The sequence below is a fragment of the Balaenoptera ricei genome, chromosome 1 (assembly GCF_028023285.1).
Source record: "Balaenoptera ricei isolate mBalRic1 chromosome 1, mBalRic1.hap2, whole genome shotgun sequence".
NCBI classification, from domain to species: domain Eukaryota; kingdom Metazoa; phylum Chordata; class Mammalia; order Artiodactyla; family Balaenopteridae; genus Balaenoptera; species Balaenoptera ricei.
The window spans coordinates 96,431,640-96,501,921 of NC_082639.1; the positions used below are offsets into that span (position 1 = coordinate 96,431,640).

At 47.4% G+C, this 70,282-nt stretch overlaps 3 protein-coding genes across 5 annotated transcripts; 1 reads left to right on the forward strand and 2 right to left on the reverse strand.

The window, feature by feature from the left end:
* The first annotated feature begins 10,081 nt into the window (after nt 1-10,081).
* Nucleotides 10,082-26,458, forward strand: GSTM4 (glutathione S-transferase mu 4). 2 transcript variants are annotated; one of them, XM_059927379.1, is made up of 8 exons: nt 10,082-10,176; nt 10,396-10,468; nt 10,900-10,964; nt 11,264-11,345; nt 11,444-11,544; nt 12,284-12,379; nt 12,467-12,577; nt 25,949-26,458. In XM_059927379.1, the coding sequence occupies exons 1-8, from the start codon at nt 10,141-10,143 to the stop codon at nt 26,063-26,065; spliced, it is 681 nt and encodes a 226-aa protein (XP_059783362.1). In that variant the 5' UTR covers nt 10,082-10,140; the 3' UTR covers nt 26,066-26,458. The 2 variants fall into 2 exon arrangements, with proteins under 2 accessions (XP_059783362.1, XP_059783369.1); XM_059927386.1 differs by lacking the exon at nt 10,396-10,468.
* Nucleotides 26,459-42,181: 15,723 nt separating this feature from the next.
* Nucleotides 42,182-45,453, reverse strand: LOC132368673 (glutathione S-transferase Mu 3). Of its 2 annotated transcripts, XM_059927394.1 has the most exons (8): nt 45,302-45,453; nt 44,828-44,903; nt 44,423-44,487; nt 43,277-43,358; nt 43,099-43,199; nt 42,879-42,974; nt 42,680-42,790; nt 42,182-42,379 (listed from the first exon to the last, which is right to left on the reverse strand). In XM_059927394.1, the coding sequence occupies exons 1-8, from the start codon at nt 45,347-45,349 to the stop codon at nt 42,281-42,283; spliced, it is 678 nt and encodes a 225-aa protein (XP_059783377.1). In that variant the 5' UTR covers nt 45,350-45,453; the 3' UTR covers nt 42,182-42,280. The 2 variants fall into 2 exon arrangements, with proteins under 2 accessions (XP_059783377.1, XP_059783385.1); XM_059927402.1 differs by lacking the exon at nt 44,423-44,487 and having other exon boundaries at nt 45,302-45,310.
* Nucleotides 45,454-47,745: 2,292 nt separating this feature from the next.
* EPS8L3 (EPS8 like 3) lies at nt 47,746-58,016 on the reverse strand. Its single transcript, XM_059927370.1, is given in 18 exon segments — nt 47,746-47,816; nt 48,068-48,200; nt 48,485-48,562; nt 48,867-48,995; nt 49,181-49,364; nt 49,868-49,902; nt 50,139-50,220; nt 53,201-53,349; nt 53,670-53,744; nt 53,989-54,050; nt 54,136-54,268; nt 54,530-54,645; nt 54,733-54,872; nt 55,288-55,343; nt 55,432-55,581; nt 55,866-56,024; nt 57,763-57,827; nt 57,986-58,016. Coding segments are annotated over 18 exon segments (1,848 nt in total).
* Between the last annotated feature and the right edge of the window lie 12,266 nt (nt 58,017-70,282).

The following is a 70,282-nucleotide window of genomic DNA, read 5'->3' on the forward strand; positions in this document are numbered from 1 at the left end:
CTCGACCATCACTCCCACGCCCCTGCATTTCCTGGAAAGTGCCCATTGCATCTTGTTTCTGTGTCCTCCCTCTGCTCAGAATGGTGACACCCACATCTGAGTGCACCTTCCAAGGTGCCGCTCATACTTGGCTCCCTCAGACTTTCCTGACCATTCTCTCCCACGTTCAGACTGTCCTCCGGACGCTGCCACGCCAGGTGGCCCTTCTTTGTGGATTTCCTCATACTCTCCACCAGCACCATGGAGTGGAAATACAGACGGTCCCTAACTTAACGATGGTTCGACTTTACGATGGTGTGGGAAACCCCTACTCATCCAGTGGAAACCTGCTTTGAATATTGAATTTTGCTCTCTTCTCAGGCTAGTGATACGCGGTATGACACCCTCTCCTGATGCTGGGCTGGGCGGCCAGTCAGCAGTTCTCAGCCAGACATGCGGTCTCCGGGATAAACAACCGATGCACTACCACCATTCAGTGTCAGACAACCATTTTGTGTTTCACTTTCAGTACAGTATTCAGTACATTACATGAGGTAGTCAACACTTAATTATAAAATGGGTTTTGTGTTAGATGATTTTGCCCAACTGTAGGCTAATGTAATTGCTCTGAGCACATTTAAGGTAGGCTAGGTGAATTAAATGCATTTTCAACTTACAGTGAGTTTATGGGGACATAATCTCTCCAAAGTCGAGGAAGACTAGTATAATGCTAGTCACCTGTTTAATTTTAATTGTTCTAATAGCCGCATTAAAAAGTAACAAGTAACTTTAGTAATATGTTTTATTTAACCCAATATATCCAAAATATTATAATTTCAACATGTAAATCAACTTAAAATGATTAATGAGATATTTTACAAGCTTTTCTGTCCCTACTAAGTCTTTGAAATCTGATGTATACTTTATACTTAGAGCATGTCTCAATTCAGATCTTAAGTTTTCACTAGAAATATTTAACACGTATCTAGATTTCAAAACATTTACAGTTGAAAAAATTGATTCACATACCCAAATCATCCCAAATATACCTAAAAGATTTCAGTGACTGAATTGAGTATCAATTTAAAAAATTAAGCTCATTAAAATGAAATAAAATGAAGATTTGAGTTTCTCAGCTGCACTGGCCGCACTTCAGGTTCTCCGTGGCCACATGTGGCTGGTGGATCCCATATGGCGCAGCGCAATTCTAAACCATAGGCTTCCTGAGGGTAGGGATTGTTTCTTTGCATTCTCGGAGTCGTGCATGGAGCGCAGCACATAGAGGTAACGAAATATTTGTTGAATGAGTGACTAACAGAGTTGGGACGTCTAAGAAAGGGAAAAGCAAGAGGATAACAACGTATTTATAGATCAAAGGCTGCCTAGATCAGTTCAGTTCACCAGGGCATTTCTCTGGAATACAGCTCCTTCACCTAAATCCTTTTAGATTTTAGAGAACCTTCTCCCCAGCACCAACCCAGCTCTTGTTTCCACCCTCTCATTTGGCTTCTAAGAGCTTCCAGAGCTTGGTTTTTCAGATCCCTGGGGCTGAGGTAGAAACAGATTTCACTTCTTCCCCAGATGTTTCCAGCTAGAGGCTCTGCATTTCCCAGGTCTCAGAGCACCTGGCAGGCCAGGTGGGCAGGAGTGGGTGGAGCCACCCTGGCAGCCCCTTGAAGGGCCGTCCAGGAGGAGTTCTGGGCTCCAACTGCAGCTAAGGCCAGTGGAAGCATCCATCCTGTCAACGATGGCCCTCAGGGACAAGGGAGCAGAGAAGACCAGGGGGACATGTCCTCCGGGTCAGTCTCTGTAGATGGGAGCCCAGTGGATGTTTTGGTCCTTTCTTCCAAGCCAGAAGGTTCTTCTTGGAAGGTGGGTGGAGGACAGCCAAAGACACGAAGACGGGAGGATCGTTAACTCCATCAAGGTCAGTGTGGGAGGAAGTAGCTTGAAGGTTTTCGTGTTTGTTAGAAGATGAGGTCACATTAATCTCTCCAGGTTCTGAGGGAATTATTAATCCTTGAATCCCCTGCTTCTGTTATGCACCTGAGGGCCATCCTGTCTCAGAGACCAGGAGACAAAGTTACAGGAGCAAGTTAGGAAATTCGAGAGGGTCCCAAAACCAGGCTTAGGAATTTTAAATACTCTCTCCTCTAAGAGGAATAATTAGAGCCTGGCCCGCACCTCCCTCATCCAGCTTTATCCAGTTTTGCTGAGTCATTCAGCATCTCCTGCAAGTTGCACAGGTACCTTCTGAGCTCCTTTGTTCTTCTAGGGTCCCTCCTGAGTTTGCAGCCCTTAGGGAGCTGTGGGCCTCCTTCTGAAACAGAAGAATATTGTAGAGACAGAGTGAATGATGGGGCCTCCTGAGGGACAGGGGTGGTTGGGTGGCAGTGAGGGGAGAGCATAGACCTTGGGGAGAGCCAGGGCCAGGCTGCATTCCAGTCTTTCCTAGCTATGTGAGCATGAGAAAGTTGCTTAACCTCAGTGTGCCTCAGTTTCCCCTTTTTGTTGCAAAGAAGTTGGAAGAAAAGCTGAGATTTAGTTCACAGATGCTGTCTTCTTTGTCACTAATAACCCCACAGAGCACAGCTGTCACTGGCCTCCCTGGGCAGTCTGTGTCTTCAGCGCCTGTGCTCTGATGGATTCCAGACCTTGAGTCAGGCTCTTCTCCTTCTCCACACTCAGGGCCTAAAGGATAATCTCTGCCTGCAGAAAGCCATCTGCTCCTTCCAGCCCAGGGCAGAACTGACCCCGGAGCCCTGGAGAGTTCCAGGTGTCCTTTAAGGCCTCAGCTGCCCACTTCTCTTCAGTAAGTTTCCTTGCACTTGCCCCAATTGGATGTTCTCTTCTGCTGTCAGGGTCACTGAAGGGTAGTACCCTTGTCCAGTAAATAGGTCCCCAACTTAGGAGGGGAGTTGGGGCAGATGCTGTGATTACCTCTGCTTTGAGGAGCTCAACTAGACCTCTCACCTGCCTTACCTAACCCTGAGGTTGCTCTCCACTGCCCTGCCAGGAAAGTACCAGCCTGGTATGGAGGCCTCATGGCCAGCTGGGCCCCTTACTGCTCTCAGCTGCAGCAGCTGGCCTGGTCCCAGCCCCAGATATGTCTGATTGCCAGGTAAAGGCTGGCCAACACCTGCTGTGTCTTGTCTTTTTCCCTCCTGGCTACCTGGACTCACCAACTGGCCCTGCTGCTGCCAGGAGATTTAAAGGGCCAGTGCCATGGTTTTTCCCTTCTCCATGTTTCACTTTTTCTCCTTTTGGAAGCCAGACATTTGAGGTCTAGGACATTCAAAAGCAACCATATATGTGGGGGAATTTAGAAAGGCACCACACAGACCTTACATGTACATCTCAGACTGATCCCTGACACAAAGACACCATATAACAATTGAAACACACACACACACATACACTACAGCAACGTCTGGAGAAGGGTGAGAATCTGATCTCCAGAGTTATCACATTATAAGATTCAAATATCCATTTTTTAAAAAAATCACAAGACGTACAAGAAACAGGAAAGTATGGCCCATTCTAAGGGCAGGGGGGTGGTAAATCAGTGGAAACTATTTCTGAGAAAGACCAGATGGTGGACTTACTAGACTTTAAGTCAACAGTCTTAAAGATGCTCGAAGAGCTAAAAGATGTGGACAAAGTTAGGAAAACAATGAGTGGAACTACCATATGACCCAGCAATCCCACTACTGGGCATATACCCTGAGAAAACCATAATTCAAAAAGAGACATGTACCACAATGTTCATTGCAGCACTTAGCCAGGACATGGAAGCAACCTAAGTGTCCATGTCGACAGATGAATGGTTAAAGAAGATGTGGCACATATATACAATGGAATATTACTCAGCCATAAAAAGAAATGAAATTGACTTATTTGTAGTGAGGTGGATGGACCTAGAGTCTGTCATACAGAGTGAAATAAGTCAGAAAGAGGAAAACAAATACCATATGCCAACACATATATGTGAAATCTAAAAAAAATGGTTCTGAAGAACCTAGGGGCAGGACAGGAATAAAGACACAGACGTAGAGAATGGACTTGAGGACACGGAGGTGGAAGGGTAAGCTGGGACAAAGTGAGAGAGTGCCATGGACATATATACACTACCAAATGTAAAGTAGATAGCTAGTGGGAAGCAGCTGCATAGCACAGGGAGATCAGCTCGGTGCTTTGTGACCACCTAGAGGGGTGTGATAGGGAGGGTAGGAGGGAGACGCAAGAGGGAGGGGATATGGGGATATATGTATACATATAGCTGATTCACTTTGTTATACAGCAGAAACTAACACAACACTGTAAAGCAATTGTACTCCAATAACAATGTAAAAAAAAAAAGAGTGTACAAAATGGAAATATCAAAAAAGATATAGAAAACATAAAAAAGGAACCAAAAATAAATTTTAGAACTGAAAATTACAATAACTGAAATGAAAAATTCACTGGAAGGATTCAAAGGAAGTTTCAAGAAGGAAGAAGAAAGAGTTAGGGAATTCCAAGTAGGATAAATTCAAAGAGATGCACACCAAGACACATTATAATCAGACTATTGAAAGACAAAGACAAAGAGAAGATCTTAAAAGCAACAAGAAGGAAGTAACTCATCACATACAAGAGCTCTCCAAAAAGATTATTATCAGGTTTCTCTTAGAAACCTTGGAAGCCAGAAGCAGTGGGTTGACATATTCAAAGTGACAAAGGAAAGGAAAACCTGTCAACCAAGAATTCTATATCTGACAAAACTGTCCTTCAACTATTAAGTAGAAATTAAGACATTCCCAGATAAGTGAAAGCTGAGAGAGTTTATTATCACTAGACCTCCCCTACAAGAAATGCTAAAAGGAGTCCTTCAGGTTGCAATGAAGAGAGACTAGAGAGTTATGTGAAGCCATGTGAAGAAATAAAGACTCCTGGAAAAGGTAAATACATGGATAATGATAAAAGCTAGTACTATTATAACTTTGTTTTATAACTCTCTCTTTGTTTTCTACATAATTTAAGAGATTAGTCCATTAGAAAATAATTATTAGTCTATGTTTTTTGACACACATGTATAAAGATGTTATTTTCTGACATCAATAATCAAAGAGAGGGGCTTCCCTGGTGGCACAGTGGTTGAGAATCTGCCTGCCAATGCAGGGGACACGGGTTCGAGCCCTGGTCTGGGAAGATCCCACATGCCGCGGAGCAGCTGGGCCCATGAGCCACAATTACTGAGCCTGCGTGTCTGGAGCCTGTGCTCCGCAACAAGAGAGGCCGCGATAGTGAGAGGCCCATGCACCGCGATGAAGCGTGGCCCCGCTTGCCACAACTAGAGAAAGCCCTCGCACAGAAACGAAGACCCAACACAGCCATAAATAAATATAAAAATAAAACAAATACTTAAAAAAAAAATCAAAGAGAAGGGACAGAGCTGTATAAGAGCAAAGTATTTGAATGGTATTCGAATTAAGCTGGTAGATATTCAGATTAGAGTGTTGTAATTATAGGATGTTGAATATAATCCCCAACGGTAACTACAAGGAAAAATAGCTATAGAATATACACAAATAAAAATGAGAAGGAAAATGAAAAGTTTCGTGACAAAACATCAACTACACATAAAAGACAGTCATGCAAGAAATGAGGGAGAAAAAACTATAAGGCAAATAGAGGACAAATAGCAAAATGATAGAAGTAAGTCTCTCATCAATAATTTATTTAAATGTAAATGAATTAAACTCTCTAATCAAAGGCAGAGATAGGCAGAATGCCTTAAAAAAACATGATTGAACTACATGATATCTACAAGAGAAAGACTTTAGATCAAAGGCATAGATAGGTTTTTTTTTTTTTTTTTTTTTTTTTTTTTTTTTTTAAATTGAGAGTTTATTTATTTATTTATTTATTTATTTATGGCTGTGTTGGGTCTTCGTTTCTGTGTGAGGGCTTTCTCTAGTTGCGGCGAGCGGGGGCCACTCTTCATCGCGGTGCGCGGGCCTCTCACTATCGCAGCCTCTCTTGTTGCGGAGCACAGGCTCCAGATGCGCAGGCTCAGTAATTGTGGCTCACGGGCCCAGTTGCTCCGTGGCATGTGGGATCTTCCCAGACCAGGGCTCGAACCCGTGTCCCCTGCATTGGCAGGCAGATTCTCAACCACTGCGCCACCAGGGAAGCCCCATAGATAGGTTGAAAGTGAAAGGATGGAAAAAGATATTCCAAGCAAACAGTAACCAAAAGAGAGCAGGGCTATACTAATATCAGACAAAATAGACTTTAAATCAAAAAATGTTATAAGACAGAAATAAGAACATTATCTATTACAGCGTGTTCAATAAAGCAAGAAGATATAAAAATTATAAACATTTACACACCTAATAACTGATCAAAAACAGAATGGAAGAGAGAAATAGTTCTACAACAATAGTTGGAGACTTAAACACCATGCCACCATGCTTTCAATAATGGACAGGACAACCAGACAGAAGAAAAGTAAGGAAATAGAGGACTTGAACAACATAATAAATGAACTAGATTCAGCAGACATATTAGAACATTCAACCCAGCAACAATAGTGTACACATTCTTCTCAAGTGCACATGGCACAATCTCCAAGATATGTGGGGACACAAATAAAGCATCAAGAATTAAAAAATAGATATCATATCAACTATCTACTTCAGCCACAATGGGATGAAGTTAGAAATCAATAACAGAAGGAAACTGGAAAATCCACAAATTTGTGGAAATTAAACAAAACATTTAAAATAATGAGTCAAATAAGAAATCACAGGGGAAATTAGAAAATACTGAGAGATGAGTGAAAATGAAAACACAGAATGCCAACACTTATGGAAATCAGCAAAAGAACTGCTAAGGGGGAAATTTACAGCCAGAAATGCCCACATTAAAAATAAGAGGATCTCAAATAAACATGCTAACTTTATAAATTAAGGAACTAGGGAAAGAATTAAACCCAAATCTAGCAGAAGAAAGGAAATAATAAAGACTATGGCAGGGATAAATAATAAAGGGAATAGAAAAACAGTAGAGAATATCAATAAAAGGTTCAGGAAATTTCTTTGAAATGTTTAACAAAATTGACACACCTTTAGCTAGACTGACTAAGAAAAAAGGGAGAAGATGCAAATTACTAAAATCAGAAATGAAAGATGGGACAGGACTACTGATTCTACAGAAGTAAAAATATTGCAGCAGAATACTACAAACAACCATATGCCAACAAATCAGATAATCTGAATAAAATAAATATGTTCCTAGAAGCACAAAACCTAACAGGACTGAAACATGTAGAAATAGAATTCCACATGTTATTTATTTTAAATTTAATTCCTTTCTAAATTCTTGACGCCTTGGTTTGTATTTATTTATTCTTAAAACTATAGACATGGAGAAAATTTATTTTCTATATTCCCCTATCACAGAAGCTAATAAATTATGATTTTTATTTTTTATTCTGATTAAAAAATATTCTTTATATCCTGGATTACCCAAGTTTACCCAGACAATATTTTGAAAACCTTTAAAAAAATTACTATATGGTAGGACACATTTTAATACTACTGTTGGTATTTATTTAGTGGGTTGTTTTGTATTCTGTGGCTATTTTATACAGAATTTTTAATTTACTTTGAGAGTTCACAACGTCAGCAGGAGAGCTGGAAGGATGGAATGCAATGTAGAGTCAGACTAGAGACCAAATTCTCAGCTGAACATTGGACACAACGTGTTTTGATGTCCTGCACAGTGTTCTCTAAAATATTAGAACTTATCAACACATTACAATCAAGAGAGAGCACATGTAAATCCAGAAGATGTGGCCACGTTGGCACTGAATTTCAGCGAGGCAACCACTGGCTGCATCACGCCCTTCAGCCCACTCTCCAGTTTCCCGAGTCCCCCACTGCCCGCTACTGCCTTTCTCACACCCACTGCACCTACGGGTGTGACCCCTGGGCCTGGGGGCTGAGTCTGACAGCCTGCTCGGCCAGCCCTCCTCATCCTCCTGCAGAATTGTCCTCTTCCTCCTGAAGGGGCCACCTGTGCTCTGGGCCGTCCCTATGTCTGCAGTTCCCTGTCCTACCAGGCACTGCCTCTTTCTCCTGCCTTCAACCTCTCTCCCTCTTAGTCCCTCTCAGTGTTTGAACACTTAAAGTCTCTTCCATATTTTAAAATCTGTCCTTGTATTTTCCAGCTGACTTCCAACCTTAAAAAAAAAAAAAAAGAATGAATGGATGAATGCTAATGGAATAATATCTGTTCTACGTATTTTAAATATTATGACTCTATTTAATGTTAGTTTAAGAAAGTCATTTTCTCAGCAAAATCTGGTCATGTTTCTTTTCCAAGCTCAAGATGTGTAAAACTCAGAATGACAACTTCTTTATATTGTGAAAAATATAACTATTGAGGGCCAGCACTTTTGTGTGTGCATGGCCACCATCGCCTCCCTGTGGGCAAACCAAACTAGGAATCCACTTGACCCTGAGCTGCATCCTGAGTCTGGACCTCAACCTGGAGCCCTGAGGACTGGCAAGGTCAGAATGGCTGGAAGCATCTGTCATGGGGACTGAGCTCTGCTGGTCTCTGGTGACACAGTCTCCCAGCTCCCCAACTTAGCAGAGATGTGCAGACTCGGACTCTGTGATTTAACAGGGATTAGATAGAATATATCTGCTTTCCTCAAACCCCCACTCCATACTCTATCTTGGTGGTCAGAAACCTTTATTGAATGCTGGGTTCATACCTTTCTATCCTTGTAAATTGTTAGCTAATTTTAAACTTATTTTTCTGTAGTGTACCAACCTTGCATTTTAACTTGTAAAATCCATTTGTTTTTAAAAGTTCCTCTCATCTCTTTTCATATATCCATTACCTTGTAATATACTTTAAACAAGGGAAAAGTGAACCCAGACCAACCTTGTCCTATTCTCCTCATTCTGAAATAACGGTCAAGCTTCAAAGAGGAAAGTTGGCAGGTAGGACATTGTTCTTGAGGAGGTTGTATCACAGAGCGTCATCAAAGACCACCTGAGCCACCCTCTCCTACACAAAACCACACGTGGGTCAGGAGCCAGGATCAGGGCAGGAATCCGTGGACCTGGGCAGCCAAGGTGTGCTGGGCCCACTCTGCCTGTGGTCCTGTGCCAGTCCTCCAGGCTTCTTGCTGGTCCCCCCTCTGGCCCCCCTTGCAGCAGGAGAGGCTCCTAGCCGCTCAAAGGACAGCCCTCTCCCCCCCCACTCAGATCCCTCTGTGACCACCACAATCCAGGTCACTGACCCAGTCAACCCAGTCAACGTGAGGGTCATCTAGCTGGCTGTCGGGACATCTCCGGACTGCACCTGGATATCTTCTTTGCTGGGCCTGGTTCTGAATTTAGAGTCACTATTTAGACCATAAAGCTACCCGATTAATTAACAGTTGGTCATTATCACTCTGGCATACGACTGAAGGGACGAGTCCTCCATAGTCCCTGAAAGGAAAGCACTGACCACATTTACTTTTTCTGCTCCTTGTCGTGGGTGTTTCTTGTATCCCACTGATAGTCTGTTCTAGAAGATACGCTGCTGTCAGGGATTATAAAGAGTCGGGGGAGCGTTAGGATTGCTTGGAGTCCTGAGCTTCCTGTGCTAGTGGCTCGTTTAAAGTTTCGATCTGAGGGGCACCACTCTGTGGACTGAACTTGGCAGTCGGAGCCTCCCAGAGCCCGGGGGAACTCAGCAGCCCAGGAGCAAGCCTGAGCGATTCCTGGGAGGGCAGGGGAGGTGGAAGATTCGTGCTCTTGTGATTCAGGCTTGTTCCCCGAGCGCACTGCCAACTCCCCCGATTTAGCTGAGATCTGACTGGGGACGGGAACCAGGCTGCCCTCAGCGTCCTGGCGCCCAGAGCTCGGCTCCCAAGTCCCCGCGGCTGGACGGGAACACGGACTATTTCCACTGCGCTGGGTGCAGATACCGCGCTGAGGACCCCGGGCGTCCCGGGTCGCAGGAGGCCTCGGAGATTGGGTAGTAGTTGGGGGCGTGGCGGAGAGACGCGAGGGGGGCGTGGCCTCACTCAGGCCACACACAGGCTTGATCCAGGCACCCGGATGAACTTCCACAGCGGTGCGGAGAGAGTACCCCGATCCACGAACCCTGACCATGGCAATGACCCTGGGTTACTGGGACATCCGCGGGGTGAGCGGGGGTCCACCAGGGCGGGCGGGGAAATGCTACGCAGCTGGGGACCGGTTCGCCAGAAACTTCGTTTGTGGGGATCGCTGCAGCCCAACCCCTTCCCTCCGCCTCTCCTTCCCAGGTCGGGGAGAGGGTTGGGAGTGTGGGAGGGGACCCGGAGCACCGAAAGTCGCGCGGTTAAACCTCATGTCTGTCCTTTGTCCCGGCCATCTCTCCCAGCTGGCTCACGCCATCCGCCTGCTGCTGGAGTACACAGACTCAAACTATGAGGAGAAGTACCCGATGGGGGACGGTAATGGCATCCTTGTCATGTCCTGGCTTCTGCTCAACTCATGCTGATTTGGTACCAAGCAACCCATGTCCTGGCCCCTGTTATTTCTATCTGCTGCCCTCCAGCAGCTGGAGAGAGGTCTAACCTTACCCGAACTCTTTGAGGGTCTAGCTGGCCTCCAAGGCAGGCCATGAGAGCCGATAGCCGGGCCCCTGTATCAGCCATCGGCACGGGCTCCCTTTATTGCTTGCACTAACCCTTTGTAAGCCTTACTCATGTGGGTTCCAGAGCCGTCTAATTGTACTTTCCCCCAAAACTCCATGTGAGATTTAGAGGTTCAGATTCCAGATCCACCTGTTCAGGGGCTCTTGTCTCTGACTCCTTGGTAGGTCCCCCGGGAAGGAAGGTTGGACTCCGGGGTGGTTTGTTTCACTGAATCTTCTTTACCACAGCTCCCAACTATGACAGAAGCCAGTGGCTGAATGAAAAATCCAAGCTGGGCCTGGACTTCCCCAATGTAGGTGCAGGGGCTGGGGTGCTCTGGGGGAAAGTGGACGGTGTCCCTGTCCATCTCCTTACCCAGCTTAGAGGTTTCAGGATCCGGTGCCTCTGCTCAGCCTCTCAGCTTCCTGGTTCTCTTCACTGCCTTTCTATAATACTGTATGTCCCAGCTCATCCCTTCATTTTACAGTATATTATTTAGTGTCTACCATGGGCCAGGCTCTGTGAGTGCCAGGTTTCATCTGTGCCCTTGCTCAAGGGAGTGGGTGCAGGGGAGCCTGGTGGCCCAACCGACCTGGCCTGTTGTTCTTCCAGCTGCCCTACTTAATTGATGGGGCTCACAAGCTCAGCCAGAGCAACGCCATCCTTCGCTACATTGCTCGCAAGCACAACATGTGTGAGTGGAGCTGTGGGTGGGGGAGGGGTACAGGTGGCCATGCCCTGGGCTTCTCTGGGGTGGGATCCTGAGGCTGAGTCCCTGTTGTGTGGCCACAGGTGGGGAGACAGAGGAAGAGAAGATTCGCATGGACGTACTGGAGAACCAGGTTATGGATGTCCGCTTGTGCATGGCCATGATCTGCTACAGCTCTGACTTTGTGAGTCCCCTCCCACTGGGCTGGACAGGGTTTGAAATGCTGGTCTGGGTCGCGTCTACACTGGTCTTTTGCCTTTGAACTCCCTGGAGCTACTGATCAACCAACACATTCCCTTGGAAACTCTGACTTAGTTCCCACCAATCTTAGGATAGAGTCCAGACACCCTTGGGTGGAAATCCAGTTCCTAGACAGGGTGTTTTCCTCGTTAGCCCAGCACCTCCTCCTCGGCATCTCATGCATAAACGCATGTGCCCAGTAGGCAGCCTGGGGTCAGAATTTGTTCCTCTCCCTCCTTCCTTTCAGCCTCTCAGATTCTCCTCATCTGTTCAGAGACTGCATCGGCATTCACACCCTTTCTGTCACCCACGCTGGAACTTAGGACTTCTTTCCTGAGTCATTTGAGTGTTGATCTTCCTGAGGTCTGAGGCCCGAGCTCTGCCAGGTCTCACAGCACTGCTGGTCTGTCCCATGGCAGGTGTTTGGAGCTGAGTGGTGACAGGTTCAGGCACAGTGTGGTTTTGCCCTTTGCCTTCCCATCTCCTCTCACAGATGGGAGGTGGTACCTGGTAGGAGTCTAATGAACACAAGTGGGTTAAATCGCAGCCTGGGCACCGACCCGGGTGTAGTCAGGGGACATGGCGGCTCACTTGGCAGCTGGGATCAGGCACAGCCCTGGGAGGCCTGGTCTCTGCCCAGGGGGTCTCTATCTGAGGGCAGTGACAGCTGTTTTGTGCCTCAGGAGAAACTAAAGCCTGATTACTTGAAGGAGATCCCTAAAACGATGAAGCTCTTCTCAGATTTTCTGGGGAAGAGGCCCTGGTTTGCAGGGGACAAGGTAAGGGGGACGGCTTTGGGGGATGGAGAGCTGTCATTTTTCCCGTGTTCAGAGTTTGGTGCCCATTCATGCTTTGCCTTTCTGCAGCTCACCTATGTGGATTTCCTGGCTTACGACGTCCTTGACATGCACCGCATATTTGAGCCCAAGTGCCTGGATGAATTCCCAAACCTGAAAGACTTCATTTCCCGTTTTGAGGTGATTCTCCTGATCCCTCTAGTATTTATATCTCTCTTCTCTTCCCCCTCTTCGCTGATGCTTTCCTAGTTGGAACCCAAATGAAGAATAACATTTAATGAGGACTTGGTTTATGCCAGAATCTCTGCTCAGCATCTAACATATATTGTGTCAAATTTAATCTTTATAACATTCCTCCGTGGTAAAAGAATTATCCTCTCCATTTTACAGATAAGGAATTAAGCTGAAAGGATAAGTAATTTCTGAAGGTCACAGAGCCAGTAAAGGCTGTGCTGGGCTCCCAGTCAGAGCATCTGGCTTCTATGGGCAGCAGTCAGTGGTCTCCCTTTCCTGTATGGAAAAGAAAGCTCAGGTCCTTTTCTTGTCTGGGTTCACAGCTCTGGAAAGTGTGGAGGAAGCAGAACCTTCAGGAGTTTGCCTGCAGCTGGCATTAGTAGAGTTGAGACACAGTAGGACTGATATAAAGTACTAAAAACACAGACAATATCTTCTCTGGATCTCCAGAGGGGTCTGCACAAGTGAGTCGCCGCCAGTTGTACTGAGATTCTCAGGACTGTAGTTGGTGCTGGGATTTGAGTACATACATAGGTGTCCTTTGGAAGGATTTTATCTCGACACCTCTTATAGTGGACACTTTCCTTCCCTCGTCTTCCTTCCTTCTTCCTTCCAGTTACCCAAGATTCCGATCTCAGAGGCGGGATAGTACATTTATTTTTAGTAACATTCACTGATCTGACCCTCTCCTCTGTATGAGGCACTGTGTCAGGCACAGTGGTGATGAAGAAGTAACACAGTCCTGGTGCACACCTTCTGGGACTCAGTGCAGCTGGAGAACTACAGGAACCCCGAGCTGTGTGGTGTGCGTGGAACCACTTGGTGCTGGAGGAGCACAGCCTGACCTCACCTCCCAGCTCATCATCGGTCACCCTCAGTCAACCAGTGGGAGAGCAACAAAGTCTGCTTTATGTCAGATTTGGGAATTTGAAGCTCTAATCCAATAGGTTTTTCAGACTACAGTCTGTTCTCTATTCCCACCCCCACTCCCCACCCAGCCCCCATCATCAAATCTGCTTTCTTAGCTAGTTCTCATCAGCTCTGGTTCTGGTCCAGGCTTATTGGCCTTGAGAATTTTGCAAGAGCTGGGATGACTGCCCGGCAGGGAGGATGGGGACAGATGTGGGCTGCACTGTGTGGCCTGTTGGGGCCTGGGCTGTTGGGTACAGGCAGCCCCAGGATCTTTGAATCCTTGGAACTTATTGGGCACTGTCTGTCTTGGGAAGACTGTGCACAGATACACCTGAGTGTCTCACTGCCTAGTTGGCTGCAGCAGTACTGAGGATGTGGTAGGTTGGGGCCCAGGGAGACTGGGCTCAAGTCCCAGGCCAGGCAGGTGGACTCTGTCCTTTAAGTGGAATAATTAGAGTCTGGCTTGGCCTGGCCTTGTGCTCCACACCCTCATACTGATCTCGGGCGGCCTCGGCCTGCAGCGGCTTGAAGCAGGATTTTGGTTCCTGGCCAGAGACTGAGGTTGGGTCGCGGCGGTAAGAGCACCAAATCCTAGCCACTAGAACAGTGGTCAGTGACGAGGCCCTGGCCCTTTGGCTTTGCAGACAAGAATTCCCACGAAGATGGAAAGTAGTGAAACAAGTAAAGTGTTTATTAGGAGAAAAAAAAGTACAGTACGTGTGGATAGACACTGGGTGGGCTCAGAGAGAGAGTCACGCCCTCGTGGTAGTTTGAATCACTTTTGTGGGGCATTTCTTCCAGGTTTCCTTTGACCAGTCATCTTGCTTTGCCTGGTTTTGAGTCTGTATTTGATGTATCTCAGGGTCCTCCCCTATGTGCTTGCACATCTCTTAGCCAAGATGGATTCTAGCGAAGAGGCCTATGAGTAGTTGACATCACTTACTATGAGGTGGCGCCCCCCTCGCTTTTTGACCTCCAGGGAGCCTTTCTGCGCATTTGTAGTCAGGGAGGTCTCCTTGACTTCGAGAATGAAGAATATGTGGTCTTTTATCTCTTATCTGGGCAGGGCCCAGCCTCCTCCGTCATCCTGCTTTTATAGAGTTTCTGCTATTATGGAGTTTTTGTCCACAGGGGACAAACTTCAGCTGTTTGGCCTGGGGCCCATCTATCTCCTGCCTCAAATCCCCCCCTGAGAGACATGAACCCCAAGAAATCTTTATTGGGAGGATGAAGGGCAAAGGTCTGTCTTCTGTAGCTTCTTCAGGCTGGCAAGGGGCTCACAGACCCTACCTAGTTGGGGTCACGGAGCTCTCGCCCTGACTCATTAAGGGACCCGGGGTGACATCTGCTGTTATTCCAGCAGGATCTGTTCCAAGGAGTGTCTGGAATCTCCGCATCACCGTCATCTTGTCTGGGAAACCGTTGTGTCCTTAGAAAGAACAAGCTAGGCTTCTTAATCTTAAGTAGATTTTTATTTATTTATCTTTGGCTGCGTTGGGTCTTTGTTGCTGCTCATGGGCTTTCTCTAGTTGTGGTGAGCAGGAGCTACTCTTCGTTGCGGTGTGCGGGCTTCTCATTGCAGTGGCTTCTCTTGTTGTGGAGCACAGGCTCTAGGCACACGGGCTTCAGTAGTTGTGGCACATGAGGTTAGTTGCTTCATGGCATGTGGGATCTTCCTGGACCAGGAATTGAACCTGTGTCCCCTACATTGGCAGGTGGATTCTTTTTTTTTTTAACATCTTTATTGGAGTATAATTGCTTTACAGTAGTGTGTTAGTTTCTGCTTTATAACAAAGTGAATCAGTTATACATATATATATGTCCCCATATCGCTTCCCTCTTGCATCTCCCTCCCTCCCACCCTCCCTATCCCACCCCTCTAGGTGGTCACAAAGCACCGAGCTGATCTCCCTGTGCTATGCGGCTGCTTCCCACTAGCTATCTATTTTACGTTTGGTAGTGTATATATGTCCATGCCACTCTCTCACTTTGTCCCAGCTTACCCTTCCCCCTCCCCATATCCTCAAGTCCATTCTCTAGTAGGTCTGCATCTTTATTCCCGTCTTGCCCCTAGGTTCTTCATGACCATTTTTTTTTAGATTCCATATATATGTGTTAGCATATGGTATTTGTTTTTCTCTTTCTGACTTACTTCACTCTGAATGACAGTCTCTAGGTCCATCCACCTTACTACAGATAACTCAGTTTCGTTCCTTTTTATGGCTGAGTAATATTCCATTGTATATATGTGCCACATCTTCTTTATCCATTCATCTGTTGATGGACACTTAGGTTGCTTCCATGGTATCAATTTACATTCCCACCAACAGTGCAAGAAGTTTCCCTTTTCTCCACACCCTCTCCAGCATTTACTGTTTGCAGATTTTTTGATGATGGCCATTGTGACCGGTGTGAGATGATATCTCATTGTAGTTTTGATTTGCATTTCTCTAATGATTAATGATTTTGAGCATTCTTTCATGTGTTTGTTGGCAATCTGTATATCTTTTTTGGAGAAATGTCTATTTAGGTCTTCTGCCCATTTTTGGACTGGGTTGTTTGTTTTTTTGATATTGAGCTGCATGAGCTGCTTGTAAATTTTGGAGATTAATCCTTTGTTTAATCAGTTGCTTCATTTGCAAATTAATCAGTTGCTTCATTTGCAAATATTTTCTACCATTCTGAGGGTTGTCTTTTCATCTTGTTTATGGTTTCCTTTGCTGTGCAAAAGCTTTTAAGTTTCATTAGGTCCCATTTGTTTATTTTTGTTTTTATTTCCATTTCTCTGGGAGCTGGGTCAAAAAGGATCTTGCTGTGATTTATGTCATAGAGTGTTCTGCCTATGTTTTCCTCTATGAGTTTGATGGTGGCTGGCCTTACATTTAGGTCTTTAATCCATTTTGAGTTTATTTTTGTGTATGGTGTTAGGGAGTGTTCTAATTTCATTCTTTTACATGTAGCTGTCCAGTTTTCCCAGCACCACTTATTGAAGAGGTTGTCTTTTCTCCACTGTATATTCTTGCCTCCTTTATCATAGATAAGGTGACCATATGTGTGTGGGTTTATCTCTGGATTTCTATCCTGTTCCATTGATCTATATTTCTGTTTCTGTGCCAGTACCATACTGTCTTGATTACTGTAGCTTTGTAGTATATTCTGAAGTCAGGGAGCCTGATTCCTCCAGCTCCGTTTTTCTTTCTCAAGATTGCTTTGGCTATTCGGGGTCTTTTGTGTTTCCATACAAATTGTGAAATTTTTTGTTCTAGTTCTGTGAAAAATGCCAGTGGTAGTTTGATAGGGATTGCATTGAATCTCTAGATTGCTTTGGGTAGTAGAGTCATTTTCACAATGTTGATTCTTCCAATCCAAGAAGATGGTATATCTCTCCATCTATTTATATCATCTTTAATTTCTTTCATCAGTGTCTTATAATTTTCTGCATACAGGTCTTTTGTCTCCTTAGGTAGGTTTATTCCTAGATATTTTATTCTTTTTGTTGCAATGGTGAATGAGAGTGTTTTCTTAATTTCACTTTCAGATTTTTCATCATTAGTGTATAGGAATGCAAGAGATTTCTGTGCATTAATTTTGTATCCTGCTACTTTACCAAATTCATTGATTAGCTCTAGTAGTTTTCTGGTAGCATCTTTAGGATTCTCTATGTATAGTATCGTGTCATCTGCAAACAGTGACAGCTTTACTTCTTCTTTTCTGATTTGGATTCCTTTTATTTCTTTTTCTTCTCTGATTGCTGTGGCTAAAACTTCCAAAACTATGTTGAATAATAGTGGTGAGAGTGGACAACCTTGTCTTGTTCCTGATCTTAGTGGAAATGGTTTCAGTTTTTCACCATTGAGGATGTGTTGGCAGGTGGATTCTTAACCACTGTGCCACCAGGGAAGTCCCCAAATTCAAGTTTTGCACCAGCTTACTTTTAAAATTCATTTACTCAGTTAAATTTATTTTAAGCTTAGTCAATCCTGACCATGCTCAAAACTCTTTTCTTGGGGTCCACTTTCCACAAAACTTTTTATCAGTTTCTGTATCCATTACTTTATTTTTCCATCTAGAAACAGCCACCTGTAAGTCAGACCTACTTCTTTTTCCCTTAATAAAATGCAATTCCATTCCTCATACCTTCTTTACTAAAAACACACATCCTACTTTCTTTAAGCATCCATGAACTGTCCTTTATATCAGCACTCTGTAGATTGGTAAACATAAATCCAAATAATAATTTCTTGAAAAATGTGCTTTCCTACAGAAAATATCTCAGTGTGGCACCAAACATATTTATTAATAGTTCTAGACCTTTTGTTTCTCTGTAAAAGGAAGCCAGTGTTCAGTAATTAATGTTTCAGTATCTTATTTTATTCCTAAAAAGTTCACCCGAAGCTCTTATCTCATTTGAATTTTTTTCCTTAAAAGTTTCTTCACATTGAGTTACTTTCCTTGCTGACAAATTTACAATGGATATAACAAGATTTTATTTAGCTTATATTAAACCTAGATGCAATAAAAGTGTTATACTTAATGTTGATGACTCTAAAGACATGTCTATATTAATTAGATCAACAAACTTAGACATTAATACCAGGTATTAATTTAATACTGAATATTTCCCAGTTCATGTGAACCTGAAATTCATTTAGCTTAATTTCTCTTGTATTTAGAATTGCCTGATGAAAGCGCTTACTTTTCTTTAAGCCCATTAAATAGAGCTCATTTACAAATTAACCTCAGCAATATTATCCAAAGACAAAGACATACACTGAGACATACATATATCCAGAAAGACACAACGAGAGATCTAACTTCATTTTCTAAACTTAGTTATGAATTAGATATCACAATGTAAAACTCACTAGTTTATAAATAACAGTTGGAATAAGAAAAATTTTAAAAGGCTTCATTCCAGTTTTTTTTAGCTTCAGGAATTAGAGATGGTCTAGATAAGATAAGTGTTCCTGAGAGCCCTGGTCTCAAGGCACAGGGAGAGAAAATCAAGTTCTCCTAGTAGGACTTATTCCTCAGTGTCAGAATTCTGAAAAAAAGTAACAAGCTAGCTTTCTCTAATTGCACATGAAAAAAGAACCAGTTTTGGGATTTAAAAAAAAAAAAAGTTTTTTTCTTAACCAGTTTTCTCCAAAGTCTAAAGAATATTGTGGCCACACTGTCAAAAATCATCTTTCTTTTTCCTTGGTCATAGTTTCATAGCTAAAATTTAGACCAAAATTTAGACCAATTTAATGCTCAGATTGGCCTGGATAACAGGGGCAGACTGGCTAATAAAATGTTGTCCCAGCAGGGATTGTCCCTCCAAGGAGGTGGGGTCTTAGTTTGATCAGAAGAATCTGAAGGAGTAAGGGAACTTGCAGGAGCGGGGGAAGCTTGGTTTCCCCCCTGAGAGTTGGGAGAAGTTAGAAGGGATCGTTTAGAATGTCAGGAGAGTTTTCCTCAGTCCATTTTCCCATACTATGGCAGTAAAGATCTAATTGTAAGACACCCATTTTCAGGCCATTTTCTTCATCCCCCAACTTAAATAAAGGCCAGGCAATGTTACAGCAGGACCTAAGCTTTCCTTTCTCAGCCCGTCTGGCTTAACTGCGCTCCTAGAAATGAAGTCCAGCGTCCTGGAAACATTACTAGGAGGTACCTGAAGGAGATTCAGAGCGTCCTCTGAATTTCCTTCGAATCCTGTGCTTGGTGGGATTTTGAGTGTCCTCTACTCTCCCATTGATCCCTGACCAGACATCTCTGGTCTACCCAGTCCCTCGAGTGAGGGGTTCCTTGAACCACTGCTGGTGCATTGCCAGGGCTCTCCTTGAGCATTGCAGTCTGCTTGAAGGTGACCAGCCCAATAGGCTGTCCGTTGCAGTGTATGGACTGCCAATGCCTGGAGTGAAGGGGGAACTCCGGAGGAATTGGAGTTGGCCACAATGGAAAATGCCATGGGGGTCAGGACCTGAGGGCCTGAGGGGTGGGACTTGAAAAGAAAGTGAAGCAGAGAGCAAGAGAAAGAGGGCAAGAGTGAAAGTCAAAGGCCTCAAGCTGCAGCTGGGCAAAGCCCGCAATTTACCTTAAATTCCCTGGTTTCGGCACCAAATATGATCTCAGGTGGCCTCGGCCTGCAGCGGCTTGAAGCAGGATTTTGGTTCCCGGCCAGAGACTGAGGTCGGGTCGCGGCGGTGAGAGCACCAAATCCTAGCTACTAGAACAGTGGTCAGTGACGAGGCCCTGGCCCTTTGGCTTTGCAGAAAAGAATTCCCACGAAGATGGAAAGTAGTGAAACAAGTAAAGTGTCTATTAGGAGAAAAAAAAGTACAGTACGTGTGGATAGACACCGGGTGGGCTCAGAGAGAGAGTCACGCCCTCGTGGTAGTTTGAATCACTTTTGTGGGGCATTTCTTCCAGGTTTCCTTTGACCAGTCATCTTGCTTTGCCTGGTTCGGAGTCCATATTTGGTATATCTCAGGGTCCTTCCCTGTGTGCGCGCACATCTCTTAGCCAAGATGGATTCTAGCGAAGAGGCCTATGGGTAGTTGACATCATTTACTATGAGGTGGCGCCCCCTCCCTTTTTGACCTCCAGGGAGGCTTTCTGTGCATGTGTAGTCGGGGAGGTCTCCTTGACTTCGAGAATGAGGAATATGTGGTCTTTTATCTCTTATCTGGGCAGGGCCCAGCCTCCTCCATCATCCTGCTTTTATGGAGTTTCTGCTATTATGGAGTTTCTGCTATTATGGAGTTTCTGTCCACAGGGGACGAACTTCAGCTGTTTGGCCTGGGTCCCATCTATCTCCTGCCTCACTATCACCTTTCATCCAGGTTTTGCTGAGTGAGATCTGGTCTCTTCTGCAAGTTGCTTGGGCACTTTCTGAGCCCCTTTGTTTTGCTAGGCGTCCATCCCTCTGTGGGCAAACCCTGGGAACCTAGAAGTCTTTTCTGAAAAAGAGAATGTTTTTGCAGAATGAGAAGAACAAGTACTCCTATAACAAGATGTTGACTGGGAAAAAAAACCCTCACAACTTAAGAGCAGTGAGTTTCAGTTTTATTTGGGGACCTTACTGAGGACTGTAGCCCGGGAGACAGACTCTCAGAGAGCTCGGAGGAACTGCTCTCAAGATGTAAGGTAGGAGACAGTAAGTATATGAAGTTTTGGCTGGGAGGTACATGTAGTCAAGCATGCATCTTGGTAAAAGATTAGTGCTAATTATCGAAAACAAATATCTCAAGTTAATGATTTTAGTGCTCTTCTATGTGTAGGAAGATGCATGAATCTGGGGTGACTGAAATTCTTTGTTCGATATGCATCCAAACTCTCTAAGGTCCCCCATATCCAAAACACAGAATGTTTCATCCTGGTTTTCTCCATCCTGAATTCCCCTCAGGGCACACTGTCAGTGGGTGACTGCAGTGGGTTGCAGCTTACTCCTTTCTAAAACCGATAATGAGGGAGACTCTTTAGGCTTTTTACTATTCGTGGAAAAGACTTAAGATCTACATTCATTCTTGACAAATCCTTAAAAGAGGCTGTGAATTAGATTTTGGGTGAAGGAGCCTTTCTAACCATTTGAATTTAAAAAGGCCTCTTTTCCTTTATTTTTTCCCTTTGGTTTCAGGTTCTACCTTATTAAGTTAATCAGGTTCAGTCTCATGTCATTGTGGGCTGTATTTACATTTCTGAAATGTGGGGATTTGCAAGACAAACACAGTTGCTTTTATTTTTTTATTTTTAAAAAATATTTATTTATTTATTTATTTATTTGGTTGCACCAGGTCTTAGTTGTGGCAGGTGGGCTCCTTAGTTGCAGCTCATGGGCTCCTTAGTTGTGGCATGCGAACTCTTAGTTGCAGCATGCATGTGGGATCTAATTCCCTGACTAGGGATTGAACCTGGACCCCCTGCATTGGGAGCTTGGAGTCTTAACCACTACACCACCAGGGAAGTCCCCACAGTTGCTTTTAATTCCCCAAAGAACTGGGCTGCCACCTAAGTGATATCAAAAGATTGATTTGCCCAACTACATTTTCTTTAATTTGTTTTTTTATATCAGAAGGAAAATTTCCAACTAAACTGGAAATCAAAAGCTTTCCATATTCCAGAACTTTAGGGATCAGTGTATCATGCCTTCAAATGTTTGCAGAAGGTCCTCTTTCTGAGTGCACAAGTCAAACTCAGACCAATTTACCCTAGGGACAAACAAAACAAAACAAACAAACAAAAAAAAACCCCAAACCAAACTCCATTATTGCTTTTGTTAGCCCCTGAATATTAGACCCCAGCTTTTACCTCATACTCTGTGGACTCATGTAACCCTATTGGTTTCCTTTATCATGTTTAGTTAACATTGCCTGAGAGACAGATTATATGCCCTGTCTTATACCAGGCAGGGGAGCATTCCCCAGCGAGACATATTGTACATCCCCACAATATATCAGGTAAAAGAGATGAACCATCTTACATAAAACCTGTTCAAATACACCAATTTTTTGGGACTTCCCTGGTGGGGCAGTGGTTAAGAATCCGCTTGCCAATGCAGGGGACACGGGTTCGAGCCTTGGTCTGGGAAGATCCCACAGGTAGCGGAGCTGCTAAGCCCGTGCGCCGCAACTACTGAGCCTGTGCTCTAGAGCCCATGCTCTGCAACAAGAGAAGCCACCGCAATGAGAAGCCCGCGCACCGCAACGAAGAGTAGCCCCCACTCACTGCAACTAGAGAAAGGTCGAGCGCAGCAACAAGGACCCAATGCAGCCATAAATAAATAAATAAATAAATAAATTTATTTAAAAAAACACAAATACACCAATTTTTAATAAACTTTCTTCTCAATTCTATCAACTCTTATACCTTTAACCGTAGCCCTCATTAGGACCCTATTAACCAGTCTTGGTCTTATAAGGAGTCCCAGAAACTTTCCTTTTTATTCCCTGGCCATTTTACCCATTTCTGTATAAAAGGCTTTGGGGTCTCCAGTGAGGGGTTGAGCCAAGGGACCCAGGGCTTTTTGTCAATCTTTAACTTGATTGATTGGCATGTTGCCCCGCGCAATTGCTGGTCAAGTATCTGAGTGTAATTTTTTTTACCTCCTTGCCTTTAAAATTTTTCTAAACTGGGGTAAATAGAGTGGACTTGTTTGGGGCCCTTTAACATTAGGAGGACCAATAAGGGGTCTTTTTGGCCTCTCCAAAACATCTTTTTTGGTAGTGTTGTATCAAAACCTTTGTTTTAATGCTGTCAAAGTCTGTTTCATTTATCCCATCTCTTAATAACCATCTAAAGATTTCCATCCTATAACCTAAGGGAGTTCTTAAGGTTAGCCATTATATTTCTTTGTATCCACCTTCTAGTTTGGTGTTTCCATAGGTACCAATAAAACAACTGTTTACAATGAGAGGTCTCTAAAAACTTACCAATTTAGAAGTTTTTCCAATTTAAAGGATCCATTGTTAGGATTCTTAGTTGTGATTCAAACCAATAAGATGCAAGAGGCATCCTCAAAAGGGAGTGCAAAGGATGCAGCCTTCACAAGAACCAGAAAGTTTACTCCCAAATATAATCTAAGAAAGTAAAGGCCTTTGTTGTATAGGGACACAAGGAAGGTTGAGACAACAAAGGCTCTTTATGGACTGGGACCCCTTATGACACATTTCCCTAAAGCTGGCATAGCTGAACAAGAAGACTGCTTGGAATCCCAGTCTATGCAACTTTCTGCCAAATGTACTCCATATGTGTACCTTCTCAATTGCAGAGACTAAGCTACCAAAACACAGTAGAAGATGCCTAAGATCAGGTAGACTATTTATATCTCAAAGGCATGGGGAGATGACACAAGTTCCTCCTAGAAGGGCATTTGTTTCCTTAAGGTCAGAATTTTGAAAAAAAAAAGTTTTAAAAACTTTTTGGCCAACATAATCACAATTTTACCAAGGCTTTTGAATTATTGTTGCTTTCTGTGGGGAATCAATTTTGGTGTTATAAAAACGAAGTTGAGGGCTTCCCTGGTGGCGCAGTGGTTGAGAATCTGACTGCTAATGCAGGGGACGCAGGTTCGAGCCCTGGTCTGGGAAGATCCCACATGCCGCGGAGCAACTGGGCCCGTGAGCCACAACTACTGAGCCTGCGCGTCTGGAGCCTGTGCTCCGCAACAAGAGAGGCCGCGATAGTGAGAGGCCCGCGCACCGCGATGAAGAGTGGCCCCCGCTTGCCACAACTAGAGAAAGCCCTAGCACAGAAACGAAGACCCAACATAGCAATCAATCAATCAATCAATCAATAAAATCTTAGAAAAAAAAAAAACGAAGTTGAGAGAGAGACGAATAGCATGAAGGAGAGCATTGCAGTGGACACTTAGAGGAACAGGGAGGAGCAACGGAGAGCAGGTCCAGCTTCAGGGGCCTTTTAAAAATTCTGATATAATTTCAAGCCATTTTTTGTTGCTTTCCTGCAAGAAGTTACTTTCTCATTTCCTCTTTTAGAAGCTTCTAAATACCAATCGAAATGAGCATTCCATTCAGTCTGTTTGATCTTATAGCCCGCTTTCTCTAGCTGTGTACACCCAAAAAACCCAGTATTGGAATGTCCAAAGAACCCCATTTTGGCCATTTTTAGGATGAGACCTCCTTTGGTATAGTTTCCCCAATTAAGTATTTGCAAGTATAAGCTCCGTATGTAATGTACCTAAACCTGGCTGTGGTGTTAGTCATAGGTTAGCAATCTGTCACCCTTCTTTCTTTTGCTAAGAAAGCTTTGTTTCCCATTTCAGAGTCTGTTTGTCAGGATAAATTACTATTGATAACTGTATGGTGGGCCAGCGTGCTATTTGTGAGCTTAACTCTCCTAGTTGTCACCCTAGAGTCATTTCAGGTCTTTTACACGTCTCAGTTTCTCCCTCTGACAGTTTAAAGCCTCGATGGGCACTGGGAACACTGGATGGCCAAATCTTTTTGTGTGTCCCCGGATGGGCCACTTCTGTAAATTAAAGAATGGGTTTCCCTATGGGACTGCTGTGTGGTATGAAGGACTGGCCTCCACCACTCCTGGAAGTTTCTCAGTTGCCTGAGAAAGCCATACCTGGCCAGGAAGAGCTCTGTCCCTTATCTTTGGAGTTAAGAGTTCTTATATGGTATCTGCACTATATTCCAACCAACTCTGTTAAAGTAGTCAATACAAGGAAAGATGCCAACCAGCCCCTTATCGACTCACCCAGCCTGAACTTTCCCAGTGTCTCTCGACTGGGTACTTTCTCAGTATCTCTGAACTGAGAAGTCAGGTACCTTTTTCATCCACCACTGAATAAAACTCAGGATTGTCAACCAAGATGGTAAAACTGAGATCAGGAGAGACTCACCCAAATTCGTATGGACATGTAGAGAGGTGGACCGGCACAAGGGGCCTTGCTGGTACCAAGGGTCCAGATCCTTGTAAAGTTCTGGTGAGCGGAAGAAGTCTCCTCTGGGCCCCTTTGTGGTCGCCAAAACTGTCCACTGGAAAGTAAAACCCACACAACGTAAGACCAGTGAGTTTCCCTTTTTTTGGGGAACTTACTGAGGACTGTATTCCAGGAGACAGCCTCTCCGATAGCTCTGAGGAACTGCTCTCAAGAAGTAGGGGAGGAGGTTTGGGAAATAGGAATAATCAACTCTAAAAGTCTTAGTAAAATATCACTGCTAATCACCAAAAAACAGGTACCTCAAGTTAGTGATTTTAGTGCTTTTCTGTGTATGGAAAGATGCATAAATCTGATGTGATTTGAATTTTTTCCTTAGTTATGCATCTTAACTATCTAGGGGCCATGTATCCAAAACACAGAATGTTTCATCTTGTTTTTTTACATCCTGAATACCCCTCCAGGCACACTGTTGGTGGGCAACTGCCCTGAGTGGTGACTTTTAGCTCTTTGTATAAGTGGATGATGAATGAACCTCCTTGTTCTTTTTGTTTTCAGCTGCGAGGAAGGGAGTGCAGCAGAAAGAGCTCAGAATGGAGAGCGAGAGCGAGCCAGGCTGCATTCTAGACATATTACCTATAAGCTGTGTGAGCAGGAGGGAGGTGCTTATCTTCTGTGTGCCTCAGTTTCCCTTCTGATAAATGGTGACAGTAGAACCTATCTTGTCAGGTAGTCATGTAGCGATTCTAAACCTATATTATCATCTCTAGTGGATATACAGCACCTTATACAGTGTAGAGTCTCCATATGTGGTAAGTCTTATTAAGAAATCAAATGAATTACGGGAAATTGGAAGAGTCAACTTTCCAGAGCTGAGCATCCCAAAAGACTGTCTTTTGCCCCAACATTTGACCCCACATGGAAGGGCTGTACCAGGGTACCAAACCTGGGGAGAGCTGCATGAGCCCCAGTGGGGCAGCAGACCTGAGGCCTGGCCTTCTTTTTCCCACCCTCAGGGCTTGAAGAAGATCTCTGCCTACGTGAAGTCCAGTCGCTTCCTCCCAGGCCCTCTGTTTCTAAAGACTGCCGTGTGGGGCAACAAGTACTGCCCTGTAACCAGGAGACGGGAGTGAGGAGCCATTGCCCTAGAGACCAGGTGGACCTCCCTGTGCACAGAACCATCTGTCTTTTTCTTTCTCCTTCTTTTCACTCTAGATGCCGTCTTGGCCCCCTTTATCTCCCTCCCAACCCCCTTTTCATCCATCCTTTATTCAGTTCCCCACTTTTCTTCAGCAAAGTTCCTCCCCACCCCACATTATCCCTCCTGCACTAAAGCCAACCAGATTATCCTTCCCTTCCATGGTTGCTTCTGCTGTGAGGAGCCCAACCAGACCCCTGGCCCATAGGGCTCTGCTCTGAGCTCCCAGCACTGTCCTGAAGATCAGAATTGGCCTGGTGTACAGGCCCTGCTTCCCAGTGTGGTTCCTGCCCAGCCCTGTCTGATCCCCAGTAAAGCCTTAATGATACCTGCTGTGTCTTGTCTTATTCCCTCCTGGCTTCCTGGAGTCACGACTGACTGTTGGGTGTGTGGGAGTGTCCATTTTTCCTTCTGTTGTCCACTGTGGAGGCTCCGTGGATGGGCATGCATGTGTGTGTGTGGCGGCGGGTTGGGGACAGGTGGGATTATACTATTGCTTGCTCCTTTCTATCGCTACTTCATGTACCTCTGTTCCTTAGCATGGGGTCTCTACAGAAGGGGGGCCCTTCTGTGCCTGGTTCCCTCCTTAATTCAGCATTCATGGGATGCCTCCTGTCAGCTTGTGGTACTCTGTGTCATGGTTCAGGGGGCTCTTGGGTGCTGGGGAAGGGGTTTGAGTAGTCTACTGATAGTGTGGGATCCTGGTGGCCTACCTTCTGTCACCCATTCCTGGAGGCTTTCCCTGCTTTAGATACCCTTCATCTGTGTTCTTATAACATATCTCAATAAAACATACCCCCACTGTATTATAATTGTTTTACTTGTTTTGCTCTCCAACTCAACCATAAAGTCATTGAGGAGAGAATCCATGTCTTATTTGACTTTATACTTCTTATATCTATCATACTGCCTGGCACACAATAAATATTTAATGAAATTTGGAAATTTGAAAGAATTATCTCTAGTTAAAGCCCTGGCAAACTCTACAGCCGTTATATGGATTTAGAGCCTTGGATATAGTTATCTCAGCCACCTGAGATAAAGAATAAATTTCAGAAGATTTAAAATCTACAGGTCTGGAGGAAAGCCATTAGCTCTCTCTAACTTAAGCATTTAGTAGGCTGTAGCTGCCCCTTGGATATCTTGATCTGAAATGGGCAGGCCTAGTGGGCTGGGTCAAGTGTAGCCACTCTGTGCAGTCAGGAGGTCGTGTAGCCATTTTATGTTAGGATACCTGCAAAGTGTAGGACTCTTTAGAATACCATCTTATTAGCAGGTTCCTCAAACAGTGCCTGGATAGTGGAGTTGGGCCTCTTAAGGCACGGCCTCAAGTCTTAGCTCAAAACAGGGAGTAGCTTTAGAGAAGTATCCTGTTGAACATTTGTCCAGATGACCATTTCTTGCAGTTATTACATAAACAGCAGTAAAAATAGTGTTAAAGGTCTTTAAGAATTAAATGATTAAAGATAAAAGTGGTATGCTAAAAAAAAAGTCCAGTAAAGGAGAGCAGCCAAGATAGTGGAGTAGTAAGACTCTGAGTTCACCCTCTCTCATGAGCACACCAAAATCACAACTCTCTGCAGAAGAACCATCAATCAAAAAGACTGAGACCTACCAGAAAAGATGTTCTATAACTAAAAGACACAGAGAAGGAACCACAATAAGACGGGTAAGAGGGGAGGACTCCCGATATAATGAAATCCCATACCCCCTATGTGGATGACCCTTTTTTTTTCTACAATACAATCTTATTGGAATATGGAATGTAAACAGATGTTTTCAAACAAACAGTCTAACCTTATACAAATGTATGGCATTATTAAATAGTTAATATCCTAAAATGTGATGTAGTGGTAGACACCTTGAGCTCTAGCTCACCTGGCTGAGGTGTGTGAGGTCCCCAGAGCTGTGGCACGGCTCTGTAGCTGGGGTCAGGGAACTGCTTGCAAACCATGAGTGAGAGTTCTGAGCCCTGCATCAGGCTCCCCAGTCTAGGGGTTCAGCACTGGGAAGATGAGCTCCCAGAGCATCTGGCTTTGAAGGCCAGTGGGGATTAACTGAAGGGGGAAAGAGATTTCACTCTTAAAGGGTGCACATGAACTGGAGGGACCCCCTGAAGTGCTGGCCTCAGCCAACTAAAGAGTTCGGGACCTGCACTATCACAGGCACCAAGCCCTTAGACCAGAACGAGGGGCACAGTTAGGAGGTGGTCTGTGCCGCGTCAAGGGGCTGGGCTGCACTACAAGAAGTTCTTGGCTTACCCCTGGATCCTGACCATCATGTGGCTGGAGAAATTGGGCATGTGGATCAGGCAAAAGGCTGATTGGCAGCAGGTAAAGTTGCTGCTGTGATCTCCTTCTGGTTGACCGTCCCTACTCAGCAGAGACCGGAGCTGCCCGTCGTCTTTCAGCCCTGCTGTCCCCTGTGTTTTCTCAACACCACAGAAAGACAAGAAAGGCCTGAGCCTGTCAGTACCAAGGGAGCTGATAAGAGGGCGAACAGAGACCTCGGTGATTTCTGAGAAACAGTGAAAGGTGACACAGGGTGTGAAAATTTCACCTGTTTTGAAAGGAATCTCAAGAAAGAAATACAGAGCAGAAGCAAGAAGAACTACAGTCCTGCAGCCTGTGGAATGGAAACCACAATCACACAAAGTTAGACAAAATGAAATGGCAGAAGAATATGTCCCAGATGAAGGAACAAGATAAAACCCCAGAAAAACAACTAAGTGAAGTAGAGATAGGCAACCTTCTGGAAAAAGAATTCAGAATAATGATAGTGAAGATGATCCAGGATCTCAGAAAAAGAATGGAGGCAAGGGTCGAGAAGCTGCAAGAAATGTTTAATAAAGACCTAGAAGAATTAAAGGGTGCACACAAAATATCACACATACTGGGACCCAGAGCAAAAGCAGTAATTTGATAGGATCCTGAGCCAGACCTACCTGCTGGTCTTGCAGAGCCTCCTGGAGAGGTGGGGGGTGGCTGTGGCTTACCCTGGGGACACAGATACTAGTGGCAGACATATTTAGGAACATTCAACCAAAGTAAACACTCCTGTTGGTTGCTGCCATCTTAGCTCAGTAGTACCAAGCCCTGGCCCCCCACCAACAGCCTGTAGGCACCAGTGCTGGGATGCCTCAGTCCAAACAACTAACTAAGCAGGGGCAGTGTTCCGTCCATCAGCAGACAGGCTTCCTAAAGACTCCTGAGCCCACAGCCACCTCTAGACACGCCCCTAGATGTGGCCCTGCCCAGCGGAAGGCCAAGACTCAGCTCCACCCACCAGTGGGCAGGCACCAACCCTTCCTGGCAGGAAGTCTGCACTAGCCTCTAGACCAGCTCCATCTATCAGGGGGTAGACACCAGAATCAAGAAAACTATGATCTTGCATCCTGCACACAGAATCCACCAATAGCAGCCCATACCCTACCTTGGGACCAGCTGGGCCCTGGCCCTGCCCACTAGCCAGCCAATGCAACCTTCAGGACACCCTGGACCCCATACCCAACTGTATCAGGAACTGCTCCCACCCCCACCCCAATGATCTGAAATGAGGTCTTGAACCCCTGGGCCCTGCAGGCAGACTCCAGGAACCAGCTCTGCCTGCCAGTAGTCTGGCACTAACCCCAGGATCTGGCAACAGCCCTGGAGTCTTCAGAAACTTGGCTCTACCAATCAGTGAGACAGCACTAGCTCCTTGGCCCCCTAGGCTTCTGTAACCAGCTGCCTCATGGCCAGGCTCTGCTAAACTGCAGTTGGAGCATCTGCATAAGGCAGGACCTGGCAACAACCAAGCCTACTAGACCACCCACATAGCCTGACACAACAAAAGGACCCATGCAGCCATCTTAGGGGGAACCCCTAGAGCATATAGCTTGGATGATGAGAGAGGAGGGCACTGCTGGGATGCATAGGACATCTCCTGCAGAAGGCCACTTCTCCAAGTTTGAGAAATGTAACTAACCTACCACATACATAAAAATACAAAGAGCAACTTAGACAAAATGAGGTGACACAGGGATATGTTACAGATGGAAGAATGAGATAAAACCTCAGAAGAACTAAGTAAAGATATCATTCTCTCCAGGAGGAGACTGGATGTACAGAGTGAGAAGTTAGAATTTGTTAACAAAGAGTTAGAAAATATAAAGGACAACCAAACAGAGATGAAGAATACCATAACTGAAATGAAAAATACACTAGAAGGAATCAATAGTAGTCTAAATGATACAGAAGAATGGATCAGTGAGCTGGAAGACAGAGTAGTGTAAATCACTGCCACTGAACACAAAAAAGAAAGAAAAGAAATGAGGACAGTTTAAGAGACCTCTGGGACAACATCAAGCACACTAATATGTGCATTATAGGGGACCCAGAAGGAGAAGAGAGAGAGAGAAAGGACCTGAGAAAATATTTGAAGAGATAATAGCTGAAAACTTCCCTAACCTGGGAAAGGAAACATTTACCCAAGTCCAGGAAGCACAGGGAGTCCCATACAGGATTAAGCCAAAGACAAACACACCAAGACACACTGTAATCAAAATGACAAAAATTAAAGATAAAGAGGGAATATTAAAAGCAGCAAGAGTAAAAGTAACAGATAACATGCAAGGGAACTCCCATAAGCCTATCAGCTGATTTTTCAGCAGAAACTCTGCAGGCCAGAAGGGAGTAGAATGATATATTTAAACTGATGAAAGGGAAAAACCTACAACCAAAAATACTCTACCCAGCAAGGCTCTTGTTCAGATTTGATGGAGAAATCAAAAGCTTTAAGACAAGCAAAAGCTAAAAGAATTCAGCACCACCAAACCAGCTTTACAACAATTGTTAAAGGAAACTTCTCTAGGTGAAAAAAGGCCACAAATAGAAACATGAAAATTATGAAATGAAAAAGCTCACTGATAAAGGCAAACATATGGTAAAGGTAGGAAATCATCCATACGCAAGGCTAGTAGGGAGGTTAAAGACAAAAATAATAAAATCATTTGTATCCACAATAAGCAGTTATAAGAGGTACACAAAACAATTAGATGTAAAATATATGATATTGAAAACAGTAATTGTGAGGGGAGGAGAGTAAAATGCAGGTTTTTTTATACTAAACATTTATAGAAGACTTAACACCTATCTTTCTGAAACTATTCCAAAAAATTGCAGAGGAAGGAACATTTCTGAACTCTTTCTATGAGGCCACCATCACCCTGATGCCAAAACCAAAAACATCACAAAGAAAGAAAATAACAGGCTAATATCACTGATGAACATAGATGCAAAAATTCTCAATAAAATACTATCAATCTGAATCCAATAATACATTAAAAGGGTCACACACCATGAAAAAGTGGGATTTACCCCAGGGATACAAGGATATTTCAATATCTGCAAATCAATTAATGTGATACACCACATTAACCAACTGAAGGCCATATGACCATCTCAATAGATGAAGAAAAAGCTTTTGATAAAATTCAACATCCATTTATGGTAAAAATTCTCCAGAAAGTGGGCACAGAGGGAACATACCCCAACATAATAAAGGCCATATATGACAAACCCACAGCTAACATCATACTCAATGATGAAAAGCTGAAAGCATGCCCTCTAAGATCAGGAACAAGACAAGGATGCCCACTCTCGCCACTTTTATTCAACACAGTTTTGGAAGTCCTAACCACAGCAATCAGACAAGAAAAAGAAATAAAAGGAATCCAAATTGGAAAGGAAGAAGTAAAACTTTCACTGTTTGCAGATTACATGATACTATACATAGAAAATCCTAAAGACACCACCAGAAAGCTAGTAGGGCTCATCAATGAATTTGGTAAAGTTGCAGGATACAAAATTAATACACAGAAATTGCTTGCATTTCTATACACTAACAATAATCAGAAAGAGAAATTAAGGAAACAATCTCACTTACCATCACATAGAAAAGAATAAAATACCTAGGAATAAACCTGCCTAAGGAGGCAAAAGACCTGGACTCCAAAAACTATAAGACACTGATGGAAGAAACTGAAGATGACACAAATGGATGGAAAGATATGCCGTGTTCTTGGATTAGAAGAATCAATACTGTTAAAATGATCATACTACCCATGGCAAGCTACAGATTCAATGCAATCCCTATCAAATAATCAATGGCACGTTGGACAGAACTGGAACAAAAAATTTTTAAATTGGTATGGAAACACAAAAGACCCCAAAAAGCCAAAACAATATTGAGAAAGAAGAATGGAGCTGGAGGAATCAGGCTCCCTGACTTCAGATTATACTACAAAGCTACAGTAATCAAAACAGTGTGGTACTGGCACAAAAACACAGATCAATGGAACAGGATAGAGAGCCCAGAAATAAACCACTTATGGTCAATTAATCTATGACAAAGGAGGCAAGAATATACAAAGGAGAAAAGACAGTCTCTTCAATAAGTGGTGCCAGGAAAACTGGACAGCTCCACGTAAAAATAAAATTAGAACATTCTCTAACACTATATATAAAAGTAAACTCAAAATGGATTAAAGACATAAATACAAAACCAGATATTATAAAACTCTTAGAAGAAAACATAGGCAGAACACTTTTTGACGTAAATTGCAGCAATACTTTTTGGATCAATCTCCTAGAGTAAAAGAAACAAAAGAAAAAATAAACAAATGGGACCTAATTAAACTTAAAAGCTTTTGCACAGCAGAGGAAACCATAAACAAAATGAAAAGACAACCTATGGGAGGGGAGAAAATATTTGCAAACGATGAGACTGACAAGGGATTAATTTCCAAAATATACAAATAGCTCATACAGCTCAATATAAAAAAACAAACAACCCCATTAAAAAATGGGCAGAAGACCTAAGTAGATATTTCTCCAAAGAAGACATACAGATGGCCAATAGGCATATGAAAAAATGTTCAACATCACTAATTATTAGAGAAATGGAAATCAAAACTGCAATAAGGTATCATCTCACACCAGTCAGAATGCCCACTATCAAAAAAATCTACAAATATTAAGTGCTTGAGAGGGTGTGGAGAGAAGGAAACCCTCCTACACTGTTGTTGTGAATGTAAATTGGTGCAGCCTCTATGGAGAACAGCATGCAGGTTCCTTAAAAATCTAAAAATAGAGCTACCATATGATCCAGCAATCCCACTCCTGGGCATATATCCAGAAAAGATGAAAGCTCTAATTCAAAAAGATACATGCACCCCAATATTCATAGCAGCACTATTTACAACAGCCAAGATATGAAAGCAACTTAAATGTCCACCAACAGATGAATGGATAAAGAAGATGTGACACACACACACACACACGCACACACACACAGTGGAATATTACTGAGCCATAAAATAGGAAATAATGTCACTTTCAGCAACGTGGATGGACCTAGAGATTATCATACTAAGTGAAGTAAGACAGGGAAAGATAAATACCACATATCACTTATATGTGGAATCTAAAAAATGATACAAATGAACTTATTTACAAAAGAGAAACAGACACGCAGGCATAGAAAACAAACTTATGGTTACCAAAGGGGTAAGGGTGGGGGCAGGGAGGGATAAATTAGGGAGTTTGGGATTAACAGATACACACTACGTATATAAAATAGATAAACAACAAGGACCTACTGTATAGCACAGGGAACTATATTCAATATCTTTTTATAACCTATAATGGAAAAGAATTGAAAAAAAAGAATGTGTGTTTGTGTATAATTGAATCACTTTGCTGAACACCTGAAACTAACAAAACACCGTAAATCAACTATACTTCAAGTTTTAAAAAAAGACATGAGAGAGCGGGGAAAAAATGCCCAGATCAAAAATAAATCTGACATGAAGAAAAAAAAGTCTAATAGAGCTAAAAGTTAATGAAACTGGTAAGATAAGTCAGTAAATGTTTTTGGCTTTGCGGGTCATATGGTCTCTGCGACAATTGGTCCCCTTAGCAGCCATAGACAATACATAAATGAATGGATGGAGCTGTATTCCAATAGAACTTCAAAAACAGGCGGCCTTAGTTTCCTGACTCATGATTTAGAAGCTCAAGTTAAAAGGGCATAGCTACATTAAAGCTTAAATCTTAGATTTGAAATGTAAAAGGTGATTATCAAGGAAAAAAGGAGCAAAATAACTCAATCCATAAAAAAGAGGGAATATGTGATAATGAAGTCAGTTGCAAATGAAGTTTTTCTAATCATTGTGGTCAAAATTATAAAAGGTAAAGACATACATTTTAAAGCCTGGGGTAGAAGCAGTAGAACGTATGTACTTCAAACTGAGGCAACCAAAAAAGATGAATTTTCTTGTGGTTGGGATCTGGCAGAGTTCTCAAGACCTGGGATTCTTTGGCACCTCATGGCAGTGCTCCTACACCATTCAATGTGCACCTTTCCCTCTAGAACGAGAAAACAAGACACATTCTGAGAACATGGCTGCCTGCATTGGGGTCTCCTGCATTGACCTGTAATTACCTGCTGTTAATTACAAGTTCCATGCCTAGTATTCCTCCATTATCATTGTATCAGCAGAGAAAGATGAAGCTGATAGAGACCCCAAGCCAGCAGCCTACAGGAAATGGAAGCTTAGTCTTCCTTCATGTCCCATGGGGAATAGTCCAGGCTGTTGAGGCAGTTTTGCTCCATGAAGTTATTCAGGAACTCAGGCTCCTTCCATCCTGTGGCTCTGCCATTCGTAAGGCTGCTTCCTCATTTCCTTGGTTGCAGCTATATCATGAGTATGGGAAAGAAAATAGAGCAAACCCAAGGAAGCAACTTCCCATTATACAAGTGAGGCAGAAGTTGCAAACATCACAGCTGATCACATTCCATTTGTGATCAGTTGTGTGGCTTTACCTAGTCACAAGGGTAGACACATATTTCAACAGAAGAATAGATTTGGTGGACAGTTGCAGTCTCTCCCACACCCAGGAGAGTGAGGATTAAAGGTTAAACTCAAGACAAGGAGAAACCTTGGGTTTAAGCTAGTGGTTTCCAGCAGGTAGGATAGAGACTAAGGTACTAAAGATAAGATGTTTATCTTCAGATAGACCTAAGGGGAGTGGCATATCCTTTAGTGTTCCTTGTTGCTGAAACAGGAAAATAATTTTTTAGAGATATCAGGTAGCTCACTGAATCCCTGGGAGGGCCAAGGAGTTGGCATTGGAAGCTGGGTAGCTAGGAAGTGTGCCTAACCACAAGTGGGACTGTCCTAGAGACAACCCCACAGCCATTGCTGGGCACAGACACTGGGGCTCCTAACCCTGACATGTGGCACTGGAGGCGAATGTGTCACTACTGATGCCTCCAAAATCCTGATCCCTCCACCACTACCCGTGCCAGATAAATTCTCAGGGCCTGCCTCTTTGGAACTGAGGTCCCGTACCACCGTGTGCAGTTAACAGAGCCTGGGTCACAGGCCCATGCCTCAGCCACAAGGGAGGCTGGAAGAGCAAGTGAATTAGTTAGGGTTAAGTTCTCCTGTATATAACTAAATAATAACAGTGGCTTAAATAGGACAGAAGTTTATTTCTCATGTGAAAAAAGATCTGGAGGTAGATAGTTAAGCACTGGGAATGTTGGCTTCATGGTAGGATTTTTTTTGTTTTTTGTTTTTTTTAATAAATTTATTTTTGGCTGTGTTGGGTCTTCGTTGCTGCACGCGGGCTTTCTCTAGTTGCGGCGAGCGGGGGCTACTCTTCGTTGCGGTGCGTGGGCTTCTCATTGTGGTGGCATCTCTTGTTGCGGAGCACGGGCTCTAGGCGCACGGGCTTCAGTAGTTGTGGCACTCAGGCTCAGTAGTTGTGGCTTGCGGGCTCTAGAGCACAGGCTCAGTAGTTGTGGCGCACGGGCTTAATTGCTCTGTGGCACGTGGGATCTTCCCGGACCAGGGCTCGAACCTGTCTCCCCTGCATTGGCATGCGGATTCTTAAGCACTGCGCCACCAGGGAAGCCCCATAGTAGGTTTAATGACTTAGTTTCTTAACTTTATGCTTCATCATCCTCAGCAGGTGTTTTCCATTCTCTCTGTCACCTCATAGACACAAAACGGCTGCTAAAGCCCTGTCACATCTGTGTTCCAGACAGCAGGAGGGAGAAAGAGGAATGGGGCTTGTTCTTTCCTTCTTAAAGAAACTTCCTGGAAGTAACATATAACACTTCTATTTATATCTCATTGGCTAGAACTTAATCATTTTGGAAATGATGTCTTCCACCTGGGAAGTAACATGCCCAGCAGAAGTGGAGCTTCTGTGACAACAGAAGATGGGGAGATGGGATATCGAGTGTCAACTAGCAATCTTTTACCTTGGGGAGGTGGGACCTATAATGTGAGAAATTCCCCACCTATAAGAATGATGTTTAAAAGATGCAGAGGATAGATGCCTAACAGAAACATAACGTGCATTTCCAAACAATCACGTGCATTTCCAAACAATCATCCCTACAGCCACCACAAGACACTCATGCAACCATCCCTGTACCAACAAAAACACGTGCACCCTCTTTCACCCAAAACAGGAACCACCCAAAGTGTCATCAACTACTGCATCCAGTTCCAAGTTTGGCATCTCGGGGTGACATTCAGATTGATATTTTGAAAATGACAGACTAAAGCATAATGTCAGTGACTTCCAGTTCATCCCATATGAAATAGTAAGTGAATGGGAGGTGTAAAACAGGGAAAATTAAGCGAGCTCTATAATTTAATAGAAAACAGCCTGCACTCAGATTTGCAGATAAGCTGTTTTGCATTTATCTACAATGCTTATAGGATGCCCTTCTTTGGTGAGAGGATTCCAAAGAGATGCTGCATAATAAGGCTTTTATACTAAACATTGATACCTGCAAACTAAAATTACTCCCTGGATCGGCTCTTGTGTCCATCCCTCTGGTGACCCCACTTCCAGATTCACGATCGTCCCACTTTATTAGTCTACCACCTGATTGATGACAGACACAGAGACCAGCCTGCTCTACATGGTAACTCAAGACTTGGAAGCAAAGAAGAGGGTCCAGTCCTGGTGGATTCCAGAACATGCCCATTGTCCTTTTCCTATTTAATCAGATCTGGCTTTTCCCAGACTCCCCTTGGTGGGGTAGCCACACTCCCTGAAAAAGCATAGTCCTGCCTAAAAGGCCCAACAGCCACTCTGCATTTCCTACATTCTTCTACTTTTCTTCCCATTTTAAACATAATTTTGGAAGGAAGCAGATATGGTTTCAGTCACAGTTCAAAAAAAAAATGTTAATACAGTTGGAAACATTACACCACAGAAGATACAGATCTCTCATTTTCCCTCCAACTTCTCACACAGCATGAACATTATCCTGTTTATTCTATTCCCACCCCTCGCCACCACTGTAAACACCCGCTCTAATGACAGTAACCTCAGGTTGGCCCTGGGTCTCCATGTGTCCTCTGCACTGCAGCACCTATTCCTTTGAAATTCAAACATACTCACATCTATATAACCTTTTCTTCTGGATTTAAATCTCACGTGTGAAGCACCTATAGTTATTTCTATTGAAAATCCCCAAAAAACACTAAGAGCTCATGCCTGTTGGTCCTCAGCAATGTTTCATTACAATTTGGCCTAAGCAAGGAGCATGGCAGACCACGAAATCTCATCACCCACCCTCCAGACTCAGAGTTCTTTGCTGATCCCCAGGACCTCCCTAAACCTGAACTTCTGTGCTGACTCCAAGCACTTCGGCCATCTGCTTCAAGAACAGGGCATTTCGTGTTGTCTCCCAACCAGAACAGAGAGAAATTTTTAAAGCTCCTTGAGAGCATGAAGCACTTTTCTGAAGCAAGCTCTTCTTTTCTCCTTCCATTCTCATTAGAAGGAAGGGAATCAATGCATTGTTGTGTCTGCTTTGTGTCAGGCTCTATACAAGCTCCAAATTAAAAAAAAAAATTGGCTTAAGTCACAGTCCCTGCTCTCAGGCAACGTATAGTTTAGCAGCAGAGACAGACATTTAAACCAGCAATTAGAGTTCAGTGTGGAAAGTGCTGATGGAGGAGAACACTGAATATCCTATAGGAACAGGGATTTTAAAAGTCAGTGCATTTAAATTAGCTGTGGGGACGTGGAGGAATGTCAGGCAGGATAAACCACACCCCAGTGGCTTAATGCATATTTATTTCTTGCTTATGCTTCACGTCCGCTGTGGTCAACAGGCCCTGGTTTTCGTGGTCAGAGACCCAAACTGATGGAGGCTTCTGCTTGGCACCTGCTCTCAGTCGTGACAGCAGTCGGAAGCAGATACGGCCACCCCCACACTGGCTTTTAAAGCTTCTGCCTGGAAAACGTGTGTAATTTCCACTGCATTTAATTGGCCAAAGCAAGTCAGAATGTTACACGTAAATTCAAGAGGGTAATGAAGCTTCCCTAAAAGGAAAACAATCAGAAATCTTTGGTGACCATCACTAATGCTTCCCACAAGGGTTATCAGCTGTGGCTCCTCTAGGCAGGGGCTTCTCAGCTTACCTTACACAATGAATAGGCATTAGGCAGGCTTAGTTGGCCAGAGCAAAAGCATTCCAGGCGGGGGGCACAGCAAGTCCAAAAGCGTGAAGATAAAAGAGAACATGGTGCTTCTGGATAATTTATATTTATAAATTTATATAGCATCCATCCATTCCAAATGTTTTAAAAACACTGGCTTACTCCTTACAAGGTCCCAGTGAGGGAGGGTTCATTTGTCAGAGAAGGTACAGAGGCACAGGAGGCCAGAGTTTACTGTAGCAGAGCCAGGACCCGAACCCAGGTAGCCTGACTCTAGAGTCTAGGGAATTCAGTGCTCCAGGGCAGGGAAAGAGGCGGGCGTCTGCCAAGAGATGTAGCTGGAAAGGAAGCAGAGGTCGATTATGAAGAATTTTGTAAACTGGGGGAGATTGTCTTTTTCCTAAGGCCTAAGAAGCCATTAGCCATATTCAAGCAGGGGAGTGACATGAGCAAGCTTGCACATTAGAAAAATCACTGGCTAAATGTCACTTCCTTCCCTCTCCCCTACCATCCACCTGAACTCCTTAAATCCCTTTGTACCCACATGGCTCATTGTGCCACCTAGTCCTGCAGCTAGCTGAAGGATAAGGAAAATGCAATTTCTGTACCAAGTCCAGGTGTTTTCATAAGCCCTTAAACTGTCTTTAAAGGCAGATCCATGCCCATACACATCAGAGTTCCTCACTCCACACATCCCATCAATGAAATAACTCTACAAATTTTTCTTGAATCACTTAAGTTATTTCCTTCTGAACTGGAAATGCCTCAATCCAATTGCTCAACAATGAATACAAATGAATTTCCTTAATACTTTTTGGGGAACTCCTCCAACAAATTCAGCTATCACGAGTTTTTTGTTTTAAAAAGTTATTGATACTACTTGCACAAACCCATCACTAGTCTACTAGTTTCACACTTGTGCGATCTCTGTGCCTCTGGGATGATAGGGCGTCCACTTCCCTTTCCTTGAAGGCAACCACTGCGAGAGTGTTCTCTTCTTGTCCGTCTTAGAATTAGAGTTAGGGGCAGTTGGGACCTGGGGGAGCCACATCTCCTGTGGAATGCATCTGTTCCTCAGTGACCTTCTCTGCTTTCTTGGTTTTGGATAACCGTTAAATGGATTTTCCCTAACAAACGTAATAACTAGAAAAATTTGGAACATGTGATTTTTCTACAGTCTATCTGGAATTCAGGTGCAATATGGACCTATGCTTTTAAAAGCTCTCCTTTACAATTGCCATAGTGCTCTCTTCTGTCATCACTTTTTCCCAGGATTCTTTTCTCAGGGGACTGCAAGGCCAATTTCTCATTTCCTTGCCTCTTCCCTGTGGTGAACAGACTCTAAAATGGCCCTCATAATCCCACCTTCTGGTACTCACGATCTTCTGAAATCCTCTCCCCGAGTGTAGGCAGGACCTATGATTTCTTCTAATAAACTGCAGCAGAAGTAATGGGATGTCATTTCCTTGATTATATTAAATAGGACTGTAGTGTCCCTCTTCCCAGGAGACTCTACCTTACTGGGTTTGGGGAAGCAAGGTCATCTTTGTTGGGCCACAGGATATGATTGGAGTTTTAGAAGATATTGACAAATTGTCCTCCAAAGTAGCTATACCAATTCACAAGTTCACCAGCAAGAAATCCTTATCAATTTCCCAAGCTTTGCCAACACTTCACAAACTTTAAAAATTTGTTCAGCTGAAAAATGGTCCTCTTACTGGTATAATTTGCAGTTTCTTGGATTATAAACATTTTTTAAACTTTCTTTGGCCATCAATATTTCTATTTCCATAAATCATCTGTTCATAGATTTTTGTCCATTTTTAAAAAAAATGGAGTTTGCCTCCACAATGAGCTATCACCTCACACCAGTCATAATGGCCATCATCAAAAAGTCTACAAATAATAAATGCTGGCGAGGATGTGGAGAAGAGGGAACCCTCCTACACTGAAGGTGGGAATGTAAATTGGTGCAGCCTCTATGAAGAACAGTACGAAGGTTCCTCAAAAAACTAAAAATAAAGTTACCATATGATCCAGCAATCCCACTCCTGGGCATATAACCAGAAAAGACGAAAACTCTAATTCAAAAAGATACATGCACCCCAATGTTCATAGCAGCACTATTTACAACAGCTAAGACATGGAAGCAACCTAAATGTCCACTGAAAGATGAATGGATAAAGAAGATGTGGTAATATAGATACAATAGAATATTACTCAGCCATAAAAAAGAATGAAATAATACCATTTGCAGCAACATGGATGGACCTAGAGATTATCATACAAAGTGAAGTAAGTCAGACAAAGACATATATATCATTTACATGTGGAATCTAAAAAAGATACAAATGAACATATTTACAAAACAGAAACAGACTCACAGACATAGAAAATAAACTTATGGTTACCAAAGGGGAAAGGCGGTGGCAGGGGATAAATTAGGAGTTTGGGATTAAGACACTCACTAGTATATATAAAATAAACAGTAAGGACTTACTGTATAGCATAGGGAACTATATTCAATTAAAAAAAAAAAAACCTGAGTTGCCTTAATGATTTGAGTTCTTTATATAGTCTCTATACTGGTCCTTTATCTCACTTGTCATTTCATTTTGTCCCAAAAAATTTTTATGTGGAATAATGTTGAATTTGTAAATCTTTCCCTTTACAGCTTTTTAAAATGTCTTAGAGAAATGTTTCCTACCCTATGATCACAAACAGTCATACGTTTTCATTAATACTTCTAGAGCTTTGTATTTAACATTGGGCCTTAAACTCCAGATGACTTAATTTTAGTGAATGGTATGAAGTATGGGTCTATTACTATTATTTTTAATACATTTATTTATTTTTATTTATTAATTATTTTTGGCTGTGTTGGGTCTTTGTTGCTGCATGCGACCTTTCTCTAGTTGTGGCGAGCGGGGGCTACTCTTTGTTGCGGTGCGCAGGCTTCTCATTGCGGTGGCTTCTCTTATTGCGGAGCACAGGCTCTAGAACGCACGGGCTTCAGTAGATGCAGCGTGTGAGCTCAGTAGTTGTGGTACACGGGCTTAGTTGCTCCGCAGAATGTGGGATCTTCCTGGACCAGGGCTCGAACCTGTGTCCCCTGCATTGGCAGGCGGATTCTTAACCACTGCGCCACCAGGGAAGCCCAGGGCCTATTATTTTTAATTGTTAAGTAACTGTCCCACTCCTATATATTGGTTAGTCTACCAGTTTGAAATATCATCTCTATCACATATATAAGGGTCTGTTTCTGAACTCCAGTTCTGTTGAGTTCATAGTACCACACAGTTTTACTTATCTTCACCAGGTCTTCACAGGGGCTCTAGTCTCATTTAACACACTTGTCACCTACAGCTGTGCAATCTCACCTTTATTTCTAGTACTCTGAAGGGCTGGGCAAGAACCTCTAGTCCTTAAACTCAGGTGTGGGGTGGGTGAATGTCAACGTTGCAGTGATTGAAATAACATGTCCTTACTCTCCTTTGGCCTTTACTCCCGAGAGACATCCAGCTGGACACCAGTAGCCTCAGTGCTATTTATTGAAAAGAGCAGAGAAGAGAAAGTACAGGTCCCCTAGGGACAGGATGGAACAAAACAAGCAGTGCAAGTATGCCTCCTGCTCAGCATATTCTCTTGTTGCCCCACTGGGCCATCTTGTTGTTGATGGGCATCTTAAGGAAGCGGTCAGACTGCATGTAGGCAGCTATTTTCTCCAAGGCCTGAAGGGAAAGCACACCAAACCTTATAAAGACTCTAACCCAGCCAAAAGACCCATTCCAAAACAGCAACACTCACATGCTGCCTGACTCCACCCCCCAAGCCCCTCACCCCTGCCATTTCTTGTAGACAGTGCCTTCAAGGTATAGAAGCCAGGGCCTTCCCAAGACTTAAAGGCTTAGAGGTGTCCAACCTTGATCCCTTTAGGCAAAAGCTGGTGTTGGGCAAGAATCTACCATAATGGGGTCCCTCGGGGCCCGGGGGAGTCTGTTTTTGTAAGAGAAAGGTGCAGGGAGCATCACCTCAAAACGGCACATGAAAGCCTTCAGATTTGGAAATTCATCCAGGCACTTGGGCTCAAAGATATGGTTCTGATCTAACACATCATAGGTGAGGAAATCCACAAAGGTGAGCTAGAGGGATGATAAGATCATCAGGTCTGGGAGTTCATTAACACCTGCAGAGATAGAAAGGGATCCCCTCCTTTTCCTTTCTTCCTACCTTTTCCCCTGCAAACCATGAGTATTTCCCCAGGAACAAGGAGAACTGTTTCAGTTGTCCAGGTAGCTGTTCCAAGTACCGAGGCTTCAGTTTTTCCTGGGAGAGAGGTAAAAGGGAAAGTGAGAATAGCTGTCATCATCTGTATGCGAATGGAGCAGAATTAACCCTTGGGTTCCTAAATGCTCCTTTTTCTTGATGCCTTCCTGCTAAGGAAACTCACGTGGTCAGGGTTGTAGCAGAGTTGTATCAGTTGCATGCGAAAATCCATTATTTGGTTCTCCATCATGTCCACTCGAATCTTTTCTTCTTCAGTCTCACCACCTGTAGGCCAAACTGTCATTTGGCCTTATCCACCCCCAGGTGAGCAGCCCTCACCTCACCAGCCCTACCCCACTCACACATATTGTGCTTGCGGGCGATATAGCGCAAGATGGCGTTGCTCTGGGTGATCTTGTTCTTACCGTCCATGAGATAGGGCAGCTGGAAGGAAAAGGACAGGCCAAATGAACCACCCGACTCTCTCTTGCCTACCTGCCTCTCTCTCCTGAAAGATAAGACTTGCAGGGAAGTGAACAGTAGGGAGAAGATGCTGTGTCAGGAGAAAGAAGAGAGTAAGTAAAAGTTAGTAACTGGGTCTGCACCTGATTCTAGACAGGGGTGCTTAATCTGTGTGTGTGTGTGTGTGTGTGTGAGTGTGTATGCGTATGTGCAAGCCATGACACTTTCTTTTTTTTTTTTTTTAATTATTTATTTTTGGCTGCATTGGGTCTTCGTTGCTGCATGCGGGTTTCCCTTAGTTGTGTCTAGTGGGGGCTACTCTTCGTTGCAGTGTGTGGGCTTCTCATTGCGGTGGCTTCTCTTGTTGTGGAGCACGGGCTCTAGGCATGCGGACTTCGGTAGTTGTGGCACATGGGCTCTAGAGCACAGGCTCAGTAGTTGTGGCCCACGGGCTTAGTTGCTCCGTGGCATGTGGGCTCTTCCCAGACCAGGGCTTGAACCCATGTCCCCTGCATTGACAGGCAGATTCTTAACCACTGCGCCACCTGGGAAGCTCTGGACCCCTTCTTAGAATAAGGTTTTTAAATGCATAAAGCAAATTACATATATTTACACGATTTATATAATATTAAAAGAACAAAATTGTAAGAGCAATATGTGTCTATGAATGCATTAAATAACGAGAGGTAATAACTATCATACTTTCAAATTATGATAAGTACAAATAATATTTATAATATCTGCAACACATTAATATAATACAAAAATATCCATTTTCTACTAGTGACAAAGTCACAGGCATGGCTAATAATCAAGGTCACTGATTGCCTATACTCACATCAGAAGGAATTGTTAACTTTTAGTTAGTAGTTAGTGGAAATGAAAATGTAATTTTTTCTCCATCCAAGTTCAAGGACCCCTGAATTCTATCTATTCTATCCAGGTTAAGAGCCCATATTCTAGATCCCCCTAGAATAGAGAGGAAAGGAGCAAGGATATACTTGAAGGCCTTCCCTTCTGTACCCTCTTCTCCTAAAGCCACCTACGTTAGGAAAGTCCAGGTCTAGTTTGAATTTCATATCCAGCCACTGGCTTTTATCATAGTCAGGAGCTGTAAGAGAGAGAATGAAGTGGTATCCAACCTCCTTAATATCCGACCTGAGGAGAGTGGAAAGATCTAAAGACACACCCTAATTCCAATACCTCACATACCTAGGCCCCCAAAGCTTAACCATTACTCATAAAGTGTTAAGACAGGGTTGGGCTATGGCAGAGGGAGAATCCCCAGCTCTCTCCCCACAATGTACACAGCAGAGAGCTCCCAGGTGATTGGGGCAGAAGTCCCACCCGACCTCGTCGTGATGCCACCCTCAGGGCAGAAGAAGACAGGGACAGTTGGAGGGCCTGCTCGGCTTAGCGCGGCGTCGCACTGGCACCCAGAGGGGCATTACCTTCCCCGCACGTGTATCTTTTCTCTTCATAGGCTGTATCCGTGAACTCCAGGAGCATACGGATGGCATGCGCCAGCTGGGGAGTAAAAAAGCTCCCAGTCAGCACCTGCACAGCTCCCAACGGCACCCCCAAACCCCGCCCGCCAATGCCCCGCCCCCTTCCGGCCCAGGGTTGCCCAGACGCTGCATCCCGCCGAGGGGGTAGTTAAGCGGCTCCTGAGACCTACTCCGTTGGGCTTGCTGCCCTCAGCCCCTCTCCCCCAGGCCAGCGTGTCCAGAGGCGGGGCAGGGGTCGGCCTCCGCGGCCCGGGAGCTCGGCTGGGGCCGGCCGCGCAGCGTTAAGCGTCGCGGCGTAGGAGGTTTGGCCCCCGAGTAGAACCCCCCCTTCTCTCGGAGACCACTGACCGTGAGCCCCCGGCCACCTCCGCGTCCGTCTACCAGACCGAGCGGCTTGGCAATTGAGACGGCACTCACCCCGCGAATATCCCAGTAACCCAGAATCATGGTCGACTTCGACGACATCTCGATGCTGCGTGCGGGCCTTCGCAGACTGGGGGTAGATGGCCAACGGGAGGGGCTTTATACCCGACGTAAGTAGGTGGCACCAACGTGCGCACCTGACTCCGCCCCCACCGTCGTCTTCCCCTCCCTCAGAGTGTCCGCCTGGCCAGGCGCATGCGCGACTTCTACAGTCCCTGGGGTTGGGGGCGGACCATCCCCGGGCTAGGCAGAGGAGGAGAGTGACCCGGACCTGGGTTTGGGTCTCTGCATTCTCTACGCGTGAAGCCGAACTGTGTTTGTTTACTAGTGCCAATTAGGGTGGGAGGAGCCCTAACAGCCTAGGCGGTGAGGGTCCTGGTTACCCTGGGAGAGTGCGATTCATGCCATAAGTATTTATCTAGCGGGGGGTGGAGGGTTTCGGGGGAGGTGGGCAAGAACCAGGAGGGGACTGAGACTGACCACCAGGGAATCTCTATCTTTGGCGTGTGCATTGGGGGTGGATGGGGAGGAGTTCGGAGCTGCTCGTTAGGTGTCTGGCCTGGCCTCTACAGCACAGCCACTTAGAACACAGAGCCCCTGTGTTCTAAGACGCCCTAGCCTGGGTTTGGGAACTCACATTTCCCCCTTAGTTTGGCTGAAGCAAAGATGAGGCTTTTTAAAAGGACAGTTCACTAAAAGAAGAAAGGAAAAAGTACAAACACATTGGGACAGACGCATTTATAATGCCTGGATTTCTCTTCCTAAGATAACAGGCCAGTCACAAATTAACTTGGGTATAAGACTAACACTTATGGAACACCTATGATATGCTAGTCAATAGTCTAGGTATTTCACGTATGTTACTAATTTATTGCAATTTAAGCTTCACAACAACTTTGTGAAGTAGGTTTTATGCCCTTTAAGATTATTGAGGCCTGGAGAGGTTGGGTGAGTTGCCTTCCTAGGTTCAAGTTTCCATGGGTGGCCTGGGATTCAAACCTAGGTCTGTCAGCCCAATTTGTGCTAGTTCCTTTGCGCTTGCATATCCAGACAGTCTCACCTCATCTCAGTCCTTGCTAGGAAATCTGGGGAGCATACTTTTTTTATCTGGTTCTGGAGGGTTTCCCTGTTTCTAGGACTCCTTCAGCTCCATGAAGCCCCAGAAGGCAATGTGTCAATATCTCCTCCCCCGTTCCCCCAAATTAACTTTTCTGGTTAACTTTTGCCCTTGACAGTCAAACCTTAAGGGTCTCACTTTTGTTCTATTTTGTGAGGGAAAATGTTTGCTTTCTTATTCAGTGTTACCAGCTAAGAGAGATGATTTTCTGAGGCCAGGAACTTGAGGGGATGACATAGGCAGTCGAAAAATACAATATTCTGGCAGTGTTAGGGTCATGGACAAATTCAAATAAGAGAGACTAAGGGAACATCTTAAGGGCCCTTAATCCATAAGTACATCAAGCCTTATCTGTAGACTAAATCAATGAAAGTACAACCTCTGTTTTGTAGGGAGGGCAGTCTGTGACAGTTCTGAGATTAAAGAAGGCTATGCATACTAAATATTAGAAGCCACAGACAGTCCAGGCTCTTCACTTAACGTTTGAGAGAAAAGGAAACCAGAGAGTGAAACGACTTGCCAGAGTTCACACAGGCAGTCCAATGTTCCAGTCCAGTGTTCCCTATGTTCTGCTACTAAGGAGACAAGCTGGGGAGGGGGCTCAAAGTTAGCTCACCGAACAGGAGGGGACAAAAGTATTAGAAGAGAAAGTTGCCAAGTAGAGCGTGGAGCACCTGACATGCTTTTTTTAGTGCGTCTCTGGATCATCAGCCAGTATGGCTGATCAAAACCTACCACTGTCAACCCCAGTACTCCTTGCTCTTGTGAAGTGTTGTGCCCTCAACTGTGCTGGGTGCCTTGGAATATACTGGAAGAAATGTACACAGAAGGATAAAGATGTCGAGTATAGCCTTATTTTGGAGTTTGTTTAGAAACTAAGGAGAGCTTGGACCATAATTCTCAAATTCTGGCTCAGCTCCAGTGAATTCCCACTCACATTCAAACAGTCTGGCCCAGTGATGGATGTAGGGCTGCTGCTGTTTCATGCTCAGTGTTCCAGCTCTTCCTGACTCTCTGCCTTTGGCCTCCATCAGGGCCAGAGGAAGCTGCAAGAGAGGCGCATGACAAGCTTGAAGATACTTTTATTGGGGAGGAGGGGGGCTAAACAGAGTCCTGACAAACCTAGGCTTAAGTGCTCCAGGCTCAGGAAAGAGATGCAACAAATAGGTGGCAACTGCGGAGAGCTCTCAACACAGCAAGAAGGGGCACTATTTGTCTCAACCTCTGAGCTTGCTCATCTTCTTTGCTGTGTGAGCTGAGGTGTGGGGTTCGCTGCAACCTGGGGGCCTGAAAGAAGAATTCTCGGGGCTCTAAAGAGTTATCAGATCCGCCATCTTGCTTGTGAGAAAGTCTTGGTCTTGGAGGTGTTTGAGTTGCTGCCTAAGGGTTCATCTGAGGAAAGAAAAGGTTGAGGTGAGGCTAGTGGCAGGTGAGGGACCCCAGAGCTGACGCCAACAATCAGCTAGGAGCTTCAAGGCATGCCTGAGCACATGAAATCAAGCTCCTGGGGGACTGTCCTGTGGCCAGACCTGACACATTGAGTGCCACCCCAGGGTTGGGGCTGCTGGCTTGTCCACCTGACACTCTCACTCAGGGATCATCCCACATTTCCAGCGGGGGTCAGGATCCCAGGGTGGCCTCACCCCCAGCATCCTTCTGACAGCCTCCAGCCGTGCCAGGACCTGTGGGGCCTCCTGGGGACACAGCATCTGTAGCTCCCCAGGTCTCATGTGAAGCAGCTGGCGCCCCGTCATGGACCCGAGTGTCTTCACGGTGCTGGGAACAGAAACAGCAGAAACTGTCAGTGGTGGGGCGGAAGGACCCAGGCCTGGGTGTCTGGGTGGAGAAGGGGCTGTTTGGGCTTGGAGACTGGGGTGACAGAAGAATGCACAGAAAGGGTATCTGGAGGTCAGGGAGTAAGAGAAACATATTGGCTGAAACTAATTTCATAGCTCCTGAGGTTGAAGGGAGAAGTGCCCTGGAAGAGACTCTTGTGATGGGGAGGGGTGCCTGATTATTATCTGAGACATTTACAGAGGTAAAGCCATGGGACTTGGCACTCACACAGTGGAGAAGTTCTCTGCCCGCAGCCAGGCTGTGACCTCCTCGGGCCTTGAGCTAAGTCGAAGCCCTGGGGCCTAGAATCAGGGGAAGTGGGGGTCAGAGGCCATTTCATCTCAGAGCCACCTACAGCCACCATCATCTGGGTCCCTTCTCTGGGCTTCCATCAGATCAGTTGTCTCACTCCATGGTTCGCTTGTCTGATAGGCACAAGGCTTGTTCTCTGCTCTGGTCCCACGAGTAAACTCAGGATACAGTAAGCGTGTGATAATACTGTTTAAGTTGAACAGGGACCATCTCCTCCACTTGTTACTGAATCCTCCCTGCCCCCACCTCTGACTCAGGCTTTATAGCTTCTGAATAGTCTAGGCTGCGTAGTACCCGAAGGGGCGACTCGCTCTGGCTTCCAAGGAACCCCGACTCCAGGGGCTCCAGGATGTTGCTGGGGATGTAGCCACTCCGTCCCACTTCATTCTTCACCAGCCACCACCGCTTGCTCTGGTCCAGAACCTGCCAAGAGTCACTCCAGCAGTGACCCGAGCCTCTGTCCAACCAGCCTTGCCCCTCCCCGACCAGGCTTTCTCCCTCCTGGCCCTTCCCCACCTTCCCTCTCCCTCTCTAGGCCACCCACTCCATGCTCCCAGCAGCTCCCACCAACCACCACCTCCTTTTATCAGCTCAAGCCCATGCCTCACCTCCAGTACCTCTCCCCGGACCACAGTCAGTTCCCGTGGGTTCCTAGCTTCAAACTCATATAAGACTTGCATTTTCAGGGCTGGCTTGACAGGTCCGGGTCTGGAGGGCACTGGGTGGGGTCCATGGTTGTGTGTCTCCTCTTGAGCAAAGTGCAAGTTGCTCCCTAACCTAGGGCTTCCCCCGCTACCCCCAGAGACAGAGTCAGGATGGCTGGAGAGTGGGGCCTCAGAGACTGGGCCCCTGTTTCAGCCCCAGAGCCCCAGATATCCCCCCCCTTGGAGTCTAACGGTGGCTTTTGGGCTTCCACAGATTTTGAGGGCAGGTCCTTGTTAGGTGGGCTTGGAGTGTGGGTTTCTACAAGCAGAAGGGGTCTGAAATGTTGATTTCTCAAGACTCTTCCAGCAGTGGAATTTTCTGTATCTGAGCTCTCCTTTGAGCACTTAATACTCAAGCTCTGGGAAATCAGAGGTATGTGTGGGGAGTATTGAAAGAAGAAGGGGTTGGAGCCTAGGAAGGTAAAAAACTGCCTTTTTACCCAAGGTAGGGGAGGGGTGTGCCTGTACATGTACGTGCCTGGCTGAAAGAGAGCCCAGAGGTCAGTGACATGTAGAGTCCACAGATCCACAGGATCAGCCCTGTCCCTCCCTCCCCAGAACCATATGGTCCTGACTAAACCCAGGGCATACCGGAAGGAAGTAGAGTCTTGGTATCTTGAAAGTGCCTGTAGAGGCAGAACAGAGTTAAGAGCAGGATGTCAGCCAGCGTGGCGGTAGGGAGGTGGGGTGTGAGACCACAGACCCACCTGCACACAGCTGCCTCATATCCCCTCACCTGTCTGCCCACCACACAGAACCCACCTACCACTTAGGTGTCATGTGACCATGGTTTGGACTGAGATAGTGGAAACCAGCCAGAGACTAGGGCTTTGAATAGGACTCTGTGCTAAGCTCCCCTTACCTGGTAGGAAGGTTCTGGAATCTGCCAACCGTCATAGAATGTGGGTTGGTAGGGCAGGGGCTCACTGCCTGTCCAGTTGGCCCTGGGGAAAGAACAAGGCTGAGTCCACTCTGTGCCAGGCTGTGGGATGTGGAGAGGGCGGAGATGACAAGGTGTAGCCTGGGGAATCTTCTAGGTAGTGGAGGATGTGGCCCACGTGCACTGATAAAAGGCCCCAGGACACCCACATAGGAGCAAACAGCTAAGCATGTACAAATCCCACAGTGCAGGTATCCGTGGGCCAGCCTCACCTCGGCCCGTGAAAGTGCAGACATATCAACACCAGAAGAGCTGAGTACTTTATCTCACTGATGGGGGGTTTGAATGAAAGTGGTAGAACCGCAGAGCGTTAGGGCTGGAAGACCCCCGCGGGGTCTAACTGGTTATAGTTCCCCAGCAGCAGATCTCTTTCTTTCTAGCGGGTTAGTATGTGGAACTCCCCCTTGTGATCACAGCAGAGCGCTCTGGCTGGCTCTAGGGTGGGAGCTGGTACTTGCCACTCAGCCTCCCCCTCACCCATCACCTAGCACGCAGGAGGAGCAGCACAGTTTGTGGTCTCCAGTCATGCTCTGCTTGCCGGCCTGGGGAATGCCAAGTCCCCTCTTCGAGGAAGTCCCCTCCCTACGTCTCGGAGGCAGAGGTGAATGCTTCCTCTTTGCATGCTGCTAAACTCCAGACACCCTGGATTATTGCTCCTCTCACGCTGAATTGCACATGATTCTCACATGTCTGTGTTTCTTACTTATGTTGAACTCCTTGAGAGCTGTATCCATAGTACAGTGCATGGGACACAGGAGGCAGCTAATTTATTCAACGGGGACAAGTAAATTATTCCCCCTTCTGAATCTTTTTTATTGGCTCCTTTTCTTTGCCCTAAAAACATGCTCAAGTCTTCCCTTGACTCTGTTACTGTGCCTTTTAAGCTGTCATCCTATTACCTTATCTTTGTCCAGTTTTTTGAGGATGTGTCCATATGCCCTGCCTACATTTCCTTACCTCTGGTCCTTTCATTATTCCTTGCAACCTGACTTTTACCTCTGCCATTACTCTGTTGAAACTAGTTCTTCTGAAGTCCTGATAATCTCCTGACTGCCAGATCCAAGGGCCTTGTATGGTCTATATCCTTCTGGATTACCACAGAATTTAGGGTTATTTATAGTTTTGGGTCAATTTGCCTAAAATCAAATAACCTGAATAAAATTTACCTGAAATTTAACTATTTTGAGAGTTTTTACAACTCTTTAGTTATTCTATTTTCTGTGTTTCTGTCTTTCATTTCATTCATTCGTTCATTTTTGGTTACTTTAAGAAATGAGAAAACATCTTAGGCCACATCTGACTTAATTTTATATTTAAAATAATAAACAGAGACAGAAGATAGAATAGAGGTTACCAGGGGCTGGGAAAAGAGAGGAATGGGTACAGAGTTTTGGTTGATTGTTTAATGGGTACAGAGTTTCTGTTTGGGATGCTGAAAAATTTCTGGAAATGGATAGTGGTGATGGTTGCACAACATTGTTAATGTACTTAATGGCATTGAATTATACACTTAAAAATAGTTTAACTAACTTTTATCCTATGTATATTCTACCACAATAAAAGAAATTGATTACATTAAGTTATAATTTATGGCTTTAGATGAATTGGACACAAAAATCCTTTAATGGGGCTGAATTGGAAAAAGAAAAACTGCTCATTAGGCAAAAAGAATCCTAGAACCACTGGTTTTTTTCCCCGTTGATTTCTCTTTCTAAAACCCTCTTCTTGGACTTCCCTGTTGGCACAGTGGTTAAGAATCCGCCTGCCAATGCAGGGGACACAGGTTCGATCCCTGGTTCGGAAAGATCCCACGTGCCGTGGAGCAACTAAGCCTGTGCACCACAACTACTGAGCCCACGTGCCACAACTACTGAAGCCTGCGCGCCTAGAGCCTGTGCTCCGCAACAAGAGAAGCCACCGCAATGAGAAGCCTGCGCACCGCAGTGAAGAGTAGCCCCTGCTCGCCGCAACTAGAGAAAGCCTGCATGCAGCAACGAAGACCCAACACAGCCAAAAATAAATAAATAAATTTATATTAAAAAACCCAACCCTCTTCTCTCTTGGTTTTCATGCTTCTGCTTTTTTGTTTCTCCTTTTAACTCTCTGGAATTTCTCTTTGTCTCCTTAACCCTGTTTCCTTTCACCACCTTGAAGTTTCCCCAGGCCCTTCTCTCATGGGGAGAGCAGACCATGCTTGTTAAAGTGAGCTCTGGGGCTCCCACTGCAGTGCTTACCTCCAGGTGGCCCCAACTATCACTTCTGTACTGACTGTTCTCAAACTCTTGTAGCCAGGTCGGACCTCTCCCCCAAAGCCCAGGCCACTCTGTCTCTGCGAAGGTTCCACTGACACCTCAGCTCAGCATATCCAAGCTGGTTTCATCCTCCCTTCCCCACAGCTCTCATCAATTTGGCCTTGCCGCCCAACTGCTCATCTCACGGTTCCACCTGCGTGGAATATCTCTTTCTCTCTTAGCTCCTTGGCTGGTTGGTTGCAACTCTTATTGATGTTACATTTGCAGCATCTCTTACGTCAGTAATTGTTAAAATCTGGGCAGGAATTGAGACAGAGTTTTCACTTTGTCCTTGACAAAAATGAGAAAAATTTTAGTAGAAGGTTGCCAACTCTCCTTCCTTGGGAAGAATTGTTCTTTTTTTCTGAAATAATGCTTCCCTTCAGTGGTGGGTGATGGTAAGTGGTGGTTTTGTTTTGTTTTGTTTTCATTGTTTGTACTTAGCCTAATTAAAAGTTGGACACTCCAGGTAGAGTCCTTCAATTTGTTTTGAGATATTTCATAGAATAGAGGTTACCAGGGCCTGGGGAGTGGGAGGAATGGGTACAGAGTTTTGTTTAATTGTTTAATGGGTACAGAATTTCTGTTTGTTTTAAGACACAATGTAGAGCCTGCCACCTCCTGCCCTGTGTGTCCTGCCCTATGCCCCCCTGTCCCTTGCCTCTGATTCATTCAGGCTTTGTCGTCACTTACTGGCTGGTGGTCCAGGCTATGCCCAGCCCCTTCCAGAGGTTACTCTCAGGTGGGCTTAGACAGGACTGCAGCAGGTCAATGGCCTCGTTGGTGAGGAGGGGTGAGATCACTTGGGCTGCTAGGCCAGGCTCAGGGCACTGCTCCAGGATCTGGGGAGGGACAGAAGGTTTCAGGAAGTCTGGGCTCTTGCAGGGCCAGACAGGAGTGGGAAAGGGCCCGGGGTCCCTGGCTTCCCACTTTTGCAATACCACGTTGCCCCAGGCCTGCTCCTTCCTGCCCCCATTGGTGTCCTTGGGGTCAAGGACAGTGCATAGTGGGGATGGTGTCTTGGGGTCAAGGAGAAGAATGTGCTGGGGTGAGCAAGGGGGAGACCCACAGACTCCCTCTGCCCCCTACCTCCCACCCTGGCCTCTGTCTGATCTTAACTTCAGCAGGTCCCTCTGCACCACCCTCTCCTCCCCCGACTCACGGAGTTCAGAGTTTGGAAGAGGAGGTGTACGAACACGGGGCCGCTTATATCCTGCAGCATCATGGCCAGCTTTCCCTGAGGACACAAGGCGAAGCCTGTTACCACCCTTCCTGCCACCCTACTTTCACCAGGACCCCAGGGCCCCATTGTTCTGGGCCTTGATGGGGAGCCTGGCATTTCTCCAAAAGTCCCAAGGGTGGGGAGGGGTGGTTCCAGGGGAGAAGCTGGAGAAGCTTGGGATGTCCATGAGACAAGAGAGGAGGGGACTGCTGAGGTGGGGTGGGGGGAAGGGCTGGGGAACTTGTGGGGAGCCACATACCAGGAGGTTGAAGCTGTACTTGATCTTCTGGAAGCAGTCGATGTAATGTGCCTCTGTTATCCCTACAGAGAGAAGTGGGAAGGTGGCGAGTCACAGATCATCCCAAGACTCTCCCCCCACTCCTCTCCCCTGGCCCTCAGCACTCACCCCCCTGATTCTTTATCTTTTTCTTCATCCTTTTCTTCCCCTGTCTCTTCTTCTTACGACTGGTGTTTGACTGGGCCTCCTTCAGCTTTCCCATGAATAGCTCGATGTCGCTTAGGATGTGGTTCAGCACCTCCTGGACCCCAAACAACCCATGGCCTGAGTGGGCAGTTAGGCCCACCCTGGAACTCACAACCCTGACCCCCCGCCACCTCCTACCACAAGCCTGAGACTCAGGCCCAGCCCAGGGTCTGACCAAGGCTCCGTGTCCCTCCTCAGCCCAGGCCCTGCCTTGGTCACCCTGGCACCTGGCTCGTTGGGGTGAGGGAGACGACTGGTGTCCTCCCTTGGGCCAGGACCAAAAATCCTCAACGATCCCAAGACAATCTGCCGTTACCTTATCCCGTTCTGGGTCCCCGGGGGATGGGGACCTCCTCGAAGGAGGCAAAGTGAAGGCACTTGACTTTTGGATGCTGGAGTGGTGTGGCAGGGGCCTTGGGGTTGGCGGTGTGTCTGCAATGGGAGGGGACCATGGCCCAGAACTTCTTTGATCTTTGATGGGAATCCTCTCCTCCCACTGGCCCCCACGCCCAAACTTACTGTGCTCTGGGGTCATCCAGTGGTGCTGTTCTGGAAGGGGTCTACACTCCAGAGGAGGTACCTGCTCCTTAGGGATCGGCCTTTCCAGGAGAGGCCCCCTGCATCTGTCCTGACCTGGGCAAAGGGCTCCGAATCGGGGTCTGTGAGCACATGGTGGGGACACAGCTTTGACAGGGTTCTTGGGACAGAGGCACTGCCCACCCTTCTGCCCCAGGACCCGAGGGTACCACTCCCTGTCTCCAGGAGCCCGACCAGCCCTGCTCCCTGGTCTCCATCTGAACCCTTCCCTGACTCTTCCCTGCCTCATGTGCCTGCTCTCTGGGACCAGTTCGTCCCACATCAGCCTCGGAGGCCAGCCTCCAGAGTTCCCTGGGCCCAGCCCCAGCCCCTTCCCCATGCCCATCTGTGCCCTATTTCAGCCTGGCCCCTCCCCAAGTCAATGACTATGTTATTGGGCCACAGGCTCCTGGGCTCCCCCAGATGTGGGGCAGGGTCTGGCCCACCCAGACCTGAGCTCTGAGGTCCTGCAGGTGGGCTGGGGCAGAGGCTGCCTACCTTTGCTCTAGCTCCTCCTCCAGAGCCTTCTGCAGGCTGGTCTTCAGTCGCTCTGCCTGCAGGAAGCAGCAGTCAGACAGGCTGGGGATGGGGGGTCAGGGAGGAGTGGGGGCGTGATGGTTGTTGGATTCCACACCTACTCACCCCCACTTCCTGGCACTGGAAAAGCAGAGTGCTAGTGGCTCGCAGGCCTGAATCCTGCACAGTGATGGACAGGACAGAGTTGTAGGAGCAGGTGTTGAGTGCCACGTCCATGACCTTGACGCTGTCCAGGTGGTAAGATTCCAGTTCCTCCTGGGCCAGGCAGAGAGGTCAGCTGTGAGGTCACTGAGAGCCAGGCTGACTCCTGGGAGCTCCTGACCTGGGTTGCTCCACCCTTCTAGTGGTCTGGGGTGGGGCATCGTCTCCCCTGACCCTGTGCCTCTGTCCCCCGTTTCTTCCTAGTCCTGGGTATGTATTGTGTACGGGAAGGGGTGGTTGCCGTGTGGGACATGGATCGATGGTGTTCATGCCTGGTGCTTGCTTTCCCACGGCCTGGGTCAGCTATGATCCCTTGCGGGGAATGGTGGGAGGCTGACCTTTGTCTCGATGTCCAGCAGCTGGAGCCAGCCATCCCTGACCTGCAGGAGCAAGTCCTGGCTCCACACCTGGCCCTGAGCATCCATTTCCTGCAGCTTTTGCAGGGCATCCTTGGGCTCCTGGACTCCCTGCGTCCCCAGCTTACATGTCAGCAGGTGCTGAGGGGAGAGGAGGAGATGCAGGACTCGGAGAAGGTTTGGAGAAGGGGATCACAGGTGGGAATGAGCAGGGCTGGGGGCTGGGAGAAAGGCAGCAGAGGGGGAAGACGTGTCCCTGGCCTCCTTGTTGGGAAGTGCCAGGCAATCCCTATAAAGCAAACTTCAAGGGCCAGTGTGAGGGCCAGAGGCAGTCAGGCTAGGATGGGGCCCCCAAGTCAGGGTCTGATGGGCTGTAGGAGGGGGTTTAGGACTCTGGAGGAAGGACAGTCATGGCCTTTAACAGTCCAGGCCAGCTGAGGGGGCTAGATCGTGGTAGATGTGGGCTTCAACTACCCAACAAATAAGTCTGAACTTCTCTGGGTGGGATATATATAGGATGCTCAAATTCTGCCCCTGGCTTCCTCTGCCCTCTTTGGAATCACCATCCCAGCCTGGTCCATCTCCTCCCTGACCTAGAGTTCCTGTCTCCATGCCTTTTCTCATGCTGTTCCCCATGCCCAGAAGGCACGTCCCACTTCTGCTAATCCATCACCTCCCAGTCTCTCAGGAAGAAGTCAAGCCCCCCTTCTCTCTGATTCTTGCCTGGAGAGGTCCATACTGACCTCTGTCTCCACTCAGGCCCTTGCCCCCTGCTAGCCTGATCATTCCAGCAGTGTTTTTATCCTTGAGGAGACCCCTCCCTTCTCTTATCCAAACACTGCCTTCACAGGTCACAGTCCTGCCCCTCACCCTCCCCACCAGGCCCTTGTTGGGGGGAGGTCGTCTGCCTCCTGCCCCTTGATCCCACCACGCTGCCCTCTGCATAGCTCCCAGCTCCTCTCCCTGTTCACACGGCTGGCATATTCAGGAGCTCTGACATCATGAGCAAATGCCCTGGCATCCTGAACATGCCTCCTCTTGCTCTTGCCTGCTAGAACTAACTGAAGCTGGTTCCTAACCCCCATCCCTCCATGAAACCCAGTGCTCCTGGGCCCAACCCAGCTGGCTGGGGGGCCCTGACCTCTGCCGCCCTCTGGAGCCTCCAGACGGTTGCTCCAGCATCCCTCGCTGCTTCTTCTGCTTCTTCTCCGGGAGGGCCCTAAATCTGCTGCTGCCCAGGGGCGGTTTCTACCCCAGACCTTCGATCTGATCTGGTGTCTTCTCTTCTCTGCCACACCCTTCCAGTCTGAGCTTTTGCTGTGGTGTCAGCAACTCTCCAGGCAACTAGATGTGGCAGAGCCAGTGTTGTCTTCCCACGCAGGGCCAGAGCTTCCATTGTAGGCCTTAAGCTGCGCGGGCCTGCCCGGGGAGCTCAAGCCCAGAAAGCTCCGCTCTCACACAGTGGTCCTTTCAAGTCCTCACACAGGGACCGCTAACCTCACACATTCCTTCCTCCAGCTGTGCCAGATCCTGGGCAAAGAGCAGTTTCCTGGGGCAGGGGGTGGACTGGGAGACAGGGGGGGATGGGGTGGCGGCAGGTGCCTCCTGACCCGTCCCTCTGCTGCTTTTTCCTGCCCGGGGATAAGACGTCCACCACCTCAACCTCTAGCCTGGCCTTCCCTGCCCATCTTCCTTCCCCACATTTAGCAGATGCTCAGTTAGGCTTGCTGGGCCCGAACCCACCTGCTCTGACTGGGTCAGGCCATTGGCTTCTGTGGCAGAGACTTATCTCAGATGTCTGTTTTTTTGTCAGGGCAGTGGACACATGGGAAAACTTGGGTTGAATCAGGAAACTGTCTGGGGCCCCCAGGTTACTCACCTCCACCCTGAGCTGCAGGTGGGTGGGCTCTGAGGTGAGATTCTGCAAGTACTCCTTCCGGTGCACTGCCGTGGCACAAAGCAAGGGCGTGGGGGCAGAAGAAGGAGGTGAGACATATACAGCAATAGGGGGTGGTGAGCATGGTGAGGGAGAGAAGGGAGGGCAGGGGGTTCAGGGAGCTCAGTGGGAGGGAAGGGGAGAGGGCACTGGAGGGACGGCTTACAGTAAATGGCTCTGCTGCTGGGCCGGGACATGTTGACGCTGCTGAGATGACTCGCTAGAACCCAAAATGAACGGAAGAGACAGCAATCAGGGCTGGGGAGAGGGATACCGGGGCAGAGCTGGGTGGGAGAGCTGCTGTTGCAGCCCATCCCTGACCTGGGCCTGAGGCTTGGACCACAGGTCTTTCTGGATCCTTCTCCAGACGTACCCTCTGCTGAGGAGCCCTCTGTCTTGGCTGGGCCTTGGAGACCCCCAGGCAGGCTCCCAGTTTCCCATTATTTGGCCAATAAAGCTCATTCCAATGGGCTCAGGAAAGCTGGGTGGACAGGACCTTGGGACCAGATCCCATCCTGGGCCTGAGTGTAAAAGATGCCAGATGGGTGTGCCTAGCTTCTGGAGGGAAGGAATTAGGGTCAGCAGCCTTCCCTGCCAAAGCAAGCCTCTTGTCCAAGCCTGTTTCAATTCTGCAAATTAGGAGGAGGCCAATGTTGGCTCTTATGCTGGGGACCTGCTCAGGAGGGGTGTGTGTGTGTGTGTGTGTGTGTGCATGCACATGCATTTGTATGCACGTTTATGATGGGGCTCTGTAGGATGTGTCAGTGATCTGCACTTTCCTGAATGTCTTACTAAATCTTCTGTCTCTTTGCCTTTTCATCCTCTGAACCCTCTGCTCAGAGGCCCTCCCCACACAACCCTTTAAATTCCAGCTCAACGGAATAGACATTTTTCCAAAGAAGCCATACAGTTGGCCACCAGGCACATGAAAAGATGTTTAACATCACTAATTATTAGAGAAATGCAAGTCAAAATCACAACGAGGTATCACCTCACACCTGTCAGAATGGCTATTAACAAAAAGGCAAGAGAGAAAAAAAAGTTGGTAAAGAAGTGAAGAAAAGGGAACCCTCGTGCACTGTTGGTAGGAATGTAAAATGGTGCAGCCACTGTGTAAAACGATATGGAGACTCCTCAAAAAATGAAGAATAGAACTACCATATGATCCAGCAATCCCACTTCTGGGTATTTATCCAAGGAATATGAAATACACACCCCTGTGTCCATCATGGCATTTACAATAGCCAAGATATGGAAACAAACTTAGTGCCCATCAACAGATGCAGGATAAAGGAGATGTTGTATATACAATGGAATTAGCCATAAAAAAGATGAAATCTTGCCATTTGCATGGACCTTGAGGGTGTTACGCTAAATGAAATAAGACAGAGAGAGAAAGATAAATAACATATGATTCCACTCTTTTGTGGAATATAAGAAACAAACAAACAAAACAAAATATATGAACAGACCAAACCAAACGAAAATGTAGATACAGAGAACAGAGTAGTGGTTACCAGAGGAGAAGGGGCAGGAGGGAGGGGGAAATGGGTAAAGGGGATCACTGTGTGGTGATGGATAGAAATTAACTTTTTGGTGAAGAGCATGCTATAGTGTATACAGAAGTAGAAATATAATGTTGGGCACATGAAACTTATACAATGTTATAAACCAAGGTTAACTCAAAAAAAAAAATCTAAATAAATAAATAGATTCCAGGTTAAGGATCACCTCCTCAGTGAAGTCCTCCTTGACCACCCCACTCCATCCTGCCCATCATCCTAACGCCACACCAAACCTTGTATGTTCCTCTCTAACAAGAGCAGCCACCCTGGTTAGTGCTGTGAGCCTAATGCCAAGTGCCTTATGAACCTTATATCATTTAATTTTCACTACCATCGCTTATACTTCCTTGGTCCTATGCGCTGAGCACTGTTCTACAGATGTTACCCCCATCAACTCATTTAATCCTCAGAACAACCTTGCTGGGTGGGTTCTGTTATTATGCCATTTACCAGATGAGGATGCTGAGGTTCAAAGAGGGTAACAGGCCTGAGATCTCAAGTAAGTATTTGATAGAGAATGAACCCAGCCGTGTCTGACTGCAAACTCCATGCTTTAACTGTCTATATATTTGCCTCTGTCACTGGGCTGTGACCTCCTGAGGATGGACTTATCTTGCCACTGCTGTCCACACAGCGCCTTCCTGGCATAGAGGAGCTCTAGAATATGTATATGTTGAAATGGAATGGAAGTAAATGAGGTGCGTGCGTATGTGCAGGGTGGGGCAGGAGTTAGCTGAGTGTGTGGGTCGAGGGACTGTGTTACTTTAATGATGTAAGTATGCATCACGAATAGGGTGTCAGTTCCGTGGGTGTCCGTGCATCTGCGTGATGCCTCTGAGTTGTTCAGAAACCCTGGAATATCCTGGGCAAAGTGTCAGAGAGCAGCCCACACCCCTGTTACTAGGACTGTTATGAAAATAGCAGAAGATCTGATAAGATGACTCAATGCTGGGGAAACGGTTGCTAGTAAACAATTAAGGGATTGTGGCTAGGTCTCTGTTTTCCTTGTTTGGGAGGAACCCTTTCCTCTCCAAGGGTAAGGGGGTACTAAAATTCTGCTCTCCCTCTCCCCAGCTGCACCTCTCAGACTGCAACACTTCCTGCTTCTAGATCCAGAAGACAAAGAAGAGAAAATGAACGGCGTTTCGGTTAGCTCCCCTCCCTACCCACCAGCCGCCTCACACAAGGATGGTCCCTGTGGGTCTCTGTGGGGAGGTCCAGGGAAACATCTGCTGCTCAAGATCCTGATGACACAGGCAGGGGGTGGGGGGATCCTCAAGGTGGGGGTGGGGATGGGGGGATGAAAGGTGGGGGGTGGAGGAGTGGGGGCCTCCTTGCCCCTGGGAAGGGGCGATCTGTGGCAGCCCAGTTTCCCCATTTATCCCCCAAATTTAGGGACCTGGAGCAGGGAAGGAGTTCGTGTCTGAATCACGGACCCTGGGAGAAGCAGCCCAGAGATGTGGCTGGAGCCCTGCCCTCCCTGCCCTGCTTCCTGGCCGGCCAGCCCTTGGCTGAGTCCCAAGCTCTTCTTAGGGCCTCTTGTCCTGGCTACATCTGACAATGGGCAGGAGACCCCGGCCTGGGAAGCCTCACTGAGTTGCATCCACCGTCCCGGCATCCCCCGCGGCTTGGCTGGGCCCTGATCTCCCCGAGGGCCAGTCCCTTACCTGGGTCCCAGTGAGGCCTGGTGGCTGGTCCCCCCGAAGGGGCAGTTGTTTGAGCTGGTGGTCCGGCGCTGGTGGCGGGAAGGCAGCGGCTTCTCTGCTAGAGGCGCAGCCACAGGCAGAGGCCCTGTGACAGGTGAGCCCCGACTGCGCAGACGGGTCTTAACGCAGGTGAGGCCATGAGGCAGCCACACCCGTGCTCTTTGGACTCTGATGGGTGGGAAGGCCTCCTAGGCCACCACCTGCCCAGCACCAAAGCCTGGGCCTGTGGCAATGCCTGCGCCGACATGTGTCCCAAGCTTAGCCAGACTCCTGCTTCCCAGCTTCCTCCTCTGCTTGCCTCTGCCATTAGTGTGTGGCCCCCTCTTCCCTCCCCCTTTGGGTACCTCCTCTGAGGCCCCAGGTCAGCAACAGGCACCAGGGCTGGGACCAGAAGGAGAGGGCGCCCATGGCTCGGGAGAGTCTGGCATCTGTGGTCAGGGCACAGGCGGCTGGAGGTGGGCCCCAGGCTTGGGGGGAGCTGTGGGCTGGCACGTGTGCCTGTGTGTACTGCGCATGTGGGTTCGTGTGGGTTCATGATCGTGTGTGCCCAGGTGGTGCCTGCAAGCAGAAAGTGGAGTTTGTGAGAGCAGATGAAGGTTGGGGACCGGGACCACCATGGGCATTAGGTGGAGGGATAAGACTTCTTCCTAGCAGGGCCCACCTCATTCTGCCCTTTCTTCTTTCCCCTCTGACCCAGCAGGGAGCCCTCTCCCTCATCATTCTTGCTCTTCCGCTCTTTCCTGCCCTACCTTACCCCATGCCCTCAGACCTCTGGTTGAGCCTGGGTGGCTTCAGCAGAGATAGGAAACTGAGTTCTGCCTCTGTGTCTATTCATGAACCTACCCAGTCCTCGTGCTTCATGGTATTTAAAAGCCTTCCTTGGCACCCAGGCTGCCTGCCCTCTGGGGGTTCACAGTCTAACAGGGGAGGTAGGGTGTAAACAGGGAGTGAGGCAGGAGGGGAGAGGAGGGAGGGAAATGCCCGTGTCCATGTGGTGGTGGGTCTCGTGGGCAGAGACCTGGGCCCTGTCGGGTTAGGATCTGTGCTGGAGAGCCCTGTGGCCTGGGAGCAGAGCCAGCGTGCCCACCCTTCGCTTCCTTGGGTCCGTTCCAGGAGATCTCAGCCTCCTCCCCTGCCCCCGCTCCAGCCAACACCTCCTGGATGGCCTGGAGCCCAGGAAGGGGATCCTGGCCGGGGGCCTTCCCCACCTAAGAGAGTCTACCGGACAGCCAGCTTTAGGGGCCCAGGGATCAGGTGGCTGCTGAGCCAGCCCCCAGCCGTGGCCACATGGGACCAGCTCTCCTGACCTCCCTGGCTGTTCTGTTCCCTGGGTCTCAGCCTCTTGGTCCTTCAGCTTCTTTCCAGATAGGACAGCCTGTCCCTTCGTTGCCTTCCCCAGTCCCGGCCCCAGCCCCGGCCCAGGTGCCCAGCCAAGACTGTGTCTCTTACTCAGCTCAGGCCAGGCCCTGTCCTTCCCACAGTCTTCTCCCCGTTTTCGCATTCAGGGGCCAGCACAGCTGGCACTCTCATGGAGGATGGGGGAGGGGGCTGGGGGAGGGACGCAGCCCACTGCAGAAATCCATGTGAAATCTTCAGGTGGAGAAACAAAGAGCTCCATCTGCCTCCTCAGCATCTTGCATCTGCAGGGGCCTGTACGAGTACCCTTGGGAGCAGTGTGGGTCTCCTCAGACAGGAGCCCTTTGCAGCTTGGGTGGGGCTGGGCCTGGGGCTTCTTCAGTGCCAGGCATTGTGGAACCACTCCAGGGAAGAGGAGCATTAGGAGAGATGGAGAGGGCAGGCCCCTCATCCCTGGGGACTGGGGGACCAAACAGATGCTTCTGCACAAAGAAAGCTCCAAGTGTCAAAGCAATTCTTTGGCAAAGTAATCCTGGCTGGGGCACCAGGAGCCAGGACACAGGTGGGAGGGGAAGGGATTAGGGACTCATTTCATTCATTCATTCATTCACTTATACATTCACTCCACAGCTATATACTGAGGGCTTCCTCTCTGCCAGGCACTGTGCTACATGCTAGGGACACCTTGGAACTCAGCTTGAGTTCAGTGTCTCCCTCCAAACCACCCAGCCTCTCCTCCCATGTTCTCAGCTCAGCAAAGGCACCAACACCAGCCAACCATCCAAGCAGGGCACTGGGGCCACCCCAAGTCCTCCCTCAGCCCCTGTACCTGGCCCATCACCCATCCTGTGGGTCCCATCTCCTTAGCAAGTTTGTACAGATCCATCTTCCTCCCACCCCACTGTCAAGGCCTGAGTCCCCACCCCCCGCTTGTCAAATTGTCTGCCTGTGACGGTGCTGGAGTCTCCTACCCTCCCTGCCTCCAGTCTTGTTATTAGTTCCCCTCCTCCTTGCAGACAGGGGATCTTCCTTAACTGGAAATTTGATCATTCACTCCTCTGTCTAAAACCCATCACTAACTTCCTGCTCATCTCCAGATAAAATCCAAATGCCTTATCATGGCACTTAAAAAAGAGGCACAAATTTATTAAAACTTGAAGATATCTAACAATTTATTGGATAAATTCTTATTAATTCTGGGAAACCTAGAAGGTACAGGAATTCAATTTCAAAGGATTTAGAAAGAATTCCTTCTAAAAGCTTTCACTATTACATTCTTTGTTAAACTGGGACTTGGATCACTTTGGGCATCATTTCGCCCCTGAACCGTCGCCTTGATAAATTAGTCAGCAGCAGCGCATGAAATGGTGGCTAGATGAGAGACTCGTATTCTCTCTTACCCAAATGTAGCAAACAGCGCCATAGGTCCTACTTAATGGAATAGGAACTTCATCAACTTCCGGCTCCTGCCTCTGATTATGGCCTTATCTCCCCCTACTTCTTGCCACTTGTACTTTACACTCAGAGAATGATTTGTGATTCCTAGACACGTCATGCCTTGGTACCTAGCTACCTGCTGTTCTCTCCGCCCATGGGAAAAGCCCACTATCCTTCGTGTCTACCCGTAAGCTCTGCCTCTTCTGGAAGCCTTCCCACTGCCCAAGACTGGTGGGGACTCTGGCCCTGGGTTCCCAGATGCCTTGTACACACGTCCCTCCACTATTGCAGGTGTCACCTTGAGGGGTATGTGCCCATCAGACTGGAATGCCTGAGACCCCAGGGCAGTTTATTGCCACAGTCTATAGAGGAGAAGAGGACCTGTGGACAAATACATACACTGTGGCATCCCAGGCACAAAGGACCATACTCTGTTTGGGGGCATCAGAGAAAACTTCCCAGAGAAGGGGATGCTGGGGTCAGTGCTTAAAAATCATGTAGGAGTTTGGCCCAGCAATGAAGTGGGAAGGGAATGCCAGGTGGAAGGAGTAAAAATCCTGTTGGATGGATGGGTGAAATGGAGTATTAGAAACTGGGAATGGCCAGAGTGTGTGTGTGTGTATGTGTGCACGCATGTGTGTTTGAGTATGGCAGGCAGGTGGTGGCAGGTGACAGGGGATAAGTGTGTCTTTATCATCTGGTGGTAAGTGGAGTCACTGAACACTTTTTCTTAAAAAAAAATAATTAATTAATTAATTAGGCTGCGCTGGGTCTTCGTTGCTGCGCGCGGGCTTTCTCTAGTTGCAGTGATGGGGGGCTACTCTTCATTGCGGTCTGCGGGCTTCACATTGCAGTGGCTTCTCTAGTTGCAGAGCACGGGCTCTAGAGTGCGGGCTTAGTAGTTGTGGCGCACGGGCTTAGTTGCTCCATGGCATGTGGGATCTTCCTGGACCAGGGCTGGAACCCGTGTCCCCTGCATTGGCAGGTGGATTCTTAACCACTGCGCCACCGGGGAAGCGCCTCATTGAAAGCTTTTGCACAAAGGTGTGACAAGGATGTAGCTGGTCCCTGCCTCCCGGGAGGGCCCTGCCACTTGCTGGTTCTCAGGGCATAGAGAGAGGCTGCTGAGGAATGGGGGGTAGGGATGGACCCAGGTGCACAGGTTTTAGACTGAAGGGGTCAAGGAGCCCCTCCAGGCTACCCTGGCCTGACCCGGGAAGCAGGCCTGGGCTTCTCGGAGATTCCAGAGCAGACCCTGATCGGTAAGGGGGATCTCTGGAGGGCTCTGGGGAAAGAGAGCTCTGCTTTCATGAAGAGCAGTGAGGGAGATAGGCCAGGGCTCTGGTTATTTGGGGAGAGAGGCCTATTTGTGGCTGAAAGGCCTCCAGCGGTGGGGTGCCAGCTAGGAGCACCTCAGGCTCGTGGAACTGAATGCCAGAGCAGCGTCCAGCCCGAGCTCTGGCTGGCTTCCTTCACAGACGAGGCACGGCCTCCAAGTCAGACTGGGGGCCTGAGGCCTGAGTCATGGTGGTCACGACCAGGGGCTGGTGCCTGGCCCCGGGGCTGCTGGGAGTCACAGAAACAGACCCCATCTCTGCTGCCCCCTGTGCTGGCATGCAGGGCAAATTACTTCTATGAGCCAGACAGAGTAAATAAGAGCGATGACATCCCTGCACTCGGAGCTTACATTCCAGGGGTAGAAGAAGCAGACAGATATAGAGTGGGGTCCAGGGAGTAGCTGGACGGGCCGGCCTCGCTGGGAGAGAAGGGGCCTGAGCCAGCGGGGGCTCCCGCGCACACGGCCTCTGGCCTGGTTCCCCAGGGCAACTCTGCTGTGCTCCTCACCTCCACCTCCCTCCCAACAGAGGCCGAGGAAGGAAAGGGGTCTGGCAGCAGGAGGGGGCTGGGAGGGGGTGGTCTGAGGGCAAATGGTCAACTCTGTGGGGCCTGTGTGGTGTCGGAGGATTAAGTTTTCAGGAAAGAAGGCTGGGCCTTAGGTGCTCCTAGAAACAGCCCCATCCAGGGACTGGGAGACTGGGCTTAGAATCTCAGGCCTGCCCCCATTTGCCTAGCTCACCCTGAGTTCCTCAGTCCCCTAACCCCCCAAGCCTAAAGCCAGTTCTCAGGCCTTGTTTCTCCTTCCTTCTCCTAACTGTCCATGGCAGCAGGATGTTCTTCTAGATGACAATCTAGATGACATTCTCAGTACCCCTCATCCCACTTCTGGGCAATTGGTTCCGCCTCCATATCCAGCCTTGGATCTGTTGGGTGACACTCCCACACATGCCTCCTCTTCCCTCCCCTCCATCTTGCATCCCACCCCTCATCCAGGGAGGTAGGTGGTCCCAGGGGCCCAGATTCATCCAGCCTCCCCTTACCCAGACAGCCCTGGCGGAAAGGCCCTCAGGGACGTCTGGAAAGCTCTTCACCAGAGGCCTGAACCTTGGACTGTGATTCAGAGCAGGCTTCCAGAAAAGCTGGCGTAAAGAGGAACCATGGGTCAGGCCGGGGAGGGCTGCTTAGGAAGGCGCAGTCTCTAAGAAGGGCCTGCCCTTGATGATCTCAAGGGAGGGGACGGACATGGGCCCAGCTCACTGTCCCAAGAGGGACAGCAGCCTGGGTCGCCCTCCCTGGGCCTGACCTGGCCGCCTGTCATGGGTGTGCAGGGGAGGGGGCTCACCCAGCGCCTCCGTCATGCACTCCTGCTCCTGTCTCCATTTCAATCCACTGCCCAAGGTGACCACAATGCAGCCATTCAAAACCGCGTGTAAAAGTCTACTCAGTGATGCGCGGGAAAGTTCACGGTGCAGCATTAGATGGAAACAGCAGGCCACACGATGGTAGATACTGTAAGATCCTAGTTTTGTGAAATAAACAAGAAGTACATAAATTGAAATCATACAAATGAAAACATAGAAAAAAATCTAAACAAAACTTGTAATCATGTAAATCGAAACAGAAAACATTGCCATCGTAAATCTAAATATAGAAAATGTTCATGATTTTGTATTAGGTGACAAAAAGCTTGTTACAAAATGGTAATACTCAATTTTGTAAAAAAAAGGATTGTAATCACGAAAATCTAAACATAGAAATAAACGTCAGCATGTGAATCTAAACATTTATTTGGCATCCATTCTGTGACAGGCACCTATCTGTTGAATGCTCACAACAACCCTTTGAAGTAGGTTCTGTTATTTTCATCTCCAAGTTAGATAGGGAGAAACTGAGGCACAAAGAGGCGAGAGGTAATTTATCCTGGGTCACAGCCCGGAGATGGCAGGAGTGCCATTGGAACCTATGCAACTTGGCTTGAAGAAAAGGTACTAAAGGAAACAATGTCAGTTATCTTTAGGGCTTTTTTGCAGGGGGGCTTCTATGTGGTTTCTTCTTTGTGCTTTTCTGTATTTTCCAACTTTTCCCCAAAGAACATGTTACTTTTATAATCATTGTCTCTCCATTCCTTCTCCACCCCACGCAAAATAAATGGGAATTCTTAAAGTAACAAAACAACACAAAAGTGTCCCAGGAAGGTGCTCCTCCTGCAGCCCTGGGACTCAGTCCTGCCCAGGGGTGGCTGCTGGTGGGTGAACTCAGTAGCCTGGGGCCCCAGGAGGGCCAGCGGGAGGGCTCAGCCCTCCCCTCTGCGCCGTGTGGTCCCCGAGGGTCCCGAAGGCCTTGGGCTGTGCCCCTGAGGAATCTCAGGTCTCTCCACGGAGGCCACCCAGCGCTTGGGCTGGGGCCAGGCCATACCCTGGTTGGCCTTGAGAGGTGCTGGACATGCTGTGCTACCCCTCCTGAGCCTTGGTGGGGGGGATGGGTGGGAGCCTAGGGCCAGCTGAGCAGTCTCTGTGGTTTCTTGGCCCTCACACCCCCGCCACATAGTCCCACCCCACGTGGCTCCTCCACAAGAAACAAGGTGCCCTTCTGCAGCATCCAGCTGCTATTGGGACCCTCTTAGTGACCAGGGCCTCACTACCTCCCCAGCAATGCAGCCCGTGTGGGACCCTCCACAGTCCAGAGCAAGGGCCGCCGAGCCAGAAACACTCAGTGTGAACCCTAACTCTGGCTCTTAGCTGTGTGGCCTTGGAACCTGAGTTCGCTGAACTTCAGGTTCATGGTTCGTCCAAAGGGCTGATGATGACTGGGAGGATTACACAAGACAACATCGGTCACACGTCTGGAGCAGGGGAGGGGCTCCGTAAATATGCTCCCCAGCACTGGCCTCCCTGTAAGTCCTTCTTTTGCTGTTCCCAGCTCTCCCTGCAGAGCCACACAGAGCAGACCCGATACCTCCAAGATGTCTCTTCCCTGGCAGGCCTTCCCCAGCTCCCTCAGCGACACCAGCATAGCACGGTGCCAGGCAGGCTGCCACCTTGGTCTCTCTAGAGCACTGTCTCAAGTACCTGGCTCCGTGGGAATCCCTGGGAAGCCTGGTTGAACATACAGAGTCCTAGACTCCACCCATGGAGGGTCCAGGAACGAGTCCCAGAATCCAAAGTTTTGCAGTCTCTCCAGCGGTTCGATGGGAGCCAGTGGGCAATGTCCTGCCTTAAGTGTGTCAGCCAGAAGAGACCAGTGCTAGGCTGCTGCCTGACCAGCTTGGACCTGAGAGGCTGTCCTCTGGCTGCTTCCTACCCTCCCCACTCAGTCCCCCCCTGGGTGTGCCCCGTGGGTGCGCCTGTGCCACAGACAGGCAGCATCCTTCCAGAGAAGAGTCCCACCATGCTCTGCTCTGAAACCGGACGGCAGCTCAGGCCGGAACCCCAGCCTGCCCAACTCTGACCCAGAATATTTGTCCAAAGAGAGGCCTGAGCGCCAGCCTCACTGGGCTCCCAGAATGAGCCTGGTCAGCCTGATCTGTGGCTGCACTGCCCCCCCCAGCAGGCTGGCAGGGCCGTAGCCTTGTGAGAAGGGCACAGAACTCAGGCCACCAAAGACCCTGCCCTGAGAGGCCTGCCCTGGATTCCAGAACAAGCCTCAGAGGGAGGGGCCAGCTGCGGAACAGCCAGTGGGGGGCTGCCCCTTGGCCTGGGACTGGGATCCAGAGGCCTGCAGAGAAGATGCTGGGCTTCTCCAGCCCTGAGGCTGACCGTGTCCCAGGGGGAGTGTGGACAGCTGCAAGGCCCCGGGGGGAGCTGAGCCCCAGAAGGGCAGGGGTGTCTGTGACTCAGGGCAGGCACCCACTGTACCAGGCCCTTCAGTCCTCTCAGAATATGGTCCCCTGGGCTGGAGGGGGCCTTAGGGAGACCCACCACCCCTTAAATCCTGGCCCTCTGAAACACTCCCTTGGAGAGTGTGCTCACAGTCAAGGCAGTCCCTGTTCCAGCCAGCCAGCCCTGACCGTTAGAGCATTCTTCCTTAGGCCAGTGTCAGGCCTGCATTCCTGGAACAATCACCTAGTGTGTCTCCTCTTTTAAGGAAAGCTCTTCACATGTTAAGAGATAGTATCACGTTCTCCCGGAGCTGCCTAAATAGTCATCAGTGCCTGAACCCCTGGGGGCAAATTTAACTCTTGGAACCTCAGTTTCCTCATCTGAAAAATGGACACAACCATGGCTACTACTTATTGAACGCTTGCTCTGGCCTGACACAGCACTAAGCATGTCCCACGCCCCGAACAGCGGTGATTTAGTAAGAAGTTTTCCTCACCCTTGGCCAGCCTCCCAGGCCGAGCTCCGCGCTGGCTGGGAAGAGGTGTGGGCTCCCTCTGCTGGTCAGTAGGTGAATTGCAGACAGGAAAGGCGAGGACACGGTGGAATCATAGGCAGTCTTGGTGAGTGGGACCTCAAAGGTGGCCTGGCCCCGCCTGGTATCTTACAGATGAGGAAACTGAGGCCAGGGTTGCCACCTCATTGAATGAAGTTTGCCTGCATGGCCTCTGGCTTGGGGAGCTCCCCCGCCTGCCCCCCCGCAGGGAAGCTGGGCAGTTCAGTCCTAACGGGCTCCCTGACTCCTCCACTGCCCCGCACCTTTTTATCCCATCCACCTCACTCCATCTGGGGCTGCGCAGAGGAAGCGCAGGAGCTTGTGTGGTGGGGAGGACACAGCTGGGCACAGACACAGGGCAGAGGCTGAGGCCCCAGTTATGCCGTTCCACCAGCAAGCTGCAGTTCCAGGGAAGTTCCTGAAAGGCAAGGCAGGGGTCAGGAGGCGTGGGTTGTGGTGTCCATCCAGAGAACACCATCCCTGGGGAGAACAGGGGGCCCAGAGGGCTGGGTCTCCCAGCCTGTACCCCTCAGGGACACAAGTGGGAGCTTCAGGGACATCTATATCCTGCTTGTTAACAAAATTGGCAGGTGAGGCTCAAAGGGGCTCCCAGTTAGGCCCACTAGCAGACTTGGAGGATTCTGGAAACTTTGCAGCTTCTCCATGTTTGCCATTTATAATAGTGGCTTT

Bases quoted from the DNA above. Each gene is read 5' to 3' on its own strand.
- GSTM4 (XM_059927379.1), top strand. From the start codon at position 10,141: ATGGCAATGACCCTGGGTTACTGGGACATCCGCGGG. The intron at 12,380-12,466 runs GTAAGGGGGACG...GCCTTTCTGCAG, and splicing joins CCTGGTTTGCAGGGGACAAG to CTCACCTATGTGGATTTCCT. The intron at 12,578-25,948 runs GTGATTCTCCTG...TCCCACCCTCAG, and splicing joins ACTTCATTTCCCGTTTTGAG to GGCTTGAAGAAGATCTCTGC.
- LOC132368673 (XM_059927394.1), bottom strand. From the start codon at position 45,349: ATGTCGTCGAAGTCGACCATGATTCTGGGTTACTGGGATATTCGCGGG. The intron at 43,359-44,422 runs GTAGGTGGCTTT...TTTTCCTTCCAG, and splicing joins TAGACCTGGACTTTCCTAAC to CTGCCCTATCTCATGGACGG. The intron at 42,380-42,679 runs GTGATGCTCCCT...CTTTCCCTTCAG, and splicing joins CTTTCATGTGCCGTTTTGAG to GCCTTGGAGAAAATAGCTGC.